Source organism: Notamacropus eugenii, chromosome 3 (genome assembly GCF_028372415.1).
Source record: "Notamacropus eugenii isolate mMacEug1 chromosome 3, mMacEug1.pri_v2, whole genome shotgun sequence".
Taxonomy (NCBI): Eukaryota; Metazoa; Chordata; class Mammalia; order Diprotodontia; family Macropodidae; genus Notamacropus; species Notamacropus eugenii.
In genome coordinates, this window is record NC_092874.1 from 374,790,388 (window position 1) to 374,862,476 (window position 72,089).

Genomic DNA, 72,089 nt, shown 5'->3' on the forward strand with positions numbered 1-72,089 from the left:
ATCAGATTGGCTAAAATGACAGAAAAGTAAAATGATACATATTAGAGAAAGTATGGTTAATACATTGGTGGAGTTGTGAACCGATCCAACCCTTGGAACTGCCTGAAATCAATCAGACCACCACTAGGTCTGTATCCCAAAGAGATCATAAAAAAGGGGAAAATATTTATCACTGCTCTTTTTGTGGTGACAAAGAATTGGAAATTGAAGGGATGCCCCTCAAGGTGAATGTATGAACAAGCTGTACACGAATGTAATGGCATACTATTGTGCTATAAGAAGTGATGAGCAGATGGATTTCAGAAAAAAACAAGACTTACATGAACCGATGCTAAGTGAAGTGAGCAGAGCCAAGAAAGCCCTGTACGCAGTAACAGCAATTGTGTGATGATCCACTATGATAGACTTAGGTCTTGTCAGCACCATAATGATCCAAGACAATCCCAAAAGACATAGGATGGAAAATGTTATGCACTGCCAGAGACAGAATTATGGAGTCTGAATGCAGATCAAAGAATATTATTTTCACTTTTTTTCATGGTTATTTCATTTTACTGTTTCTCCTTTCATGATATGACGAATGTGGAAGTAGGTTTAACACAATCGCACAAGTGTAACCTATATCACATTGCATGCTGTCTTGGCAAAGGGGGAAAAGGAGGAAGGAGAGAAAAATTTGGAACTCAAAATCGTATAAAAAAATGAAGACTGAAAACTATGTTTACCTGTAATTGGAAAAAACAAAATACTATCTACAAAAGAAAATTTGAGTGGAAAAAGAACCAAACAGTACGCCAGATATGCTCCAACCAGGGCAAAATAAAGTAGAACTATAACCTCCCACATTCTGGACTCTAACCCCATGACAGATTAGGATAGATTGACTTTTTTTTTAAATCTCTCAAATGATTATTTTGGAACAAGCAATAATTCTTTTGTGATTTCATTTTGCAATAATAATGGGTATGAATTGGTATTTCTAATACCAGACTGACTTAGACTATCTGACCTTGACCAGATAAAAGTGTATTGGGCTGACTTCCCTGCATTGGTTTTCTATCAGTTGAGTGCTGGATTTTATTCCATTCACATTTGTTTCATTCTGGTTTTTTTCAATTGTTATATTTTTAATTTTATGGTTTTAAGAACGGATATGACTCTAAAAGTGCAGAAGTGTTCAAATCTTGTGAACTCAATGCCAAATCCTATAAGAATAAATGGCAATAGCAAAAAAATGTTGTATGATGGAATCCTGATAAAGTTGCCCCTAGCCCCAATATTCTAACTTCCTTGTAGGCCGCAATGAACAGTAGGCCCACTGCCCCTACCTAGCCATTCACTCCCCCCACCACACACACATCAATATCCTAATTTCTTCATATATGCCTCACTGCTCACCAGAACAACAGGTGTTTCCATGAACTCATTTTTCTCACAGAAACAGCAGGCCTATCCATGTGATGGGATCCCAGCTATTGCCTCTAGCTAGCCACTGCCCCCAGACCCATTCCTCATATTTCCCATAGAAACAGCAGGTGTGTCCATACACTCAACCACAGCCATATTCATCTGATCTCAGACAGGACCATAATACTCAACCAATCAGAAAGCAGCACCACCAGGATGCCCAAGCAGGATGTTGACCCCAAAACAATAGGAGGGACTTTCCCTAAGTAGGTATCTGCACAATAACAGTAAAGAATTGACCTAGAGTGAACTTATAGAAAGGTTTCTTATAATATTATCATATATATACACACCCCCGAATGGGTTTTTCTGTATGTATTGTGGGTACTCAGGTATATGCATGCAGTATATGCATGCTCAGGATGCCTCCCCTATTACCTAATCCCTTAAACCCCTCCTTTCTTTTTAATATTCATAATTTCTGTTATGCAATTGCTTTACATATAAAAGTCCATCTTGCTTTCTCTGAAGTTGCTGGTTCCTCTTGGAACTTAGTCCACTTTATGAGAGGCGTCGATCTCAATAAATGTTTATACTTGTGGAGTAAAGGTGGCTGACTGAATTCTTTGAGATGGTTCCACCACATCACATCATGAAACCACAACAGTATTTGGCATCTCTGAGTGAACAGAGCCTAAATCTGAACCCTGTGTGGGCAGAGTCTAAATCTCAACATTGTATGTTAAAAATTTTTTTTAAGTTGTGAAATATTATAAAGTTTTATATGTCAATAGTTATTTTATTTTGTCTCAAGTATTCATAAACTACTGTCACACTGTTGATACTTATTCATCTTCTAGTCCACTAAAACCCCTAGATATTATTCACAGAATTGTAGACTAGTGACATCTCTACCCTATATTTGTAAAATTTGGTTTTTGAACCTAAGTGCATATATTCATGCAAGTGTATGTATAGTGTTATCAATACACCTTTTAAAGATTACTGATAGCAGCAGCTTAGCAATCATACCTGCTAATTCCTTCACTGCCCTATAATGCAGTTTGTTGTAGCCTATTTATGAACTTATTGAAGGCAGTTGAACATTGTCTTACTATCTCCTCATTTACCTTAATCTTGTACCTTGCTAATATATAACCTATAGGACAGCTACATGGTCCAGTGGATAGCATGTCAGACCTGGAGTCAGGAAGACTCCTCTTCCTGAGTTCAAATCTGGCCTCAGACATTTACCAGTTATAGCTGTTTAACCATGGGCAAGTAACTTAACTCAGCTCACCTCAGTTTCCTCATCTGTAAAGTGATCTGGAGAAGGAAATGGCCAACCACCCTACTACTTTGCCAAGAAAACCCCAAACAGGGTCACAAAAAGTTAGACACAATTGAAAAATGACTGAATGTCAACAAAAAAATATAACCTTTAAAACATATCCTGCCCAGTTCAGAAATAATTTTCTTAGAAAGGAAAATAGACACAAAGTTGGAATCAAATAATTCAGTCTTCTTGTCCATTTTCACCATTCCATCAATCCTAAACAGTAATTCTCTTTTTGGATCCTCCTGTTCCCCTACGTAGCATACATATCTTTTTTTTTTTTTTTTTGTATTTATTACCAGTCTTACCTCTTTCTGGCCTTTAGCTCTTTTGACATAGCACTTGGAAGACTAACTTCATTTTTTATACTCCATTTCAGTTACTGGTCCTTGTTTCTACTTTTGAAATCTGAATTTGAGTTTCCTGTGCAGCCTCAAATGTCTCTTTAGCAATGTCTTCTTTTCCTCTTCTCATCAGAGTAATTTTTACTTCTGTGTCTAGAATCTCATTTTTTGAGATATTCCCGTCTTTCTTGGGTTGATTTTCTTTTTGTGAATGTGTTTTAATCAATGTGGTTGTTTTCTCCACTGTTACTTTTTTCCTTAAGGTTTCCCTTTAACCTTCTCTACCCAACTGAATCCTTTCTTATAACAAAGAAAACTTTTGAAGAAAAGCTGAGGCAGTGACCATGTCTGACAGTGTATGCCAAATACTGTATCTGTAGTTCCCACTTCTCTGAGAGGAAGAAACTTTTTTCTTATTGGTCTCCAGCACCAAGATTACCATTACAATTCATCAGAATTTTACTATATTTTGGCATTATTATCACTAAGTATTGCCCTCTGTTCTGTTTTGTTATCTTAACTATCACTTCATACAAACTCTTCTCAAATTTCTCTGAATTCTTCACATTTATCATTTCTTACTGAACAATAACATTGTTTTACATTCACAAACAACAATTTGTTAAGCCATTCCCTAATCAATAGACACTTTTTGTTTCCAGTGCCTTGCTACCACAGTATGATGCTCTATTTTGTTACATAGAAGATTTTTTTTGTGGCATCAACTTTTGGGGGCATATACTTAGGAATGGGACCTGTGGGTAAAATAGTATGAATAGTTTTAGTAACTTGCACAATTATGGGCTCTTACCCTGCAAAATAAGTAGGCCATTGGACCCTACTGGTCCTTTCTCTGGATCCTTTGAAATCTTCCTTTCCCAAATGTAGGGTGCATGTCAGATTATATCTGATTTTTCTGTTCTTATCATCAGTTCCATGATGGAGTGGTCACTTGTTCCTAAGTTCTTACCCTGTCCTTCATGTTAAAACCATGTCAAGAATGTCTTTGTTGCTTCCTCCACTTTTAAAAGACAAAGTTATCATAAAAATGTCATCACTAAGGTCTATCAGCTGTTTTCAGTGGGAGAGATGTATGGATTGTCCAGCAGAGGACCTCAGGGACTTTTCTTAGAACTTATCCTTGATCTCACAATTTTGACATTATCAACGGCTCTTCAGGAGTTAATTGCCCTCTCCTACCTGACCCTCTTTAGTTTCCTTTGCTGGAATTACCACTGTAATTGACCTCATATTCTCTAAACAAGAATATACCTCAAGACTGTCCTGAGCTCTCCTCATGTAAGAAATGTTGCAAAGTTGAGATCAACAGGCAAGGCAACAGATTGAGTATTCGGGATTAGTGAAAAGTCAAGATGATATGTAGGTTGTTGTGAACTTGAGGCACTGAGAGGAAGGGGATACCCTTGATATTAACAAGGAAGTCTGAAAGGGGACAAGGTTTAAGGGTTCATTTTTAATCAGGTTGAATTTGGAATATCTACTGGATATCCAGTTTGAGATGTCTGAAAGGCAGGTGGAGATGTGAGCTTAGAGGTCAGCAGAAAAGGTTAGGGTAGGATAGGAAGATTTGAAAATCTCCATGGAGATAATAATTAAATCTGTGGGAGCTGATGAGATCACTAAATGAAATGGTATAGAGGGAGAAGGGAAGGCAGTTCAGGACAACCTTGTGGGACATCTACAGTTATTGGGCATGACCTAAAGGAAGTCCCAACAAAAGGGGACTGAAAAGCAGTCTGATAGACAGGAGGAGCTCTCTTGTTAAGCACTGATCTACTTTTGCATCAAGGAATTTAACTGACCTTGGGACATGCATGTGAACAAAGAGAAATCAGGTCTGATATCTTTATGCCATTAAGCTATCCTTCAAGGAAGTCTGGTTTGCTCTCCAAAAGTCTGGGCCACTATCACACCTGCATTCAAATAATAAGCACTTCTTAGTGGATCATACAGTCTACGATAGATAGATGGATGGATGGATGGATGGATGGATGGATGGACAGATGGGTAGATAACCTAATGCTTTCAGTGAGGATGAACATGGTATCAAGGTCAACTACCATACTGATGATAAGTTCTTCAATTTGAAAAGGCTACAAGCCAAGACCAAAGTGGAGGGAGTGTTGGTGCATGATTTTCTGTTTGCACATGATTGTGCACTCAATGAAGCCTCTGAAGCTGAGAAGTAACAAAGTGTGGATCAGTTCTCTGCTTCCTGTGCTAATTTTGGCCTAATAATTAACACCAAGAAAACACAGGTGCCCCATCAGCCATCACCACACCATCCATATATGGAACCATCGGTTACAACAAATGGAGAAGTTTTGAATGCTGTGGATAAGATCACTTACCTTGGTAGTGTACTTTCTAGGGATGTACACATTGACAATGAGGTTGATGCACACATTGGCAGAGCTAGTTCAGTGTCTGGGAGGCTCCAAAGAAAAGTTTGGGAGAGAAGAGGTATTAGACTGATTACCAAACTGAAGGTCTACAGAGCCGTTGTGCTGACCTCATTGTTGTATGCCTGTGAAACATGGACAGTCTACCAGCATGGCGCCATGCCAGAAAACTGAATCGATTCCATTTGAACTGTCTTAGGAAGATTCTGAGGATCACCTGACAGGATAAGGTACCAGACACCGAAGTCCTTGCTCAAGTGAACTGCCAAGCGTTCAAACTATGCTTCAGAGAGCCCAATTCCAATGGGCTGCCACATTGTTCGAATGTAAAGTGTATGCTTGCCAAAAAGACTACGTTATGGAGAACTCACATGGGGCAGGTGATCACATGGTGGTCAGAAGTGATACAAGGACACTCTCAACATCTCTTTCAGGAACGTTGGATTTGACTGTGCAACATGAGAGACACTGGCACAGGACTGCTCAGTATGGAGTGCCCACATCAGAAAGGGTGCTGTGTTCTGTGAGCAAAGCAGAATTGAGACAGCACAAAGGAAATGTAGGATGCACAAATCTGGAATATCCACCCCCAAAATTCATATGGACTCTCTGTGCCCAACCTCTGGTAGAGCGTTCTGAGCTTGTATTGGTCTATCAGCCACAGTTGGACACACTTTATCATGGTGACATCATTTTGGTCTTCTTTGCGAACAAAGGACAACAACCAACTTCCGGCCAATTATTTTGTTGCTTATACATCAGCTTTGTAACTAATCATGTTGTCCCCAATGCCATGATGTCATCTACCCTGGTATATTCTTTGTTCTATACTCCTCAAAACTTATGAAAGGGGAGCTGTACATCTGCCCAGGACCTTTGGCATACATGGAGGAAAGCCATTGACCTATATTTTGGCAGGCAGCATGACCCTGTTAATGTTATCTTGCTAAAAGAATGGCTTCAGTTTACCCGTTAGTTAAATTTCATATGGAACAGATGGGGGAAGTGGTGAGATAGGGACTGAACTCCTATGCAAACTTTCATCAGAATCTCTCCCCTCCTTTCGGTTTGAGAAAATTTTCCACAAAGGGGAGAGTTGTCTATTGGGGGAATCTGTGGTGGGAGATTGGCTCTCTTCCTATTCACAACAGTTTCGATCTTCTCCAGGAGAAAAAGGTGAGTGTTGTATGATTTATGTCTGTTTTGAGTGCTTCTATTTGTATTGGAAATAAATTGGCTATATATAGAGGGAGTGATAAAAGCCTGGTCCGTCTTTCATGGGTGGCCTTAATGGAGATGTGTCTCCATTGAAGAAGACCTGACATAGGCTAGAGAGGGGAAAGGTTATGATCTGAGCGTGCACTAAACAACTGGTTTCTGACCTATAGATATCAAGAAAATGCCTGTTTCCAACCACAAAAAGGTAGACATTGAATTCCAAGCAGAATCCTTCAAAGATTAAGGAATTAAAATTTGTAGCTGGGAACTTTTTTTTTTTTTTGGTGTATCTCTTTTGAAGGAAAGTGAGTCAGGGACTCACAAAAGGGCAAGAGAAATTGATTCCAAATTTCTGTGTTTGAGATGGCACAGTATCCAAACTGAATAAACTGTTAATGGCATTTAGTTAAATTGAGCCAGTAAAAGACTTTGAGCAGAGGAGATAAATTATCATAAGTAAATATTCAGAAGGCTGGTAACTACAGTCTCACCAGTAAAGAAATATCAGGGCCACTACCTCTTATTGTTATTTGTCAGTGTCTGTTTGATCTTTCTGTGCTATTAGTATTGCTTTCATTTTTAAACTTTATTTTATTTTTAATTTATGGGAAAAAACAAGTATTTCTATAACAGTACAATAAAAAAAAGATGATTGCACATGAAACTGCAAATCTGTTATGCACAACCTGCTATTCCTTTCAAATATACAACAAAATTATCATGTAAATTTCATTTTTCCCTTTTTTCTTCCCTCCTCCCCCATTGCTTTTAGAATAATGTGTACATGAAACTTAGAAGGAAAATAACATCCTCACAGTGTCTTGTAATCTAATTTTTTCAGTTCTGTAAACCTTCAAAACAAATCTCTCCTTCTCTTCACATTCCTAAACTCCAGTTAAGTTTTAGACGTGCAAGGAAAAAGACAAATAAGAAGGGAATCTTCTTTCAAACCATAGAAATTTCTGACTTTGTGACAAAAACTGTAAGTTCTCCACTGTGACTCTCTGAATTATGGTATGGAATGGTTTTATACATGCTGAAACATTCTAGCAACTTTTGGGTTAACATTCTTTAGAACTTGTTTTAAAAGAAATAAAAGACACCCTATCCCTCAGTAAGAGAGATTACTTATTTTACAGCCAAGAAAGGTCATTTTTCTGATTAACAAGAAGCCTGTAAACAGTAATAGTTAAGTTTCAAAAATTAAAAACAAACCCAAAACAATGCAGCTCACATTAATAATGTTAACTTTTTCCTGATTCACAGAAAAGAGAAAAGTCTGCTTAAATTAGGTAAATAAGTTTTATTAGATATTCTAATTAGATAGTTGGGAGTTTAACAAATTAAAGTGAATTAAAAATCAATTTAGAACTCACTTTTGAATTAGTGTATTTTGAACTTACAAATTTTACTATAAATCATGAGATTCCTACTCATTTTTATAATAAGTTATGTATTTGAATTTTTGAGAACTTTCTTGCTTCTTTCCCACAAAAAAGAGAAATTTAGAAAGCAACCTGAAATGTAAGTGAAATTTACTGAGATAAATGTTTTATGTACGTTACTTTTGTGAATAATATATCAGAACTTAGTTGTTATTTGAATAGACCAAATTTTTGTAAACTAAGATTTTTATAATTGCTAAAAGCATCTTAAGATTTTTTAGTGCTTCCACCTCTTAGGGAATAACCAAGAGGCAATGATTCAACAAAGTTTAATTGCTATAAGAATTGGCAAAGTCTTAACTATAGTGAAAGTCTTTGGCATTGGTTTTAACAACAATATATGCTAAGATTACAGAGGAGAAAATCAATGAAATAAAGATTAGAGAATAATAGTCATCGAAATAAGGAGAATTTAGGGAGTGAACAAAATAAAGTTAAGGGAAGAATGTGAAGGTAATAAGAAAAGTGTGGGTTTTCATACCATAAGAGAAGTATAAAAAGGAAAAGGAAGTTCAGATGTGTTGACAACAAGGTTCGAGGGAAATTTTGGCTATGTTACAATAAAAAACATGTGAGAAACATTATCTATTTTATGTGGAAACTGCAGTAATGACAATTACAACTTGGCCTGAAAGTAAATAGAGAAAAGTTACAGTTAGGAGTACACTGATAAGTAGTGGGTTCTTTCTGAGACTTTAGATGTCACCATTAGTAATTGTAGAACCTAGATTTGAACTAAATTAGGATGTGTTCTTAAGTGTGCTTCCCTATTGGGATAATTGGGGTAGATCAGAAATTAATATCAGACTGACACTTTAAAAATCTTTGGCAAGCTGAAAATAGTAGGAATCAAAATGTGAAATGCTTGGAATAAATGGCCCTTGTGAAAAATGTAATGTTAAGTAATTGAAATTATAAATTAAAATTCAGTGTGATACCATTTAGAAAATAAATCCAGGTGTAACTGAATTTATTCTGGTCTCATTTTGAGAGAAATGTATCTCTTCTACTAAGATGCTTATGATGTCAGAATTTATTTGGCATTAAGATAGTGTTAAAAATGCATGGATCAGGTAATTTGTTAATTGTGTGATCTTAAAACAAGTTATCTGAGTTTATCAGTCTGTAATGTGGATAAAGATAATACCTAATATTAATTTGATAATTCATTATATTAGAAATATTGGTAAAGTGGTACATTTTTAAACTCTGGATTCCTTTGGGTTATAGATTCAATTCCTGTAGATTTAATTGTTGAAAGAATGATGTAAATTGTTTGAAACTTCACTTGGAAATGCAGTAGATAATAATGTTTTTACTGTGGATCTGATATAGCAGAAAACATTTTAAGATGTCCTCATCTGTGTATTGAAGCATTCTAAGATCTTCCTAGCCCTATGAGTAGAATGAGGTATTTTAACAACAATGATTTTACAATTCCATATAACCACTTTCCTCGTAGTAGTTTGATATATTGCAGGTCAGCATAAGAAACTGGAATTTTATGGGAGTTTTGTGGAAGCAGCAGATGACAAAGGATAGCAGGTGACACAGAAGATGTTTAGAAACTCAGAAATGCATAAAATATATGTACAGTATTGTATAATATCAACACATTTTATATTTTATTACCATAATAATTCAAATCTCTTCTCTGGTATAAAGAGAGGGCCAAAATTTTTTTATGTGGATTTTCCAGATTGTGAGGGTGCCACACCCTTAAGCCCCCAAATGTGAAAGAGATAAATGCATATTTAGCCCAGAATATTTTGAGTTAACCTAACACTGAATTTAAACCAATAAAGTCTTGTTTATCCTAAGTGCTTTCATTTTTGTATACATTACTTTTTTTGCTATAGATCTTTTAATGAAATGTGTTTTGTATTAATGCTTTTCCAGACTGTGAGAATGGTGATTTTAAAGACCACTTGTGGCAGGATTATTGTTTTTCTATATGAGGATAACTTGGTAATGCATTTGACTAATTATTAACATCTGATTAGTGTGAAATTTTGTTTCACATTTTAAACTCAAGAGACTGAAATATTTTTATTATGTTTTTAAATTTTTTTGTATTGTGAATTCTGGGAAACTTGTATAAGAAATGCTATTAAGTCAGTGGTAAAATTACATCATTGGAGATTTTAATTTTTAAAAAATTTGGATAGCATGAAATAATTCATTAAGTTATTGTCATGATATTGAAACCTATGAAGCACTTAATTGGGCATATTTTAAAAGGAAAAAATAAGTGCTAACTTTTTGGAAAAGAAAAGGGGGTACTTGTAATTTAAAAAAATTTTTTTCCTTACTTGTATACCTACCAGCTTCAGCAAGGTCCTGAATTTCATGAATCATTAGCTCTATGAAAGAGTTAGTGATTTGGTTTATTTAGGGAACAGCATCCCCCTCCCCCATTTAAATCCTCCTTGAATGAAGAAAACAAATTAAAGTATGTTTATGGAATAGAAGTGATATGTGCGCTACTTTGTGATTATGAAAATTAGAAATACATTTTTGTCTTAAAGGGGGTAGTAAATTATCATGTATTTCCTATCTATGTGACTTTACATGTTATAATTGCTGTTATTTTTTTTACATCAGGATGAAGTTTAAACTGTATTTGAGAAAGGGAAATAATCGAAGAAAAGAATATTAAGTACAGCCTTTTGTGTGTGTTTTTTTTTACAAGGCCTGATTTTTCACTTGCTGGCTTATTTATTACAACTTGAGAGTGTCTTAAACAATTGTGTCCAGCCCTGCTGTGATTAGTGAGACTTTGCTGTTTCAGGTGAAACCTTTTGGGACTCTAAATTTTCTTTCTGAGCTTCTTTTTCATTCTGAGCCAATGTTTCATTGCCTCAAGAAAAAAACCAGCAGCTCAATGGGAGTGGATGTCTGTCCCTGGGAAAAATATTGGGAGGGTGACTTTGTGAAGGCTAAGTAGGGCCCTCTTGACTTCGTTTTCCTTACAAGAAAGCTTCCCCCGTTAATTCTAAGCCTGGCTGTGTTATCCTGTCATACATTTGGCTGCTTATGCTATTCTCACATGAAAGCAAAAGGTGTTGAGTCATTCTGTGCCTTCAGGCTCAAGCCTGGAGGACCTGCTTCTTCCTCTCATACCAAACCTCTTCAATCAGGACAAGTCTGATGCAGTATTTCAGCACCTCCGCATTGGTATAGGATTCAAGTATGGTGAGACCTTGCTGCTTTCAATCGACAAACAACTAAGTAAATGAGTATTTGGGCTTGTTATCTGCCTGTTTATCGTTATATATTTGTGTATAAGATGAGGTCCTTAGATTTTTCAGAATGATACGAGTGTAATTAGACAATGCCACAGGAAATTATGGGACCAAAAGTACAAATTTATTACTCAGTGAGGTTATATCAGAAACATCGCTAGTTTTCTTTTAAGGAAAAGAATTTCAGTGTAGTCAGTTATCCTTGAGGTAACTTACAGGATAGCTCATGTTACCTCAAAGGAAAAGTCAATTTACTTCAATTTATTACTTAATATGGGAGCATGTCCCAAGTGCAAACATGCTTTCCTAGCACACGACTCACTGAATACACACTACTTGGAGCTCATTACTTAGTCTGCTCCTCCCAAGGTTTGTTACCACGGGAGCAGAGTGTGTAACTTCCAAGTGAACCCGTTTGTGTAACAGAGCTCATCTCCTTACTATGAGCACTGCTGTCCACATTTCATGAAGGCCAACTCCTCATCTGTCTCTATTCCTCCCAAGGGGGGAACTGAATCAGAATTAACTGTAATTGGAAATAACTGATTTTAAAAATTGAGTTTTTTTAAAAGAAAGTAACAAGATCAAACAATTATTTGTTATTCTAAATTTTCAGAAATTTGAAAGGTTTTAAGAGTTTTGCGTTCTGTAGTATTTTAAAATATTTAGCTTAAAATTTTTTAGTTGGCATTTAAATTTCTTAAATATATTAATGTAACAATTTGCTAACTTGGATCACAGAGAGTTAATGACTATGGTCAGTCAATGCTAATTTGAGAAGCACTCTTAACCCTAGCTTATATGTCTACTTCGGTAAATATTGAATCTTTAACCAGGAAGATTCATTTTCAAGTCACATTTGCATAGATTTTTTAAAAGTTTCTTTAGCTTGTTGTTAGCTAGAAAAAGAGAGGGTATATAGGTTCCTAGTTTGATATTCTCATAGCCCTATTGTCAGCAAGATGAGAACTGCAAGGTTTGAGCTGATTTTAACTAATTATTAGAGAGGTAAAATTTAAGAATATGTCCTATATGGTATTGCAATATATTTTATAAAAGACTAGCAGGAAAATCAAAAATCTGCAAGTGATATGGAACCAGAGAAATAACTCTTTTGAAGAGAAGCCCCCTTCAGAACTACTCTGAGTATAAGCCTTTTTCCAGAATAGAGGACCATCAGCCTACGGAGGGACATCTGAATTTTAAGATGAAATACAATGACTAAATAAACATTGGGAGTGGATTACTGGGATACTAGGATACTTGATATTAATGTTACCACCTATCATTATTGTAGTACTTTGGCTTTTCATTTCATAAATATCTTTGATGAGTAGTTGCCTTGTGGTGAATGTCTCTTCTCAATTTAGTCCATGGTTTTATATATTTTTTATTATGGCTTGTGCTATGAGTAATCAATCTTGTTATTCTTTTTCAACTTTTGCATTAGTTAGTTAAGGCCCATTTGGAACTTCCACTGGAAAAACTTGTCTTAATACACCCTATTGTTGATAATGATTATGTGTAAAAGACCTGTAAGGATTTTTTTTTATAGATGAGTGATCTATAAGAGATATTTATCTTTCCTTAATCAAAGAGAGGAATTGAAAAGATTAGGATCAATTCTGTTTAAAGTAATTGCTTTTGTCCTACAACTGCTTCAATCACAGCTCTCTGAACCCAGTTGAGCGATTCAGCGGGCCTATAATAGGTTAAGTTTAGAAATCCAATTCTCCTGTTAAGCACTGATTTATTCTTGCCTCAAGGAATTGAGCTAACATTGGAGGAAGTCAGACCTGATATCTTTATACAACCAAGCTATGCTTCAAGAATGTCTGGGCCACTGTCTCACACCTGCATTCAAATAATGAGCACTTCTTATTCTCATGAGAAAAGAAGGGGGGGAGGTGATACCATTGCTAGCCCCATACTCCCAACCAATCATTTTGTTTCCTGTGCCTCAGCTTTGTAACCAATCATGTCGTCCCCAATCCCATAATGTAGTCTCCTCTGTTCTATTCTTTGTTCAGTACTCTCCAAAACCTATAAAAGGGGAGCATATTTCTGTTAATAAATGTTATGTTGCTCAGAGAATGACAGTTTACCCTTTTGTTAAATTTCATATGCAACAATTTCAAGGTTCTGGAATGCTGTGCACAAAAGCAAGAATGAACTCTAGGAGGCTCTCTTAAGAGCCATTAGGTATTTATCAAAGAATCACAAAATTTGGAGCTAAAAAGGGAACAATGATCATTTGGCCTAATTTCTTCATATGAAAGAACTGAGGTCCAGAGAGATTGAGTGATTTACTACCAAGTTACATAGTGAATTTGTGGCAGAATCAAAGCTAGAAGCCAAGTCTCTCTATACCAAGACCAATTCACTTTCTTCTTTATCATGTTGCCTCTAGTTCCTGCACTGAAAAATCATCTGTTGTGTAGTGACTTTGAAACTTACTGGTTCAGATAATTAGAGCTGTAAGAAACCTTAGGAGTAATTTAATATCCTCATTTTATATATGAGGGAACTGAGGCCAAGAGAGGTTAAATGACTTGCCCAAGGTCCTACCAAGCAAAGGTAGGATCTGAACCCAGGTTCTCAGACTCCAAAGCCCATATTCTTTACACTGACCCCACTGTCTGGAAGCAAATGATCAAGCTCATATAATTTCATAGCAATTGCAGATTTTAATGTTCAAGAAAAATTAAGTCCATCATACACGATTAAAAATATAGGAAAGTTCATGCAGACATGAAGCTTCCAATTCAGCAATTTTAGCTGCTTTAGAAATGAAGATTACATATCAATACAGTACATTTTATAGTTGCCAAACAACTTCATTTGAAGTTTTATACTGTGATTTATACATCTTTTTTTTTTTTTCTATTTTACACTTTCCATCTTGCACCCTTGATCAACCTGTGTTGTTTTAGATTATGGCAAGAAAAATTAAGCAAAGTTACATGCTTATTTCCCTTTTATTAAAACATGAATGATAATGCTTATGCATATAGAACACTTCAGAAAGTAACAATGAAGAACATGCAATTTAGTGATAAGGGGTAATTAAATATAAGAAATACTAAATCATAACCTCCACTGGAGCCTTTTATTGATCTACGCCACCTCTTCAAGTTTAGAATATTTCAAATGCAAGACAAACGAAAAAGCATTATAGAATGGAAAAAAAAGAGATTGAAGAGAAAAGAAAAAGAAACTTGTTCTAAATTCAACCAACTGAAACACTACATATAATTTGGAAATATGTTACATTATTATATGATAGATGCAGAAAATAGAAAAAAAGTAGTTCAGTAATAAAGCTAACTCACACATACTGATATATTCCTGCTTTAATTCTAGTCAAAAGATCATAGACTGTTTTGACTCAAGTGTATGAAAATGAAGTAAATACTGGTAAATTGCTTATATAAGTGAAGTATTTCAAAATTATCTCCATTTGACATGCTCCAACTTTTTCGAAGGGTTTTACTGTCATGTTCCTTTCAAACATCCTTCTTTTCTAAAGTTTTTTGAAAAAAGTTCAAATTAATTTGGGGAGGTAATGATTTATGGTATTCTGCATCAATATTGCAAGTACTCAGGGATCAAAAAAGAGAAAAAATGATTCAATAAGGTAAAGTCCTCACAAGTCTCATACTCCAATGAATAAGGCAATTCAGGGGATTTTTCTTACTTCCTTTGTAGTCAAGGTTACAGAAGCCCTATTAAAAATATGCAAGTAGAAGAAAGTAGTGACACCTTAATGGAGTTATGACTTCCTAACTTCATTGAAAACAAGTACCTAACTAAAGATTTCCCAGAATTTTTCTTACCAATAAAAGTGTCATTTTATCAGCACATTATTATAATCAATAGATTTATCTAATACATTTCACCACAAATTTTTTGATACTATATATTGTAATCTGTGAAATTCTTCAGCAAGAGCAATTCTTCCCCTCTATAAATTTTAAAGTGTGGAAGCGATAGTCCTGCAAATGACAATTTCCACAAAGCAAATGTCCTCCAAAAAAGGAACTACTAGAGGTAGAAATTTAAAGCCGCCAACAATCATTAGAATTGACCTGCTTAATCCAAAATTACATTAGTAGCTGTTGCTAACAATATTTAAGGTGTATCTTATAGGCAGAAATGCAACCCTGATTTTCACATTCACAATTTTCCCACATCACACCACATCTATGTTATTACCATGGTACAGATTTTACCGTGTAATTATTTTTATTTTAGTGTGTAGTTATTCTAAACAGAATGCCTGGTTATTAGTCATTCAGATAGCCTAGCTAAAGGAAAAAACAACACGTAAACATTTACACTGATGAATTCCATGTGACTATAGCTTAAAGTCTTAAGTAATAAGTGGGCAAAGTCTTATTCCCATTTTTCAAATTTATTACATTTTAAAGACAGGGCTTTATGCCTCATTTCAGTCTCTGAGGTCTTGTCAAATGTTTCAAAACAACCCAATGACTAGTATTTTTTAAAAATTTGTTTAGTATGACCAAAAGATTCAATAAAATTCACTGATACTTAAATGCATTATCTGTTGATGACCCAATTCAATATCACATGAAAAAATTTTTAAATACTCCTCTAAATCAAGTTGAACTGTAGAAATGAAATGCTCAACTAATTTTAGTGATAAAAGAAGCTTATGAGATAGTCTACCTCATATCTAAATTGAGAAAAATTTTCATTTTGAGATGAAGATGGTTTAGACATTTCTTGAGCTGAGTGTGTACGTGTTTATAACAAGGCCAAGAGTGTATTACGATTTCAATACTACTGAGTCATCAGTGCAGCAGCCTTACAATAGGGCAGCCTCATAAAGACACATAAGGATAGATTTTCTACTTGAGACAAACAGTTCTGCACTTCAAGGAAAACGTACATTTGAAGATCTTCCCTTCACTTTCACTCATTCGCAGAGCACAAATATGCATGGCATAGTACATGTCTGGATAGCAACAGACATATATTAAGAAAATAGACACTCTATCTAAATCCTGTTAGGAATAAAGAAGGCACCGCTGATTTGAGGTTGTGTCCTGTCACCACCGAGAGTTGATTTTGCGCTGTTTGTTTCAACATTTGCTCCATTAATCATTTTTTTCCTGAAGAGCTCATAAGAGAAAATTACTGTGGTTTACGAACCACAAACAGCACACATTCATAGTAGTATTTCATCATAGAGAGGTCGTTCACAGTGTATGTGGACAATACAGATTCTTGTTCTACCTGCAATAGAAAATGACACATTTATAAAATTTGTGAAGTTGAATATCTCATTTATCTCAAACAGGTTCCACATGCTTTTAAATTCTGTATGGCTCCAAATTTAACAGAGAATTTTAAAGTCTTATAATTTAAGGCTAACTGGGGAAAAGATAAATTTAAATTAGCTTAAATCTCAAAGTTATAATTTTGAAAAGGAAAGGAAAAATGCAGTTTCAAATACACAAAATAATGAACAAAATGGCATTCAGGTTCAAAGTGGAAGTCTTGCTTTTAATAAAAAGGCAATATCCACTTGGAATTAGCAACACAATTTTTAATTTTAATTTTGGCATAATTTCCTAACATCCTTGAAAAATGACCTACAATTCCATTTAATGCTATCCCGGAGAAAGAACTGATGGAGTTTGAATAAAGATCAAAGCATACTATTTTTCGCTTTCTTTTTTTTTTTTTGTTCAACTTTTCTTCACAGACTAATATGGAAAAATGTACTGCACACGTATAATTCATCAGATTGCTTACCATCTCAGGGAGGGACAGAATTTGGAACTCAAAATAAAACAAATGTGAAAAATTGTTTTTACACATTGGGGAAAAATATTATTTAGAAAAAAGATCTTCCTCTTACTCCCTAATTTATACTATTTGTCTTTAATTATTTTACAAACTAAATTTTATAAGCACTAACAGTTATTAATCTGTATTATATCCTTACCTCTATATGGAATCCGTACTGGAGAACAACATTTTTAATATCCTCATAGCTCAATTCAATGGAAAGTTCATTTGCCAGATTTTCAAAGTGATATAGTAAAGGACCTATGTTTTTAAAATAAAATGAATCAGTTACCTGATTGGTAAACATGCACATACCAGCACATAAAAACAGAAGGTGAAATAGCAGCTCTTACAGGATTATGATAGTTTAGCTAATAAGAACAAGAAATTAAAGTTTTATCATAAGTTAAAAATCTGAAGATGAATAAAGGCTAAAAATAATAAATAGTTTCAGGATAGGAATGGAATGTACTGTCTACTTTTTTGCACACAGGCATAGTGAAATTCATTGAAAACAAAAAGGACTGGAAAACAGTAGGCTTGATTAATGAAGACCATCTAGTTGGTTCTTAAAAGCTTAAAAGTACACTATTTTGAGTATTAGATCAACATAATTTCAAAACATTTCTAAATGTGCAAACCATGTTTTCAAACTACCACTCTCATTCTCTTTCTCCCTTCTGTCCTAAAAATTTTGAAGGGTTTTTATTCCCTTGCTTTTTAAATCACTGTTCAATTTATCAGAAGAGAAAGTAATCAGTTTATGCTTTAAACAAAATATCTTGATTCCTCATATTCTCACCTACTCCATTAACTCCTCTTCTAACTGTAACAGACTTCACAATTGATTACTCCAAGGGTGCTCTCACCATCACTACTAACTTTCATACCCTCCTGAGCCTCTTCAGTGGTAATTCTCAAGCCCGAGTCTCTCAACAAGACTTCTACATGGTTGCTTCCATGGATACTTCCAGGGGAAGATAGAACCTCTCAGTCCTGACCTGCTAATCCAAACCATCCAACTTCAACCTGATATTTGTGTGAGTCCACAATACTTTAATTTCTTGTCACACTTCATAACAGACAGTTCTAAGATTATCTTACTTCTCCTCAATCCCCATTTCTTTATTCAACTAAGGATGTTACTTCCTATTTCACTGACATCTGAGTCCCCTGAACTCTCATATACCTTTTCGCTCATTTAAATGCTTAACAGTACCCATTCTTTCACTCTTCTCACAAGTCTTTGATAAATCCAATGACAACTCAAAGTTTATTAAGCACCTACTGTGGTAAGCTACTGAAGATAAAAAAGAAGTTTACGTTCTTCTGGGAAGAATGGTGTGTACATAACATGGTTCACAAAATATACAGAGAAATTTCCAGAGGGAGGGACACAATGATCTGATATGAGCTGTAGGTTTGTTATCAGTAGAAAGGGCATCCCATTAGAAGGATAATGCTGACAAGGACAGCTACAAGGGAGGAGGAAGGGCTGGCCAAGTATTTCCTTGTTCTCTTTAAAAATCTCTACTTACTCTTTAGATTCCATCTATTTCCATATATGAAAAGATAAATGCTCCTATATTACCCCTTTTTTAAAGCATTTTTTATTTTCTCTCCCTCAACTCACTAGACTTCTTTTTCTTTTCTATATATACGCAATGTTCTCCTAATATAAAGCAAAACAAAATAAAACTTTAACCTTTTAGCTCCACCATTATCTACAATTCTATTTTTCTCTTTTTTATTGTGGAATTCCTACTCTTCTGCCTCATTATGGTACAGACACACCATTTGCTTTTTCAAAGGCCATGCCAAGAGAAGCACAGGCACTATACCAAAAGAGGAAAGGTGTAGAATATGGTTCTGGTGATGAACCATAAATGTCACTAGAGGAACAGTCTATAATGGCTTATGACCGGGGCAGCTGCAAGGGGATGAATTTTTTTTGGCTACTAAAACTTTCAAAGATCGTATACAAAAAACCCCAGTGAGTTACAATTTAAGTCAGTAGAGGGAGTAACTATGTGGTGAAATCATGGATCTTAACAAACATCCTGAATGACCAATCTATATCTTCGGTGTGAATTTTTTTAATTATCTATCTCCCTTGACTGGCAATTTGGCTTCCATTCCTATCACTCAAGTGAAAACTCTTTCTTGAAGGTCACCAGACTCCCTTTTCTCCTACATGTCAATCCTTCCTACTGTCAGACTACTTTTTAAATAAATAATCAGATCACCTTATTAACACATATTTCAGAATTTAGACATTCAAATGAACAATGCCACCTTAAGAACCAGACCAAACCTTAATTAAGACAGAGGCTTGAGTAGACAATATATCTTATTTATACCCTTTAATGAAAATAAATGCCTTAGATACCTTAGACATTAAAAACAGTATCATTCCATGTCTGAAGCCTAAATATAAACTGAACATCTTTACATCTTGCAATTTTGTATTCCCCTTTAAATTAATAAAACTCAATTTCCCTCTGAGATTAATCACTTTTAAATAATAACTCCTGCCAAGGGAAGAAAAGCTACTTCAAGGTGAGTATTTTAAAAGAGTATTCATGACAAAATTAAACGTCTAGCTCTATTAATAAAAACTGTATACCAACTGATTAGAGATGCAAGAAACTCATTATTCATTATGATTTCTTTTAGTGTTGAAAAAAATTAGTGCCCCTCCTTGCCATACATTTGCCACCAATGTCTTCCTCTCTCAGATCTACTCTTCACACAGCTACTGATCTTCCCAAGGCATAGGGCTTGTCATGTCACCCTTGCTCAAAAACTTTTAGCAGCTCCCAAATACCTTTAGGATAAAATATAAATGCCTCCTCCAACTAGTTCAAACCAACCCCTTCATCTAATCTTATTTCACATTATTCCCCCTTAACACACTCTAGGTTCCAGCCAAACCAGACTACCAACTTATTCCTAAAACTGACATGACATCTCCAATCCCTGTGCATTCGCAAGTCACTTCCACATTCAGAATACATTCATCTTCATCTCTGCCTTTCAGAACCTTTATTATCTTTGAAGGCTCAGTTCAAGTGCCAACTTCTCTGTGAACTTTTCCCTGTATTCCACAGCTACTGGTGCTCTCTCACACCTCAAATATTCCAGAAGAGCTTTGTCTCTGTTCTTTTCACTCCATACTCCTGTATTATACTTATCTGTGTTTAAAAAAAAAGTAGCATGATGTGGTAAACATAGTAATGGATCTGGAATTAGAGACCTGGGGTTCAAATCCCACCTCTGTTACCTGTATAACTGGGTAAATCATTTAACTTCTCTAGGTCTCAGTTTACTCATCTGTAGAATAAGGGGGTTGGATCGCCCCTTTCAGCTCTAAATCTAAGATGCCATGTTGTCTCCCTTCAGTATAACAAACCACTTGGAGGTAAGGACTATCTTTTTTTTTTTTTAAATATATCTTTGTCACCTAGAATAGTGCTTTTCATATAATATGCATATGTTAAAGGACTAAGCTACAAAACTAGACCTCAACATATGTCCTTAACATTCCTGGAGGTGGGGAAGAACCATGGAAAGACATATATAATCATTAAGAGAAAAGACAACCAATTTTTTTTTCTGATCCACTTACATATAGCTTTTTTGTTCTTCAATTGTTTTATTCCAGTCATGTCCAATTCTTCATGACCCCATTTAGGGTTTTCTTGGCAAAGGGGTTTGCCATTTCCTTCTCTAGTTATTTTACCGATGAGGAAACTGAGGTAAACAGGGTTAAATGGCTTGCCCAGTGTCACAATGCAGAAAGTGGATGAGGCCAGATTTGAACTCAAGTCTTCCTGACTCTAGGACCAGTGCTCTGCCATGCACTGCATCACCTAACTGCCCTACATACAGCTTAACAGTTAATAACCTTAATTAGAGCTGAAGAGACAAAGGTTTTTTCTCAAAGCATCAAAACTGAAAGGGACATAGCCCCTACAAGCAGGCAGTGTATTAGCTGCCTGTGGGAAAACAGCTAGAAATCTTCAAAACATCATAAATTACCACAGACTCATACTGCAAAATGTGGCAAAAAAACCACAAAAACTGTAAAGAAGCATTAAATGAACACTTGTGATCTCAAAGAGAATATAAATATGATTATTAATAATGCCAGGGCTGCACATGAGAAGCAGTATGGCAGAATACATAAAGAGCTGGCCTTGAAGACAGGACAACTTGCATTCCAGGCCTGCCTCTGACATATTAGCTACATGGTTCTTTTTAGGGCTCTCAATAACTCTTTAAAACTGTAAATTTCAGAGAAGAAGGTGACCTATACTGGTAAATGGAGCTTCCTTACCTGAAAGCTCCCTACACTATGAAATCGTGAGTCCAGTCCCTATGCCTGTCTCACAGTGGTAGAGAGCTTTACAAACTCCAAAGAGTTTTTATACACAGTCAAAGAATTATAGTTTATCAAAGTCAGAAGAGATCTCGGAGGTCATCTCCTCTACCCCTATCAGAATAGCAATACCCTCTATAACAAGCCTAATAAATGATAATCTAGCCTCTAGTAATGGAAAACCTATAATTTCCTGTGATGATCTAATCCACTTTTGGGCAGTTCTAACTTGTTAGGAACTTTTTTAGGCTTTTATTAAGCCAAATGGGCCTTCCAGTAGATTCTTAAAGAATTAGAGACAGACATATTTGAAATGCCAGTTGCATGATCAGCACAGAAATGTTATCCTTAGACAGAGTAGTATGCAATATTCATTTATTCAACAAGCAATTACTAAGAACGTATTATAATACAAATATGTGCTACAGACCCCCAACTTCATATATCTTTATAGTTCAGTTAGAAGGATAAGATACCAACATGGCTAACTATAAAACACAATATTACATGAGTGTGCACTTTACCAAGCAGCATGCTAAAGATGAGGGGGGAGGAGAGAATTAAGGAATGCTTGGAAAGAGAGTAAATGGCTAAGAACTGGTCCTTAAAGGATGGGTAAGAATTCAACAGGTAAAGATGGGAATTCTAAGCTGAGAAAAAATAGAGGAAAGGCACAGAAAACACTAAAGTAGAGTGTGTGTTTAGGGAACAACAGTTTCATTTGGCTAAAGCACAAGGAAGTAATAAGAGATAAGGTTGGAAAGGAAGTGTACCCTAGGCTAAGGACGGCCTTTGACAAGCATGAACTTCACTCAAGAGGCCATTGGGTAACATCAAAGATTTCTGAGGAGATAATAGCATCATCAAATCTGGACAAAAGAATACTCTGAGAGTCTTGCAATAGCCCAGGTAGATGGTAAGTGACTGATAAAGCAATTAAGTGAAAGGAAGAGTCAAAGACACACAGGAAACTGGGTGAATGGTGATTCCACAGAAACAGTTAATGGAAAATGCTAATAAGCTTGATTTGAGACGGGCAGAGTTCAGTGTGGGAAGAAGACCTTAATATCCACATGTAAATATGTGGGTGGGGCTCTCTGAAAAGCAGTTAGGAGATACAAATCTGTGAGTCATCTGCATATAGGTGGTAGTTAATTAAACCCAGAAGAAAAGAGAGCCACAGACAGTCCCATAGGGAAGACTTACATTAGGTGGCTGCAGTATTAATACCAAAAGCTACTATAATACCACCCTAACAACTGAGAAAATCAAGATCAGATGCAGAAGTTCCCTTCCCATAGACCAAGAAATAGCTGAAAATTGATTATTCTACAAATTGCATTATGAACCCCCACCCCATTCTCAATCATTCTTTCATTTGGTGTTTAACATGTCTGACTAATCATGAAAAGAAAGAGAAGGCACAAAAATTACATTTTACGTAGCAAACTCATTGGATCCTGATGATATCCCTGTGAATCAGGAAGATTAGGTTACCTTATTCCCATTTTAAGGATGAGGAAACTGAGGTTGAGAGAGGATTAAGTGACATGCCTGACATCACAAAGCTGCTAAGTGGGTGAATTGTAAATGTATTTTTGCTTCTTAATGGGAAGATCTTTCTCATCCATTAATAGGCTCATGTGACCTGCTTAAGTCACAGGGAAGCCTGAGTCACATGGAACAGGAAGAGGAGGAGCTAGAGCAGAGGTGAGAGGAAATTAGTCAGAGAGCAAGCAGAGCTGGTGTGAGTGCTGAAGCTGTTTGTGACTTGTTTAAGGGAGTGGTTTGTGGGAAGTCTGGGGGGGAAGGCTGGGGGTGGTCGTAGCCCCTCCTTGTTACTGGGACGGATCTGGCTTTCTGCTATCTGAAGAAATGTTCTGGTTCTGTCCTCCATGTGGAGAGCCTGTGGTACTCTGCAATTCAGAACTGCGCTGGCATGTTCATGGCTGCCTTGGTGCTACGGTGGTGGAGCTGGGACCAGAATTCAGTTCTCTTCCTAGTCCCATGCTCTTTTCACTAACAGAACCAGGTATTATGAGGAGTCAGTTCCACATATAATTTCACAAAGTTAAAATGGTTTCAAACCAAGCAAAAGATATTTTAATAATGGATTATCTTGAGTATGAATTAATATTACCATATGTTTCAAGATACTAATGTTTTTGATACAGCTTTTGTAGAAATGTTTAGAAAAGGCTCGTAAAAATTGGAGGTTTATTAGATAAACAAAATTACAATATTCTTAAATAAAAATACAGTAATATGATTAGACAAAGTTTAAGGTATTAAGTTTCATAAATAAATTTAGGGAAAAAGTACATGAAGAGATTAACAGCAGCTCAAATACCATCCTTTATGGCTTACAAGGTGTTCCCCTAAAAACAACCCTGTAGGAGGATTATTTTCCTCCTTTTAAAGTTGAAGACACTTGAGCTTAGAAGGTTTAAATAACCTTTGTCCCAGTTATACAGCTAGTTAAGTAGCAGAGCTGGAACTCAAACCCCAGATCCTCTAAAATCCAAACCTAGCACTTTATCCAATGTAACGCATAAGAAACAATTTATAAAAGGTTATGGACACAGTACAACTCACCTAGGTTTATCCAAATTCCTCCTGGTTTCAGTATTTTCCATATTGTATCAATGTAATCAATGACATTATGGGCTGTGTCTATGAAGAAACAAGTAGCAATGCAATCCCAGGTATCTATTTCAAAACAAACAAACAAAAAAATCAAACTCTTGGGGTACAATGTAACCTGGCAAGAGAAAGAAAGGTCATGACTACAAACCTATCAATAAGATGCATATATAATCATCTGGAAGTAGATTATAAAATATGAAAATGGCAAGTTCCACAATGAGTAGGATAATAATGATCAGGAAAAAGGCCAGACAAATAGAATATCCATAGTAAACACTGAATTGACCTGACAGTGATGAAGTTTCATAAGGATATGCATTTATCTTTATCAAATTATTTGTAGGTTTTATCTAATCAGATTAATACATAATGAAATGACTGCCACTTATTCTATTAATCACAAATCACTTGACATATATATGTATGTATGTATATATACACCCTAATATCAGTTTTAAGATTTAAGAAGGGATTACCAACTGAACTGCAGACTCCTTACTCTGTGGGAGGCTCAGTCGAGGGCAGCACTGTAGAGCATCTTATCTGCATACTATGCACTTCCAGATCTCTGGACTGCTCTAGCAGTCAGTCTTTAGTGACTCCAGTAAGAAAGCAGCTTTTTAATTAGCTACAGAGGAATAGGGATAATGACTGGAGGCAGGGCTACAACTATGTACCAAAGCATTTAGCATACCCTCTGTGTCCCTCAATTTCTAAGTTCATTTAGAGAAAAGCAAAAACAACCACCACCCGGACCACGGCTTACCAAAGTTTGCAGCAGCTTTTGGGGACATAGAGCCCTTTAAACAAGATGGAGCCCCAATGGGAGTCTCCTTCTACTAGAAAGGGAAAAGGGGGAAAGAGATAAACACTGCCAGTAGGGATATGATTTATCTACTACAGGGTTCAGCCCTGTAGTAGACAAGAGCCAAAGTACTTCCAATTTTGAGGAAAGGCAGTATGAGACTATGTTTCCAAAATTCAACACAAATGACTGAGTTATAGAACTTGCCTTTCTTTTATGAAACTACAGATTTTAAAAAATCAATTAAATTATCTCTTCTAGAATTATTGATTCATATAACAGAACGGGAGTTAAAGTAAACAACTGTTTATTAAATGTTTACTATATGCTAGGCACTGTGCTAAGAGAGGGGAATACAAAGAAAAACAAAAAACAAAACAGCCTCTGCTCTCGAGCTCAAAGTTTTAGACAGCATGTGAACAACTATGTACAAACAAGATATATGCAAGATAAATAGGAGATAATAAAAAGATGGCAGAAATTAGCATTAAGGGGGATCAGGAAATAATTCTTATGGAAAGTAAAACTTTAGCTGAGACTTGAAGAAAGCCAGAGAATCCAGGAGGCAGAGCTGAGGAGGGAGAGAGTTCTAGGTATGGGAGACAGCCAGTGAGAATGTTCGAGTCAGGAAGGAGATAAGAGTGTCTTGTGTAAAGAACAGCAAACAAGCCAGTATCATGGAACAGAGTACATGCAAGTTGAGAGAGTAAATTTAAAAAGACTGGGAAAGCAGAAAGGGGCCAGGTCATAAAAATGGCTTTCAAGTTAGAGGATTTTATATTTGATTTTGGAGGTAATAGAGAGGTGACATGGTCAGACCTGAACTTTGTATTCCTAAAATTCTTTTGTATTTCTAAAATACAAGAAGACCAATTTGACAGCTAAATGGAAGATATAATGGAGTGGGGAAGAGAGCTGAGCCAGGGAGACTAACCAGAAGGCTACTGCAATAGTCCATGTGTGAGGTGATGAAGGTCTACACCAGGATGGTAGCATTGTCAAAGGAAATAAGGGGACATATGTGAGACACCATAAAGGTAGAACTGACAGCATTTGGCAACTGAAGCTAAAATCTTACCATTGTTATAATTAAGATGTCAAAATGATTAATATAAATCATATTAGAGACATTAAAACTGTGATAAGATAATCAATGTGCAAATTATTTTTAGAAAGTACTGTGAGTGAAGCCTTAAAATACCATTTAAAAAAAAATTGTTTTCCAACTCATTCATTCTTCCCTCTTATTTAAAATCAGTTAAGATGAAAGTGACATTTTACATTTAAAATTCTGATTTATATTAAGATTAACAACTGATTCAGAGCAGATTTCAGAAAGACTGCAAAGTAATAATGTATTTATTGAAAATTAACAGAAATAATTCTGAAAACATACTCATTTACCTTTGCTTCTGATAACTGGGAGTAAAAGTGGGCAACAAATTACTAAGAGGAAAATAGATTTCTACTTTTAGGAGGCTGTAGCATAGTATATAAGAAATCTATCAATTCAGATCAATGAGAAAGGTAGAACTGAATGGTATGGGCATAATATTAAAAAATGGTATACAGTTTAGCTGTGTTACACAGGCCAAATTTTAGGGCTAGCTGAGTGGACAATGTTTCTCCCCTGTATGTATTTCTATTTGGACAGTCTCAAATATTAACTCAAATATTGGGTGTAATGTAACTAACACTGGAGCAGGAATCAGAAAGCCTAGGTTCTAGCCCTGGCTATACCCCTTACTAGCTGTGTGATGTTGGGCTGACAAATCACTTTAACCACTGTAAAATTTCTGATCCTGAATCATCTGATAGTGCCAGGGACTAGTTAAAAGACTAGTTTTCTGGGTCTTCAATAGATACTGGCTGTAGCACCTCAGAAGCAGTAGCTAGGCTGCATCTCTTCAGTTCTATAAATTTATATAAACTCTGTGTGGACATGGACTTTATTTTATTCTTCTTTGTATCCCCTACATCAGAAATGTGAAACATGCTAACCTCTTTCCCCCCAACAGTGCCCCACTGGTTAAAATGTAATTAGCAAATATTTAACAAAATAGACACAAATACAATAGGACATAGATAATGCTGATATGTAGTTTTCAAATCTCAATGTACAGTTTAGTAATACTAACCCCTTTTCTATTTGAGTTTGACATTGGTGCCCTACATCACTGATATTGACCTCTACCATGAAATATGGTCCAGAATGGTCTGTAAACAGTAAGCTCCCTGCCTTCGGCAGCTTGTCAAATATTCTGTTCTAAATTGTTATGGTACCTAATCTCTTTCTTATTCCCCTTCTTTTCTCCTTTTTGCCACACCACTACATCTTCCCTGGCAGTTTAAAATATACAATTATCTTGCTACCAGGTGAAAGCACAAAGTACAAATTCAATTAAATTACACAGTCTCACATTTTTTTATTTGGCTTAGCACAAATTTAAACACAATTTTAGTATATTTTTTTCATTTCCTCTTCTAAGCTCCCCCATATTTTCATCCCAATTTAGAGCTAGAGCTAAATTTCCTTGGATACTGAAGAAGTAAGGACTTGAGTCTACCACTTGTTCCAAATCTAAAATGGTTTTTGGTCATAACTACCCAAACCTGACAAGCAGCTTTCATGGATTCTGACTTCAAATTTCCCTGATTTGTCATTCTCCTTTTTCAGAAACAAAGCACAGATCAACTCCACCGACCTGCTGCTGCACTGAAGCTTCATTTACCAACAGTTTCTTTATTACTGTTCTTCTAGCTTTGTACTACATAGCCATCTCCATTCCTGGGTCCCTCCTACCCCTTACAAAGTTACCTCTACCAGAAACTATCTTATCATCTTTCCCTTTTCCATTTCTTAGTTTCAACATCAGTATAAATACCAGCATCTCCAAACCGTGAAAAATCAATCCTTTCTTAGATGTAACTTTCTACCTGTATCCTCAATCTAATTTGATGATTTCTTGTACTCCTTGCAATGTATCTCCTGCATTATGCCATGAGTAATCTACTACACTGACTCCTTTTTTGCTTTAAAATATGCATATATTCTATTTTAAAAATTATTTACATGATCCTGCTAGTCTCTTTGGCTACCATCTAGTTCACTGTGAAACTCTGCATAGAATCACAGAACTTTAGAGCTAAAAGAGACCTTAAGAGATATTAAATCAAATCCTTAACACTTGCCCCTCTTCCTTTACACCTAATTAATTCTTAACTCAGCTACCTCCTCCAACTACTGTCACAGCCTTCCACTTGCTTTCCTTGAACTCTCTTAACTCTCTGCAGTTGGGCTTCTGATCTCATCATTCAAGCAAAACTGCTCTCTCTAAAGTTACTACTGAACTCCTACTTGCCAAATCTACTGTTGCCTCGCTCCTCATTATTCTTGACTTCTCTGAAGCTTTCATACTGTTTGTTGATCATCCTCTTCCTGATATGTTCTTCTTTTTACATCTCTGTGACACTACCCTGATTCGCCTTCTATCTAACTGCCCTTCTCTACTGCTCTACCTCCTTCGCTAGATATTCATCTCTGTCATCGCTGCCTAACATGGGTATCCCTCAGGAGGTCTCTCATCCTACAGCTTCTTCTATTCTATTTCCCTTCATGATCTCACTGGCTCCCACAGATTCAGTTATTTCTATGTACTTATATAACCCTAATCTCCAGTCTCACATTTCTAACTGGATGTCTCATAGGTGGCACCTTAAGCTCCATATCCAAAACTGAACTCATTATTTTCCATTCACCTATTACTGCTGAGGGCACCACCATCTTACTGGTCACCCAGGCTCCCAACCTAAGTGTCATACTTGACTCTTCACTCTTTTATCCTCCATGTACAATTTGCTATAAAGTCCTGTTAATTTGCCTTTGCAACATCTCTTTTATGCCCCATTCTTTTCTCTGACCTTGCCAATACCTTGTAAAGGCCTTCATCACCTCACACCTAGACTACTGAATAATTAGAATAGCCTGTGAATTTATCTCCCAGCCTCAAGTCTTTCCCCACTTCAGCCTATCCTCCACTCGGCTGTCAAATGGATCTTCCTAAAGCTTAAATCTGATCATGTCATTCTTGTATTCATTCCCCAGTGGCATATCATCCCCAGAATCAAATATAAATATCCCCTATTTGTTATTTAAAGCCCTTCATAACCTGGTCCCTTCATAGTTTTCCAGTCTTCTTATACCTGACCCACCTCTACATGCTCTGAGATCCAATAACATCTTTGCTGATTCTCACACAAGGCATTTCATCACCAAGCATCTTCACAGGCTTTTTGCCTAGCCTAGAATTCTCTCCCTTCTCATCTCTACATTCTGGTTTCCTTCAAGTTCCAATTAAAATCCCACCTTCTACAGGAAGACTTTCTTAATCTGCTAGTTTCTTCCCTGTGCTGATTGTCCCCATTCTATCCTGTACGTATCTCATTTTTGCAAAGTTGTTTGCATATTTCTTCCTCATTAGACTATGAGCTCCTGGGGAGCAGGTACTGTCTTCTGCATTTTTTTGGATCCCCAGAACTTAGTACAGAGCTTAACACACAGCAGGCAGTATAAATGCTTGTTGATGGACAACAACTCTGTCATGGCCCTATCTTCTTTGACAGTCAAACTAGAAAAAACTCTTTACGGTCATTGCTCCCACTTTAGCTCCAACCTAAGTCTCAATTCCTTGCAATCTGCATGCCAGTGCCTCCACATGACTGAAATGATTTCCTCCAAGATTATAAAAAAATTCTAACTGCTGAAGGTCTTTTCTCATTTCTTATGCTTCTTGACCTCTCAAGCAGTTCCTGACATTGCGTACTTTTTCCTGGGTACTGTCCCCTCCCTGGGTTTTCATGACGTTGCTCTCCTCTGGCTCTCTTCTTATCTGGCTACTCCTTTATTCACTGCGCTTTGCTGCAAATATTTACGTTCCATTCTCTAGGCATGCATGTACTTCAGAGCTCTGTCCTGGGCCCTGTTAGTTTCTCTCTCTATGTTCTTCTTTGGTGATTTCACCAACTATGTATTCTATTACCTCTATGCAGATGACTCCCAAATCTACATATCAAGTCCTCAGTCTGGAGTTCCAGTCCTGTATTACCAATTATTTGACAGATATTTCCATCTGGATTTCCTACAGGTACCTCAAACTCAGCAAGCCCAAAACAGAACCAATCAGCCCTCCCCACCTCTACTTCAAATCCACCTTTCTTTCCCAACTCTTATCCCTGCTGAAGTATACCTCCAGTCTCCAAAGCTAGTGAACTCCAAGTCAGTCTGGCAGTAAACATATATTAAGGGATTACCATGTGTCAGTCTGTGCTCTCAAGAATCTCACAGTCTAATGGGGGAGACAACATGCAAAGACATATGGACAAACAAAATATACACAAGATAAACAGAAAATAATCAACAGCGAGAAGATGATTAAGAGAGAATGGGAAAGATTTCCTATATAAGGAGGGGACATTTTATCTCTTTGACTCTCCGTGTCTAATGAGTAGCTAAGTCTTACTGATTCTACAATCACAGCCTCTTTCCCCCCTACCCCTTTTCACCTTTCATTAATTACAAGGCAGCAACTTAGTACCTTTTGTCTGGACTATGGCAGCCTCCTAACTGACCTTCCCGCCTATAGCCTGCCCTCTCCGATCCATCTTCCACACAGCTGACAAAGTGATATTCCTAAAATACAAGTCACTTTTCTACTAAAGCATTGCTGGCACTCTACTGCCTCTCAAATAAAATACAAGTCCCTCTATATGGCATTTCAAACCATTCAAAATTTGCCTCTTTCCTAATTCCATATTCCTCTCCTGATGCACTCTACTTTTCAGCCAAACTGGTCTATTTGCTGTTTCCTATCTACACATGACATTCCCTCTCCTGCTTCCATGACTTTACATAAGATGCCTCCCTTTCCAGAACACTTTCCTACATGGCTTCTTTTTGGAACTCTAGATCCTTTCAAGACGCAGCTCAGTTGTCACTTTCTACACAAGATCATTCCTACTGTCCTCTAAGACCAGTGGTTGAAGCTCTCCTCCTCTCCATAAATTACTCTGTATCACTTATCTGTGCACACTGTATATCCTCTCAGGAGAACGTAGGCTCCACCAGGGCAGAAACTGTTCTATTTTTGTCTTGGTCTATTTAGCACCTAGTATTTGGCCTTGCACATGGTAGGTATTTCATAAATATTTCAATTAAATTTACTCTTTGCCCCAAAACTATTAATCCTTCTTTACTATAAATAGTTTAAAGTAAAATTCCTTTAGTAGGAAAGTTAATAGGACCTCAACCTGCCTTTTCCCAAACTTATTTAACACTGTACTAGAAAACGACTCCTCTAGACAGTCTGGTCTATCATCCCTTAAATGCCTTGTTCATTCTTACCTCCACACCTTGGATGCAGGGCTCCTTGAAAGCAGAGAATGTTTTTTATTTTATTTTTTCATATCCAACAATGTCGAGCAAAAGTATTTGCAAACAGTGATGTAAAAACACTTAGTGAGCTAAATTTTGACAGCAAATGGAAGGCTCTAAACCTGATACTGATTCACCTTACTTAGATTAGGGAAATAATTTATTATGATTATTTCATCTGAACTTACTGCATTCTGAGTATATCTCCTGAAAATCTCCTGCTGTCATAGAAAAGTTAGAACCAGGAGGAAGACTATGGGGATCAACATCAGGAAAATAGACTGGTCGAATCTGATCAGCCGATCTTCTGTTATTGCTAAACTGATGAATCCAAGGATAAAGTTTATGCGTGTTAATTTCAGAGCATCTGCAAAAACATGAAAACCAAACTGAGTTTTAACTAAACATTTTACTCGAGGAAATTATTTCTTTAATGTTAAAATATTGTTTATTTTATTAGATATATTTTAATTATAACAAATTAGAACTGGAAAGGACTTAAGTCATTTAGTTGTGCCTGATTTTTCATGACCCTGTATGGGGGTTTTCTTGGCAAAAACACTGCAGTGGCTTGCCATTTCCTTTTTAGTATATTAGAGCAAACAAATAATTTGCCCAGGGTCACCTGAGGCTGGATTGGTCTTCCTGACTCCATGCCCTTGAGCCACCTAGTTGCCTCCAGCAATTGTAATGTAACTAATTGTCCAAGTTTACACAGGTGCCAAGCAGCAACACCAAGATTTAAACTCAAGTCCTTTGACTCCAAATCCAGTGCTCTTTCCACTAAACTGTTCATTATTCTAAAATCTAATACAAAATAAAACATAAAAAACTACTGAAAACTGTACTGCTACTTAAATACTCAAATTTGGAAATATGACCATTCAACACAATGGAAAGATCATAGGATTGTCGATTAAGAGTTGGAAAAGTCATCAAGTCCAATCCTCTTATTTCAAACATGTGAATCTAAGGCCCAGAGATAATGAGTGACTTGTCCATGATCACACTGCTAGTAAATATTTGAGGATATCTTCCTGAATCCAAGTCATCCCCATATCTACTATACCACACACTCTCATGGTTCTACTATACCTTTTGTTTTCTGACCGTAATATTTTGTTCTTTAGACTGAATTTGCTTAGCTTGTTCCTCTAAAAGGTAGCAATGATCACACAAATGTCTGGGATGCAGTGATAAGACTAGCAACTGCCTTCAAAACTCAAAAATTCTTGATTAATATCCTCCCTTAACTGAGTCTTGAAGGAAATACTTTAAAACTAAAAGTAATACTACTAAATCAATTTGTCTGGGGGGTTAAGTGGGAGAGGTGTAGGGTATTCCTTCTCACATAAGGTCTTAAAGCAATGGCTAAATGACAATCACTGATCAGGTATGCTGTAGAGAGAAACCCCTTTTTAAGTACTGCCTTCCAAGGTCCCTTTTGTCTGAAATCCTGTGACTGGGAAACCACCCTAATGATCTTGACTTTTTCTCACAGGCTTTTCAATGCTGCAGAGGAACAATTACGGGACCACTGGAATCTCACAGAAGTGATGAGAACACACTAATTTCTGAAGTAAAAAAGAGAGGTAGTCTCAATTACTCCAACTAAAGGCTGCTTATAGGACTTGAAGTCAGGTGACTAGGGTTTAAATCCCAGCTCTGCTAAATTATTACCCATGTGAACTTGAACAGTCATTTAAAGTCTCCAAATCTCAGGCTTCATCAGTTGCAAAATGAGGGGTATTAGACACAATGATCTATGGTCTCTTACAGATCTATGATCCTATTAATTTATTTACAGTTTTTTATTCTACTATTTAGGTACTTAAGTGTGTGGGTAAAAAATTATTTTTATATGCAAAGTGATTTTAAAATAAAGAACACCTAAAATATACACGAACGTTCATATAAACAAGCAAAATATAATTCTTCTATGGGAATTTTACATCTCAAATGGAAAGTAGATATAAATACCTGTTGAGTACAAAATTGGAAGAAAAGAGCATAAAAAAACTCCATTCATTTCCTTGGCAAGCATAACCTAGCATAGCTATTTCCCAGGCCAATCTTCCTAGTCCAGCACCAGGTACCAGAATATTTACTTTGGAAGGATCCCTGAAATTAAATAAAAACATGGCAATTATGTCCAAATCTTTAATGTTAAAAAACAGGAGGTTAAAAAAACCAAACAGACAACATTCCCATTAAAAACTGTTAACTAAAAGAACAAGCAGACTTGTCCAAAGTTATGCTCCCCTAAGAAAGTGATTTTCTATAAAATATTTCTCCTAAATATTTAACTAGGTAATCAAGATCAATAGACCATCTCTGAAGGTTAGGTATGGCCAAAAAATTAATATGTGGCCAACCTGGTATAAGCCTTTCCAAACTTAGTTATATTAGTCCCCAGATCAGGGATACATACAGTACCATCACTGGATATGTACTCAAAGTGTTTGCAATTTAGGTAGGATCTGTCAGAGTTTACTATCATCAGCTTCAAGAAGCCAACCCTTATAACTGCACTAGGGCTTTAAACGAAGATTTTGCCAGGAAGCAAATAAGAAAAAGGAACGAAGAAGACTGCAACTGTAAAACGGTAGATAACTAACTACAGCACTGATGCCAAAGATGATACAAATGTTTAATTCACAGTAGTCTGCCCCAAGCTACAACTTCTATAATACAAGTTCTTCCTTCTCCTCCAAAAATCCCAAGGGGCATCAGAACACTGGTTTACAACTTCTAAGTCTGCACTACATAGCTGTTTAATAGCCAATATAGTAAACCATAAAAGTTAAATAACATGAAATATTTATTTTAGACATAACAAGTAAAAGATCACACAAGACATTAAAATAAAAATCACCTTAGTGTTCTAGAAATTAAAAATTTTTAAATAATGGAATCATTAGCAAATAATCTGAGTTCTAATAAACTTTTACTTAAAAAAAAATAAAGTAAAATTTAGGTTTCCCTTCCAGCTTAGGGTTTTTTTTGGAGGGTGGGGTGGGAGATCAGGTTTTTAAAAAGAGACAACTTGAAATTGAACAAAGCTTACAGTTTCTCACCAACCTGTGTCACCCCAAACTATTACTTTAAGCTTTTAGTGTTAAAGCCTACTTACGTACCACATTACTGAACAAGATTTTTAAAAAAAAAAAGTATTCAAAAAAGGTCTTACATTTAGAACATTCACCCTGAATAACATAGCATCTTGGAACTGCAAAAAGTCTTAGAAATGATTTAGTTTAACATGTCCACATTTATAAATTAGAAAATCCAAGATAGAGAAGTTAAGGGTCGTGTTTAAGGAAGTCACAGAACTTCCACTGTCCCTTCTCTTGGCACTTTGTTCTCATTTCTCCCACTGAAGGCCAGCAACTGAAAATAGAGGAGAAAGTGAGAAGAAAAAAACCTTCAATTTGCCTTGATTTCTCTACCTCTACCCATCTCACTGTCCTTCTCAGAGGCCCTAACACAGACCCAGAGATGAAATATCCAGGAGACTTTAAGGATGAAAGACAGAGATGGAGGAGAATTTAAAAGAAATCTAGTCCAAGCCTGTCCTTTTGTAACTGAAGTCCAAAAGGTTTAGTAACTTATCAAGATCACAAGTAGCATGTGTTAGAACCGGGATTCAAATACAAATTCCACCCCTGCTGATTTCAAATTCAGCGCTCTTTCCATTGCACTGGTAGGATCAGAGTCCATATTTCCTCTACAGGAACTGAATGTTATGTTAATACTTAGCACACCCAAGGGGACTTAATAAGTACTTCTGTGTAACTTCCCTCCAGAAGTTAAGCTGAACAAGAAAATGGTACAGGGAGGGCTGAGAAAGAAGACACTAGAACGAATCCTTCAAATGGCAAAGAACAAGAGAGAAACTATTGGATTATGTTCTAGAAGAGAAGAACCCTGATCCAAAATAAAATAGGATGGCAGTAGAGAGTGAAAATGGGGGAATGTAGCAATCCTGAAAACAAAAGGGGATTATTTAACTATGTGAAGGGTATTTTTTCATTAAGGGATAGGATACAGAAGCAGTCACCCTATCTTACTATCTACTACTTGACAGAAGAGCCCTGAGGTATTAACTTCTCATCTCTGCCACACTCATGCGCTGCTAGCTTCACTGGGCTTGTTTCCTAATCCTAGGGGGATAGTGGGTGGAAGGGTTAGGAACATTCAATTCCCTCTTAATCTCAGCAGGTCAACTCACTCTGAACCATGGACATTCAGTTCTTTTGGTGTGGTCAGGAGCCCCAAAGTGGAAGGGTTTAAGTGTCACCAGTGGGAATGAGTTTCTTAGTCATTAAATTTTATTTGGGATAGAAAATGAAGAGATTTATTTAGTAGCAGCTCATGTGAAATGGATTTTGTTCTGCATGAACTAAAAATACTGATCTGATCAAGAAAGTTAATGGCTTCTTGGGCCTTGGGAGAAATCAAAGACACTTAGGTTCCATTGTGGGTCTGCCACTAAGTTTGCATAACCACAGATAAGTCACTTATAAGCTAGCTTCTTCATCTATAAAATGTGGGGCTTGGGCTAGATGACTGATACTGAGGTCCTGTTCCTTTCCAATGCTAAAATAATACATTTCTATAACTTGTAATCATGCCTTAAATTACAGTTTAGCTTGAAGACACAAAGATGGCTATCTTTAAATATTTGAAAAATGTCACAGAGAAAGTGGATTAAAATTCTACTAATGTCTCCAAATGACAGAAGTAGGACCAAAGGGACCTAAGTTATAAAAAGGTAGATTTCAGCTTGATATAGCTCTCACGACAGCCTTGAAGATAATTATCATAAACATCTTCCTTTCCCTCCCCAGTCTTTTATTCCTTAGACTAAATATCCCCAGTTTCTTCAACCAATGACAGTTAAAGGACATGAGCACTAAACAGAAATAGTCAATAAGCATTTATTAACATCTACTAGGTGCTAGATACTGTGCAAAAAAAGTGGAAAAGGTCATAAACTGTCACCTTGATTCCTTTTTTCAGAATGAAGTGGAAGTCGACCAAAGCAATTTTTTACTTTTCTTTTTTTTGAGGGGTTGGAGAGAGGCAAGGCAGAGTTAAATGACTTACCCAGGGTCACACAGCCGAAACATTTTTTTTTTAGAACATAAGTTAGAGGGGTATACCTCATTTTGTGTCAATTTTTTTTTTAAATAATGCAATGTAGTTACAATTTTTTTTTCTTTTGAACAGTTCAATACAGTCTAATTGTTCTTTGTTGGATGCCAAATTGTTTTGCCTATACTTCAAACAAAATTCTAAAATATTTACAATTTGGTATGTATTGGACACTTAGCTATCAGCTTTAAAATGTATAAAACTTTTTGATAACTGTGAAAAAAATAACTGAAATATGTCTGCATTTTAAAAAAGACTTTCAAGATGTAATTTTTAAGATATTAAAATGAGGTGATTATATTACAAAAAATTTTGCAAGGATACTTTAACAAGAGCATGCCCTTTGATACTAAAAATGTTCTGATTTGTATGCAACCTTTCAGTAATATATCTTATATCGTGATTTACACTTCTAATAGACTTATTAGTAACACCCTTCCTTTGCCCAATTATTTCTACTCAGAAGAGAAGTTATTATTACTCCACTTCCCAACCTTATTGGTAAATTCATTTTTTAATAATAATGATAATGCTTGATTTCAAGTAATTATAGCACCGGACAGATCTGGAGAAACAGTTATAAAATAAGGACAGGAATTAGGTGAGAACTTTTGGTTCTGTTTTTAACTTGGAAGGTGAGAACTTGGAGGAAACAGGGTGACTGCTCTAAGAATTCCATACTTCTCTTAGGGGAAACACTCAAATTATATCTGGATCCTTGCTTAAAACAAAACAAAAACCAAAAGAAAACTGAATAAACTATTTGCCCTTAATGCTGTGACTCCAAAGGCCTTCAGATGAAGAGGTAGATAACAATATCCATTGTATTATTTTGGAATGTGGTAAATTTATTTTCCTATGGCAGGTATACACACATCCTACAAAAGGAGCAATCCATTCTACGGGTACATACTATGTATTCAGGAAATCACTAACAGTATGTTTTGAATTCTGATTATTAAAATTTAGTCATATTTGTAGTTTATTAAATACAACACCTCCCTCTCATCTAAAATCAAAAGAAAAGCACCAGGAGGCTTTAGAGAATTTTTCAGTGAGAAAACTTATTCCTATAAAACCATAGGGCTAGATTTTACTTTTATTCAGCTGAGTCTCAAATATTTCAAGGGGACAAGGGCCTTCCTTTACTTGAACAATTAAATTTCATATCTAAATTCTTCAAGGGTCATAGATGATCCAGCTATTCACCGTTCATTTTTGTGAAAATAAGAATACTGCTTCTGCATTAAAAAAAGATTAACTCTATACAAGATTTACACTCGGTCAGCTGAGTAGTATTTAAATATCTAGTATATATCTAAGCAATCATAGGGAAAATGAACACTACGCTACTAAAGGGAGAGAAAGCCACTACCTTTTCCTCATACCAGTTAAAGCTTTGAGTCTATCCTTATGTTGATTACATTAAAAAAAAAATGCTTTCATTATCCAAATGTTCAAGAGAGAATGAACCTATATAGTATTTCAAATTATTAAAAAATACAAAGATGTCAAAGAAGAACAAGTTAGAAGAGTTCTTCTTCAGATCTTTTATTCAAAAATGCACACTTGCATAATTATATGTAGAACAGACAAATGGATGCAAATACTAAGAATCACAGACTCAGAGAAGAAGCAGAAAAATAAGCTTCAGTCATACACTATCAGATGGGTCACTTTGCAGGGTGGTTTTATTTAACTGTTCGTTATAAGGAAGAGGTAGGATATATTCAGAAGACATTATGATCTAAAAGCAAAAGGCATCAATAAAACTTATTTGAATAAATATGAAAAACAGAATAGTGAAGCAGAAACGACAATGGTCAACTATGTGGGGATCCAAAGGCAAAATTTTTGTTCATCTGTTCTTTTTATAAGTATTATTGTTGTTCATTCAATTAGTTGTGTCTGACTCTTCATGACCCCATTTGGGGTTTTCTTGGCATAGACACTGGAGTGGTTTGCAATTTCCTTCTCCAGCTCAGGCAAATGGAGTTAAGTGATTTGCCCAGGGTCACACAGCTACTAAGTGTTTGAGAACAAATTTTAACCCAAGTACTTCAGGACTCTGAGCCTGGCACTCTATCTACTCTACCACCTAACTGTCCTTAAGTATTATTACACCATAACAATGGACAAATATGATAGATTCAGAGAAATCTAAGAAGACTCAAATAAACTGACAACTGACAAACAAAAAAGTGTGATTGGGAAAACAATTTATGTGATGACCACAATAGTGTAGGGGAAAATAATTTTTAACCATTAAAGACTTCATCAAAATGCAGCGAATAATCATGTGTTTAGAGCATGCCACACACTTACTGTTAAGAGGTGAATTTTTACACAACGTCCATGTATTTACTTGTTAAAAGGCAGACAAATTAGCGGATGATGTTGTTCAGTCTTGTCCAACTTATCATGACCCCAATGGGGATTTTGTTGGCAAAGATATTGTGATTTACCATTTCCTTCTCCAGTTCATTTTGCAGATGAGGAAACTGAGGCAAACAGGGTTAAGTGACTTACTCAGGGTCACATAGCTAGTGACCGAGACTGAATATGAACTCAGTAAAACGAATCTTCCAGAATTCCAGGACTGGCAATCTATCTATTGCACCACCTAGTTTCCCCAGTAAGTAAAGACAGAATTGCCATAAATAAATAAATGACTAAAATGGGGCACCAATGAACCATTAATAATATACAGGTGAAAATGAGAAGCTTTGAAGGAGATACAAAACAAAGAAATTTGTTACTGTGTTAAATTTTATCATACTTAAAAAACCTAAATTATACAAGAAGTTTCATATACAATCTTCTTTTTATGATCCTCTTTGTATACTGAAATACTCATGTTTGTTGATGATGGTTACATTCATAATAAAAAGGAAAACTGTAATTTCAATTCCTTAAATAACAGAAAATAGAAAGGAGAATAATATACAAACAGAAACTTGAAATTCAGGTGATACAAACAGAGCAATTTTGTAACTGTCAAATTTTAGCATAGAAAAAAGCCAAACTAATATTGTAAGTGTATAATATAAAACACACAGGATTGCAAAAGAAATCAATTACACACACACACACACACACACACACACACTCTAAAAAAATAAACAAATCCATGGATCCCCGGAAACCTATTTCTAAACCATTTGGGCATCTATGGATTCCAGGTTAAGAACCCTTGCTCTAGATCTATGTATCTACAAACTTTCAAGTACTATAAAAATGCTAGCTACGATTATTATCATAGGTTTGGCTAGGGTACTGACAGAATAAGTGATTTGGCTATGCATGAGCACAGACAGAGCTCTGCTAGACAGAGCTAGCATGCAGGACCAGAACCCAGGCCTTCCTGGCTCTCTCTCTGCTACAACACCTTCTCATCTCAAAGAATATTCTATATATTCTATCATAGTTATGAAATATTTTACAGCATACTAGATCTAGAAAGGGCCTGAATAACTTTCAGCTAGTGCCCACCTTCCCAAATTATTGTTCACATGCTTATTTGTTGTCTCTTCTCCTCTTCTCTCAGGGCAATGTAAACTTCTTTCAAGTAGGAATTGTTTATCTAGTCCAGTCCCTTTACTTTACAAGCAAAACAAGCCTAAACAGGTAAAGGTTATTAGTCCATGGTCAATCATTAAATGGAAGCTCCTGTAGCTTCTAGACAGCGTCCACAGCACTTATCACAGAGTCCTAAAATCAGAAAGCATTCGTGGTTATTGATGATACTGAAATCTGATAACATACTTAGGGCAGATCCAAGATGTTTACCAACGAGAGGATACATGCTCTACTCTGGGTGACTTGGTTTTAAGGCAGAGTGAAAAGAATGATCTTAGACTCAGAAAACTTGAATCTGAATCCTGCTGCAATCATGTGTTAGTGATGTAGCTTGAAGTAACCCATTTAATCTCTTAGTGTTTTAATTTCCTCATCTGTAGAAAGAAGGGCCTGGGGAAGATGGGAGGTGTCAAACTCACCACCTCCAAAATTTAGTAGGGCTTGAACCAGAATAAATGTGTAAGTGGGAACTGTTTAGTAAAGTAAATTAAAATACAATACAACATAATGTTAATTTGTGGTTTTCTGAGTCAATGAGTGATTCACAAGAATCTAGTTCTACTTGGGTTTGACATCCTTGGCCTAGATAATGTCTGAGGGCCATTTCTGCTCTGATGTTATTTCACTAGCTCAAAGGCTTCTAGTTTTCTAATTCCTGAACTTGTCATCCCACTTTGCAACTTTGTGCCTTTATGAAAGTGGTTTCTGCCCTCCTTCTTCCCTCAGCTTGGAATACATTCCCTTTTGAACCTCTTTCACTAGGCATTAAGTCATTCAGCCTGATTTTGGGAAATATTTAACAACAAAAAAATACAACAGAACACACATAATGTTAATGTTAGCCCTCAGGGATCCTTATGTGGAATTTAGTGGCCCCAGTTTCTATAAGAACCTGACATCACTGACACCCTGGAGTGCTCCAGGTAATTCTCTAAATCTAAGCTACATAGGAGTTACCTGGACCATGGGTCCAGAGCCTCTCCCCTTTAAAATCTTCAGCTTCAGTTTCAACTTAAGTGCTACCCCCTATAGAAAGGCATTCCCTAGTTATTGGTAATCACTCCTTCATCAGTAAGCAATTAACAAGTTTTATTAAGTGATTTCTATGAGCCAGTGCTAAGCGCTAAGAATACAAAGAAAAAGTAAGTACAATTCTTTCTTTTCCTCAAGAAGCTTACATTCTACTGTTAACAACATGTATTAAAGATAATCTAGGCAGAAAAAACACCAGCAACAAAAGGCACAGGCCAGGAAAAACTTCTTGAATTAAATGATTTTTGAAAAGGGCCTTGAGGCAGAGCCAAGATGGCAGAGTAGAAAGACACACATACTCTAGCTCTTCTCCCACAGCCCACAAAATACCTGTAAAAAATGACTCTCAACAAATTTGACAGCAGAATCCACAGAACGACAGAGTGAAACCAAAGGTAACCTGGAAGGCCGACAGGACTCTATCCCATAGGATGCTGAGCAGAGCAGAGCCCAGTCCTGGCTGCACTGCACGGGGAGGAAAAGGACTGGAACAGACCTCCGGGGCAGAATCCCCAGCAGGGAGGGTCTCAGATCCCTCAACCCCCACAAGCGCCAAAGAAAGCTTCAAAGGTCAGTGTGGGAGGGCTTTTCCAGCTGGGGGAGACGGGAGTGGGGTCCCCCAAACACTGGCCCCAGGTGTCAGCAGAGGCAGCAACAGTGGGTGGTGAGTGGCTATGGCAGCCTGGGTCCACTGCCCAGTGGCTCAACTTAAAAGCCTCTGGGGGAACTGAGCAGCTGATCTGAATCTCTGCTCTGAGCACAGTCCTGGGGGGAGGAGGAGCACTAGGACCCTCCTCTTGACAAAGGATTCAGAAGTCAAATAACTGGCTAGGAAAATTCCCAAAAAAGGAAAAAAAAACCCTACAACCATAGAAGGTTACTTTCTTGGTGAACAGGTATCTCCTTCCATCCTTGTGGATGAGGAAGAACAATGCATAGTGTCAAAGGAAGTCAAGGCTTCTGCCTCCAGTACCTCCAAAATGAATATGAAATGGGCTCAGACCATAGAAGAGCTTGAAAATCGAGTCAGCAGCTTGCTAAAGGAGACCCCAAAAAATGCTAAGGAAAATAACACCTTTAAAAATAGGCTAACTCAATTGGAAAAAGAGGTCCAAAAAGCCAATGAGGAGAAGAAGGCTTTAAAAAGCAGAATTAGTCAAAATGAAAAAGGAGGTTCAAAAGCTCACTGAACAAAATAATTCTTTAAAAATGACAGTGAAGTCAGGGAAGCTAATGACTATGTGATAAGACAAGAAGTTACAAAACAAAACCAAAAAACTGAAAAAATAGAAGACAATGTGAAATATCTCATTGGAAAAACAAACTGACCTGGAAAATAAATCCAGAAGTGACAATTTAAAAATTATTGGACTACCTGAAAGCCATGATCAAAAAAGGAGCCTAGACATTATCTTTCATGAAATTATCAAGGAAAACTGCCCTGATACTCTAGAACCAGAAAGCAAAATAAATATTGAAAGAATCCACCAGTCACCTTCTAAAAGAGACCCGAAGAGAGAAACTCCTAGGAATACTGCAGCCAAATTTCAGAGTTCCCAGGTCAAGTAGAAAATACTGCAAGCAGCTAGGAAGAAACAAATTCGAGTATTGTGGAAATACAATCAGGATAACACAAGAACTAGTAGCTTCTATATTAAGGAATCAAAGGGCTTGGAATAGGATATTCCAAAAATCAAAGGAACTGGGATTAAAACCAAGAATCACCTACCCAGCAAAACTGAGTACAATACTTCAAGGGAAAAAATGGTCATTCAATGATATAGAGGACTTTCAAGCATTCATGATGAAAAGACGAGAACTGAATAGAAAATCTGACTTTCAAACACAAGAATCAAGAGAAGCATGAAAAGGTAAACAGGAAAGAGAAAACATAAAAGGACTTTCTAAAGTTGAATTGTTTACATTCTTATATGGAAATATAATATTTGTAACTCTTGAGACTTTTCTTAGTATTTGGGTAGGTGGACGGATTACACACACATATAGACAGAGAGTACAGGTTGAGTTGAATCAGAAGAGATGATATCTATAAAAAAACAAAATAAAGGGGTAAGAGAGGAAAATATTGGGAGGAGAAAGGGAGAAATGAAAAGGGGCAGAGTATCACTCATAAAAGAGATAAGAAAAATGTTTTTCAATGGAGGAGAAAAGGCAGGAGGGGAGAGGGGAAAAGTGAAGCTTACTCTCTTCACATATGGCTTAAGAAAGGAATAACATGCTCACTAATGATATGAAAATCCATCTTACACTACAGGAAAGTAGGGGAGGAGGTGACAAGTGGGTTGAGGGGGATGATAGAAAGGAGTGCAAATGGGAGAAGGGAACTAGAAGTGAACACTTTTGGGAAGGGACAAGGTCAAATCAAAGAATAGTAAAAAGCGGGGGACAGGGTAGGATGGAGGGCAATATAGTTAAGTCTTATACAACATGACTGTTAATGTAAGTCTTTTGTAAAACAACACATATATAGACGATATTGAATTGCTTGCCTTATCAGTGGGGATGGGTGGGGAGGGAGAGAAGTTGGAATTCAAAGTATTGGAAATGAATGTTGAGAATTGTTATTGAATATAACTGGGAAATAAATACGGGTAATGGGGTATAGAAATTTATAATGACCTACAAGAAAAGAGAGAAGATGGGAATAAGGGAAAGGTGGGGTGTGATAGAAGGGAGGGCACACTGAGGAAAGGGGTAATCAGAATGCAAGGTGTTATGGAGTAGGGGCAGGGGAGAGATGGGGAGAAAAATTGGAACTCAAAATTTTATGGAAAGTCGAAATCTAAAAATAAATAAATAAAACTATTTAAAAAAGAAAAAAAAAAGAAAAAGGCCTTGAAGGAGGCCAGAAGTTCTATGAGTCTAAGATGAGAAGGGAGAGGCATTGTAGGAATGGAAGAGAGAGTAAAGACATGGAGCAGGAAACTGAGCACTATGTGTGAGCAAACAGCAAGTAGGCCTATATAGAAATGTGTAGAAGGGAGTAATGTGTAAGAAGACTAAAAAGGCAGGAAATGGCCAGGTTGGGAAGACTTTTAAGTGACAAACAAAGGAGTTTACATTTGATTTTAAAGGTAAGAAAGAGCCACTGGAGTTTGCTGAGGATAGAAGATATGTACTCTAGGGAAATCCCTGGCTGCAGTGCTGTGGATGGACTGAGTGTACGGATACTTGAAGCAGGGAACAGCTACTGTAATCATCCAGGTAAAAGGTGATGGGACCCTGAACTAGTGTGATGGCTGTGCTAAAGGGTAGAATATGTGGGAAATGCTGTGGAAGTAAAAATGAAAAGCTCTGCCAAATGACTGGAGATAAGGGCTGAATGAGAGTGGGTGGAAGAGGATGATAATGAAGTTGAGAACCTGAGTGATGACTTCCCTTGATATTAACAGGGAAGTTGGGAACAGAGGAGGGTTTGGGGCAGAAAACAAGGAGTTCACTTTTGGACATACTGCATTTAAGAGGTCTAGGGGACATCAAGTTTGAAATGTTTAATAGGCAACTGTTCATATGGGATTAGAGTTCAGGAGAGTCTAGGGCTACACACACACACACACACACACACACACACACACACACACACACACACACACACACACACACACACACACAGTTCTTGGAATCATGGAAAACTAAATTCATGGGAGCTGAAGAGAACACCAAGTGAAACTGTGTAGAGAGAACAGGAGAAGGTTCGAGGCAAAGCCCTGGGGGATATTCACACTTAGTGGGAGTAGTATAGATAAAGAGTTGGCATAAGAACTTGAGAAGTCTCAGACATGGTCTATGAGAGAGAAGAGTTACTAAAACTCAGAGAGCATAGAGTATGCACAAGAGGAGATCAACAGTGTCAAATGCTGCAAAGAGATCACGAAGGGAGATGGACTCACAAGAACAAAGTAGCAGGAAGAAGCTCAGCCTATCTCCCTCACCAAAACTCTGACAAATTGGTTAGATAGAATTTTGTTCAGAAAATCCAAGAACAAGTCATGATGAGTCATTTTTCCAGCCCAGAGTGGCTCAGGGAGACAGGTCTGTGAACACTTTAGGCAGTATTTTAGAGCCCAGGCACTGAAAGGCAACACTGTGCATCAAAGTAACAAGAGATCACGGGAGATCCTTGAACTAGCACAGAATGCAGGAATGGATGCCAACTGGCAGTTCTATCAAACATTACCCAGTTCTGAGTCCACACCCAGCAGTAGCAGATGAGAGCAGTCACTAGGGTCCCAAGCTGAGCAAGAAACCAGTTTAGAAATGAACAGCAAATGTGTGGCTCTGATTTCAGGAGCAGAGTAGGGTCTCACTTCCAGTCAACAACTTAAGGTGCAAGTCTATACTGGAATAACCGGGAGTCCCAGAACAAAGGGGAACGAGTAATTGATTTGTTCTGAATCTACAGAGTCTCTAAGTGGGCTAATAACAGTGGCTGAGTTCGCCATTAATTACTGAAATTCCTAACCAGGGACAGACCCAAACCTGGGTGAGGAATGTACAGAGTTCAGACTAGGAGAAGCAGTGAGCAGACTTTGCTCCTGATCGCATCACTGCAGGCTCCCAGACTAAGCTGTGAAAATAGCAGGAGGATGTAAAAGCACAGATGATCACGACAGACATTGCCCACAGAAGTATACAGTAATATTAAGTCCAAAGTCAAGATGCAAACCAGAAGAATGAGATTGAAAAAAAAAAAAGAACTCAACCATAAAGAGCTATATTGGTGACAAGAGTTCAAGACACAAATCTAGAAGACAATGACTCCAAAATACCTACATGCAGAGCCTCAAAGAAAAAAAACAGCTTGGACACATCCAACTACAATTGCTGAAAAAGTTAAAAACTTATTTTAAAAACAAAATGAAAGTGATAAAGAAAAATGGAAGGGAGGACAGAACGAAAGCTTTGGAAGGAAGATTTAGAAAGGGAATTAATAGCTTGGAACCAGATGTAAAAAATCTTACTCAGGAAAATAACTATAAAAATTAAACTGACCAAAAAAGAAACCAATGAATCAAAACATCAAGAAAGAAGAAGATCAGAAAGTAGAGACAGGAGAAAGCAAGATCACACAACACAAGAGAGAAGAGCTGATGTAACCTCTCCAATAAAAGCGAGTAATCAACAATACAAAAAGCTATAGAACTCAAGAAAGGTAAGAAGAGTTCATCAGATTGGACAGTTAGGACACTACTGGTAAGCTTTAAAGAGAGCATTATAGCTCAAGTAGTGGGTTCAGAGGTCAGACTGCCAGGACTGGAGGAAATGAGGTTGAATTCTTTCTAGGATTCCAGCAATAAAAGACATAGCTACAGCCTGAGGGAATGCCAGGACCAAGTGATGTGTTTTTTGTGTTTTGTTTTTTTTTTTTAAAGAATGGGGTAGGACTGGGAGGTATGGGTATTGATTTTAAGCCAGTGGTGATCATTTTAAACCAGAGGTCTGGGTTCCCAAGAATGGTCTGAGCTTACACACATGGTATAAGCTCAGTAGTTACATCCTAAGAGTATAGGGAGATAGGCACCCCCAAAAGAAATCCTACAAGTGTAACATGCACTCCACTGTCAAGTCAGGTGTCTCTTGATATCCCTTAAAAAAGTACAAGCTAGAATTATTTTATCCCAATTAAGGTCAGTCAGAGAAGGAATAGTGGATAGAGATCTACCATCAATGTCACAAAAACCTGAGAATTAGTATCTAAGGCCTGCCTCCAATGCATTTGGGAAGTCCCGTTCCTGGGCAAGTCACTTAATCTCTCAGTGCTTAAGGTACTTCTCTAAATTTATAAATTGCAGAGAAGGTGTTAATCATCATTACTAGATGGGAATTTCTTCATTCTACAGATCCAGATCCTATTTCAATGGTAAGAAAATGCTGGTGAAATAGATATATAGTTCGATACAAAGAATAAAATGAAATTCTACTTAAATGAATGTTAGGAATGTCATCTGTACAAACTGATGGTTCATGCAGTTCTGAAGAACTGGTTCCTCAGAGGGAGCTACATTGCTCAATTCCCATATATCCATTCTTGTTGTGAGCCAGATACAGATGAAAAAAGAGAGCATTCACATTCCTTACTCCTAAATTTAATTGGAAAGGGCCTTAGAGGTCGGATAGGTCAACCCTTTCAGTAAGGGTTTCAGAAAGTAAGACAAAAAATGATTTGCTCAAGTTCATATAGTAGTGAGTAGCAGAGACCCAGGACCAGAATAGCCTCACTCCAGTTTTGTGGTTTCCATTGCATCATGCTGCTTTCCCCCAAGTTCTGAATGTATTTTCCCATACATTAGGTTCTAAGGCCAACCACAAAGGATTAATGTAATGGAAAGGATCTTATAATAACAATACCTTTTGCTTCTGAGTAAAATAAGCTTTCACAGACTGATATAAAAACCTATCATTTACTTATAACATGTAATTTCTGTTCAGACCTGTGACTGGTACACTTCTGGCAAGGGTTATTTCCTCCATCAGTTCATACTGCAGCACTTGCTCTTCATGTCTAGGGGAAAGACTTGCTCCAAAGGCTGGCCTGTTATCCTCTAGGCCACACTACTTCTATTAACATTGTTAAGATGAGAAAATACATTCTGGGTTCTAAATAACCAACTTAAACAACAACTTCAGGAACACAAGCCATTAGTGCAATGGGTATCAACTGTGTATACCACAAATTTTGTTTTCATTAAGGCTGCAAATACTCCCCTTTCCAACTTGAATTTAAATACTCAAAGCTTTTGATAGCAATGTCACCACTAAAAATATTAAATTCTACGACCCAAGGCAGGCCACCTGAAATACTACTCACTAAATAGCAATCTTAGATCAATACTATATTAGTAATCATCATTCCAATATAAATTCTAACCAAACAGTAATAAAGTTTTTGTCATACTTTCCCTTTGCCTGTTTACTTAAAACATTTAAAAAGTATTCTTTTAAATTTTCCACCATAAAGCTGTGTTTGTCCTTCGTCCTCGAAGAGGACCACGACATCAAGATGATGACATGACTTGCAGTTGACTCTGATTTGAGTGTGAGAGGGCTGTGCAAAGGTCACCAACCTCACTTTCTTCTCCTGAGCCATCTGGGTCATCAGGAGGACTGGAGATGGTCCAGGATGCAATGTAAGACCCTGGCCCTTTCACCCTAAGGTCTTATCACATTCTCACTTTAAGTGAGATACACCCATTCAATGAATAGGCTTCTTTAAGTAGTTCCTCAAGGGATGGCCCCTTTAATAAAAAAAAAAAAAATTAAACTGAGAGGAGGAGACCCTCAGGGTTACTGGGTAAAACAGAACCAGTCACAAAGATCTAGAAAAAGTCAGAAGGAATCATTTTTCCACCCCAGGGCAGCTTAAGGAATTAGAAAGAAGCCTTCAAATACTGGGAATGAGATATGCTACAGGAAGCATTCCACTATGCAGGGATGTAAGAAGGACCAAGACTGGGTCAGGAAATAACAGAACAGGAAGTAATCCCAGGGTGTCTCTAAAATAGCACTGGGTATAGGAACCAGTGACTCAGGGCAGCTCTGTTGTGCACCTCTTAGTTTCAGGTAACAGACACGGAGTGGAAAGAAGGGGTCACATGCACGTTCTAAGGAGGAAATATGTTTCAGAAGCAAACCACAGCTATGTAGCTTTGATCCCAGAAGTAGAGCAGGGACTCATTTCTAGCCTCCAGGAAAGGGCAGAAGCATGAAGTGGGATAACTAGGGTAGGAGTCCCAGACCAAAAAAAAACTGGCAGTTCATTCTCTCTGAACCTGCAGAACCTCCCAGCAGAATAACTGTCTGAGCCCTGCAACAGTCTATTGAAACGTCCAAGCAGGGACAAACCCACAGACCCAAACCTAGGTCAGCAACTTAAAAACCTCAGACCAGGAGGGCAGTGAGCAGACCTTGCCCTGGATCATGTCACATCACTTTTGTTGCACTGAAAGCTTGCAGGCTATCAGCCTGAGCTGTGAAAGCTGGAGGAGGGCATAAAAGGCTGAAGCTCATGCCAGGAATCCCCTTCTATCCTGAGGGTCCACAGAACCCAACACTAACATCAAGTTTGAAGTCAAGACGCAATAAGAGAGGGATTGACTAATCAATCAAGAAGCAAAACAAACTCTTAAAGAGGGAGGAGGAAAAAATGATAAAGAAAATATAAGAGAATAGGATGACTAAAGGAACTATTTGTACAAAGGTATTTACAGCAGCTCTTATTGTAGTGGCAAAGAAACTGAGGAGATACCCATCAATTAGGGAATGCCTGGACAAGCTGTGGTGTATGATTGTAATAGAATATTGCTGTGCTATGAGAAATCATGAGCAGGTGGATTTCAGAAAAAACCTTCAAAGACTTCTATGAACTGATGCAAAGTGAAGTGAGCAGAACCAGGAGACCACCGTGTACAGTAACAGCAATACCATAAGATGATCAGTTGTAAATGAATGACTTAGCTATTCTCAGCAATACAGTGATCCAAGACAATTCCCAAGGATTCATGATGAAAAATGCTACCTGCCTCCAGAGAAAACACTGATGCAATCTGAAGACTGAAGCATACTATATTTAACTTTTTGCATTTTTTGTGTTTTTTCCCCTTTGGGTCTGTGTCTTCTTTTACAACATGACTAATAATGGTAATATATTTTGCATTATTGAAGACACATAATCTATAGCAAATTGTTCACTGTCCCAGGGAGGGGGGGGAAGGGAGAGAGAAAGAGAAAATCTGGAACTCAAAAAAATTTTTAAATGAAAGTTAAAAATTGTTTTTACATGTAACTGGGGAAATTTTTTTTTTTTTAAAAAGAGAACAGGATAGAGGGAAATATACAGTTTGCAATTACAACTGTGAGTGTGAATGAACTAACCCATGAAATGGAACAGGATAGTAGAATGGATTAAAAACCAGAATCCAATATCTTGTTTACAAGAAATACAACTGAAATAGAAAGACACATACAGAGTTAAAATAAATGGTTAGAGCAGAATCTATTATGCTTCAGTGGAAGTAAAAAAGGGATGGGTAGACAAAACAAAAGCAAAAACACAGGAAACCGAATTTTGCTAAAGGTACTATAAACAATAAATTAATATAAATATTAAACATATGTGGGGAGGTAAGTGTTGTGGCTTTTTGTGGGGGTAGGTGGATGGTAAGTATGGTGTAAAAAGACTGGAAAAGTGGTTATGCAGGCCAAGTCATAAAGGGCTTTGACAAACAGAAGATTTTATATTTGAATAGTGTGGATGTGAGGAAGCCACTGAAATTTATTGAGTAGCAGAGTGACATGGCTGGTGTTTTGAAAAACCACTGCCTCGACAGTACAAACATCCAATTAAATCATTTCAAGATGAAGCGGAATAATATTTGGTAAAAAAAAAAAAAAATAACAAAACTACAGAAGGTGCTAAGAATGTGCCTCTCAGTGCTTAAGTATTACTGACACTCCACAACTACAAACATGTCACCACATTAATCTCAACAAAATTGGCTAAAAACAAAAGCATTATTTACCATCTATCCTTTGGAAAATTTTTTAAAATTTCTTTAATGATTGGCTGGTAGCAAGCATCTCTCTCAGCTTTCCCAGTTTCACTCCAATCTCTCACAAATTGTTTCAATGTAGATTTTAATTTATCCATGTCAAATGTGGATGCTGGCATAATCTTTCCTGTCCCCTGTTTAAAATACAAACATCAGTGAGTAAAAACAGTTTAAGAAAAGTCATCTTGAATAAATTTCAATAGACAAGCTGAAAACTACTGGAGTTATTACAGGCAGCTTAATAGATAAAGCTCTTGCCTCACTTCTATGACCTCTAAGTGCAGCTTGAGATCCTAAGTGAAATGAGTTTGGTAGTCTTAACTCAGGCCTCAACACATTAAAGTCCTTTATCAAAAAGCTACCAAAGAATTGGGCAGTCATCTTTGCTTAGTACAGGACCAAACCTAAGCTCCCTAATAAGAGGAAAGATCATCCAGGTGATAATAGTGGTCATTTGATGGAAAAGCTCACACTGGAGTGGCCCACCTGTACCTACTGTGTGAATACAAAAAATTTGACTTCAGTTTCTAACACTGTCAGTCCCTTAAACTTCATAAGAGTAAATAATATTTTAGAAGGACAGTATGTCAATGGATAGATTATATTGGTAAAAATACTTAGGGATTTTAATATTAATTTCATAGTGTTAATAACAAAATATTCTAAAATGAGAAGTGATTAATTCTGTTATGGCAATCAAGTGAAGAGGCCACCTAAAATGTGAATGATTAAATTAGTAATTAAATCAGGGTTTAAAGCTAGTTACCCCTCTATTAGCATTAGTGTCAACTACATAACTGAGTATATTAGAAAAAGCTGGTTGCTTTTCAGCAAAGTGAATAACATATATTACTAACTCTGATTTCATTATCTGAAGGTAAGTTTATGTTACCAATTAGCACAGTAAGATGTATGAAAAAAAGTATGAAACCAAGAAACAGAGTAGGGAGCATTCACAGGTCATCAAACATTCAGAATTTAAGAAGCAGAGAAATTTTTGCATTTAAAATAATATAGCCTGGCTTTACATACATCTTCTCCATACTCTTTATTTTCAAACATATGTATGCAGTCATTCACAATGGTTTGTAGTATATCTTGATTATGATCAATGCATTTCCGAATTTTGTCCAAGTGAAGAAGAAACTGAGGAAGCAGGCTCTGCTGGTTAGCTGGAAGTGATCTGAATTGCCTTTCTGTTCGATTCACTCGTTCATGCATGCTCGTTCTGGAAAGGACAGAAACAGTTAGTGGCACAAGGATGCACACCAAAGGACAGTCTCATCTTCTTTCATGTAGCTTTTTAATTGTGTTCTCAAGTCACTGTTCAGTGACACATGCCACAATACTTTTCAACTAAAGCCATTTCAATTTTCAAATATTTTAAAGACCATGTTGCAAATGATTACTTTCAGTTGTAACTTTTAGCTCATTAAATATTTTCCAAGCTTTGAATGTTCCTGTTCACAGAAGTCAAACAAAAAGTAGTCTGGAATCTTTGGAAAACTAATCATTTTCAAAACACTGAGAGGGTAGAAAGAAGGGAAGATTAAAAAATAAAGATCATGGAGACCTGAAACTATATAGATGAAACATATAATTATCTGAATCTAAATACAATATTTAGCCAAAGTAGTTATATATCTTAAACTTTTTTCTACCAGCTAATTCTGCAGAGGGCTACTCCCCAATATTTTATTAATGATAAGCTCTTATATTTGCATCATACTTTATAGTTTACAAAATATTTGTATTTATTATCTCATTTGCTCAAAAGCTTTGAGTTATATAATACAAGGATTATTATTCACTATTTTGGAAATGGGGAAATTACTACTCTTCGTTGGGTCTGTTTCTACAAGGTCACATGAGTTTTGACCTCAAGCCTCCAAATCTCCAAATTCAAGGCTCTTTCCACATCATATCTAAGTATGGTATTCTATGTTAAGTACAATTTTTAATGTTATATCATAAAGTCATATGAAATACCACAGTTGAACTTGTCTTATAAGAAATTTTTATTTTTGATTGAACAAACGTGTATTCCAAGCTTCCTGATAACTCTTTCCTATAATTGACTTTTGTAATTGACCCATAAAACTAGAAAAAAAAGGAAATAAAAGTGAAGGTTGGGCAGATATTCTCATTTTACAGATGAAACAAATGAGGCTCACAGAAGCCAAGTGGTTGACCTAAAAGTCACATAGCTGAATAAGTGATAGTTGGAACCCCCAGGTCTTCTTATCACAAATGAGTTCTTTTTACTATCTCAGTCATAAAGAACTGCAGCTGAAGCTCTTACAAAAATCTGACCAGGAAGCAGGTAAAAACCTGGAGTCCAAGCAATTGCAAAAAATTGCAATTCCCTCCCTATTCTGTCAGACCATTTATCCTAACTCCTTAAGACCCTCCCTTCCCTCAACTTAATCAAGTAATAATGACCTTTTCTACATATATTTGTAATATTTTTGGTTATTTATATTGTCTTCAGCATTTATTTTCCTATGACTAATAATCTAAATCTTAGAGCTTTGAACAATTAGAAAATTTACCAAGAAAAAAGTTAATGATGCATGATCTTTATTAACAAGGACTGAGATAAAGTTTCCTTCCCATTGCTTAACAATGAAGTAGTGTCATGTAATGGGAAAAGTGCTTCATTTAAGTTCAGAGGATCAGAGTTTGAATCCTCATTCTGCAACTTACTACATGTGCTTGCTACCTGGGGAAGTCACAACCTTTTAAGGATTCACTTCCTCATCTGTAAAATTGTGAGGTTTGGAATTAGATGACCTCAGAGGTCTTTTCTAGCTCTAAGTCAGAGGATCCTATAACAAGTGGCTCTATTGACAGGCACCACTGTGGAGTAGAAAAATTGAAAGCCAAAGACTTGGGAGCCAGGACACATGGGTTCAATATTCCTGGGTCTATTTCCTTCTAGCCAAGTGATCTTAGATGAATCAATTTCTCTGCTCCTGAGTTTCCTTATATAAAAATGGCAGTCTGTGGAATTTCCAACTCTAACTCTAGTCCTCAAATCCTATCTTGAAGTAACTGGAAGCAGGACAATTTCCTTACGGGCTCTCAAGACACAGAATTCTATATGCCTAGACAATAGTCTTTAAAATGAGTTTCCTTTCACCGTAGGTATCTAAGAATGCACTGAACAGATAGCTGTATGTGAAAGACTGTTGTTTGTCCTTTGTTCTTGAAGAGAACCATGACATCTGGAAGGTGATGTTATGACTTGCAAGTGAATAAGACTTAAGGGAGGGAGGCCTGTGCAGAGTCACCAGCCTCTCTCCTCCTGAGCCATCTGGATCCAGCGGCAAGATAGAAATCAGGATGACTGGAGAAGGTCCTGTAGGTAAGTGGACAGATCTCAGTCTTTTTAAGCTACCGTCTTTCCCAGGTCACAGTTTGACTGAAAAAAAAAAAATGCCCACTCAGTGACTATGGCTAGGTAAGAAATAAGACAAAGAAAAGCCTCTTTTATTTAGTCCAAAAAAAAAAAATCAATCTGGGAGGAGAAGATCTCAGGGTTTCTGGCCAAAGCAGAAACAATTGCTATTTACGCTCACTCTGAGTCAGCAGAGTCCAAACAATGACCAAGTCAGCTTAGGCTAGGGTATTGCAGGCTAATCAATGAAAACTAGAGGTATCTGGGTTTAAGATATGGTCCTTAAAAAAGAAAACCTAGCCCGCAAACCCCAAGATATCTTGCGAGGTTTCAGTGATCAAAATTTATGTTCCTCTGGGCAGAGAACCTGTATGATTTCCTATGTAGACAGAGGAAGAGGAAAGAAAGAGAAAGGGGAGAGAGAGAAGGATGGAGGGAAGGAAGGAGAGGGAGGAAAGGAAGGAGAGAAGGAAGAAACTGCATTGCCCAACTGGAACTGGCCAGTTGGGTCTCCAGTGAGGCAACTACCACTACTCATAGAGGTGTAAGATTACTAAGGAGGAGACAGAATGATTTTTCAGGTATGGGCTGGACTTGACATTTGAGGTCCCTTCCCCTATGTGATACTTCTTGGCAGGTAATTTTTTTTAAAAATGGTAATGCTTATGAACTGCATAGGTGATCTCAAGGGAAGGGTGGGAGAGTGGGCTGTTCAGCATGGGCTGAGGTGGGATTCTCCTGACTCAATTTCCCCACTGACACCTGGCAGACTTTAAGCCTGACTGAATGCAAGTGGATAATCTAATCCTGCCTGGAACTGACATGAAGTTGGGGAGATATTGTATCCTTGCAATGTCCTTAGTGGCAATTTCCTATGGTCAAAAGGTTTGTAAGCTTATTACCAGATCTATTCAATTATAGATGGATAGGGGAACATTCAAGGTTGTCTAAAATTAAACTATTAGGCATAGGACTTTAGACCAATAACATTAAGTTAGGGTCCTTTAATTCTTAGTAATACTGTGGAGACAATTAGGTCAAGAGCTTGTGAAGTTAGCATACATAAATGTTATTTGTGTCTCAGTTGGTTAATGTTTTAAAAAAAAAAAGTTTCTTTTGTGGTCCATATTGTAAATGCTTTAAAAAGATGTATCACCTGACCAAAAGTCTGAATTGCTTTATCTGTTATAAACTGTGTTAAAAATAAAAAAATAAAACAAAAAAATGGTGATGCTTAATATTAAACATGTGAGTCTATTATTTTAAAAACAATTGCTATAGCTATACTAAAAACTTTTCAACTTCAATAATAAAATGTTTTTTGTTATTGATTTGTTTGTGTTCAGTATTTGAGGGAAAAAATAATCAAGGGACATTTCTTGCCCTATTAAATTAAAATCGAAAATTACTACACACTGTAAGAAAACCAAGAAAAAGTGCTATACTTGTTAAAGACAAACAAACCACAAAGAGGAAAAAAACAAGTATAAAAAAGAAGCATTTGGGGGAGGGAGATCTATTTGCTACTTGGAGTTTAAAGATAGGGTGATGTTTCTTCCCTAGGTTAAATAAGTGTGTAGGAGTGGTAAGGATGCAAATGAAACCTTAAAAAATATCAAGTGAAATTTCATGCCTCCCATCCTTGAACTTCTTTGGGGGAGAAGGTAGGAAGGCTAGAGAGAGACATTTTCAACAGGGACACAGAGCAATTTAGGTGAAATATATGGCACAGAAATTATGTTAGAGGACTGATCTGAAGGAATACTAGAAAGCAATACTTTTTATCTCCAAGTCACAGGGTTATTAGGTTTAGTCAGTCATTTGATAGGCTTAATTGTAATTCATTATAAAGTCTCTAAGAATGTAAGAACTTCAATTCTTAAGTGAAGTTCAATTTTCTGCCACAACGCTACCATTTTCATTTGCACAAGAGGACAGAAGAGACATAGGAAAGTGGGACATGGATATCTAAGATGGGTCATAAAATCTGAAGAAACTGAAGCTCCACACTAACTCCTTTCTGGCACAGGCAGAGGAAGGGAGCAAATCTCAAGATAGCTTCCTAATTAAACCAATAACTATTTTGCCAAGGCATTTTTTGCACAGGTGGTAGTGACATGAACTCTGAAGGAGTTTTCAGGATTTTTTTTTTTTTGGCTACAGAGCACTTCCAGCTTTTTATAGAAGTTTCTAAAAAATCACAAGATTCTAACAAATTAACTGACTTTATCAAATCAACAAATATTTATTCAATGCTTACTACTAACAGGAACATAAAGAAATGATATGATTAAAAATTCAACAAATTTATCCAAAGGCTATAATGTGCTCAGCCCTGAGGGAAAAGCAAAATAATTAAGACAATATCCCTACCAACAACCTTCAACTCTAACACTGATTAAGTGTATACACTATATGTAAGGCACTGTGTGAAGCACTTCTAAGACACTACCACAATTTTTTCCACTAGCTCATTTATGAAGAGAGTAGATGAGGACATAGGGGAGGTGAATATTGCCAAATTAGGTCAAAGGCAAGGGGGCTAGAATAAATTATGTCTAATATTTTTGATTAAGGTGATTTAAATAAATTCCCTTAGAAGAAGAGTTGTCCTGTTTGGAGAAGCTGAGGCAAATCTATTGCCTCCAATCTTTCCCCTAAAAATACTAGAAGCCTTATGTCTGAACAATGTCCTACACAGTATACCTACTGATAACTGGGCTTCATTTAGTTGTTGACATTTGTGATACCTAAAAATATTTTTCAATTCCAATATCAGTATCTAACTTGGCATTTTGCAATATGCTGCAAAGAAAGGAATGCTGCTTTATATTCAGATGCAGCACTACATGGTAGAGAGTGATAGATTTGGGTTAAAATACTGAGACACTTATTAAGTATCATTCATGGAGAAATTATCTAATCTCTTGAAGCCTCAGTTTCCTTATCTGTAAAGTGAGGATAATAATACCTGTAGTACCCAACTTTATAGAGCCACATAAATACCAGTTATGTTATTGGAAAAAAAGGCAAGAGGAGGAACAATAATAGTTAAGGGGGTCAATCCCAAGTTAAAGGACTAGATCAGTTTAAGATTTAAAAACCACTATTTGGGACTTTTTACAATGCTAGTAAAATTTTTTTTTATTTATATGCATTCATGGTAATAACAATTGATTTCATTATAACATGGAAACCTCTAACATTTGTTTTATCATTGTCCTTTTTGGTTGTTACTCAGTAGTGTCCAACTCCACCTGACCCCATTGGGGTTTTCTTGGCAAAGATACAGGAGTGGGTTGCCATTTCCCTCTCCAGCTCATTTTACAGATGAGGAAACTGAGGCAAGCAGGGTTAAGTGACTTGCCCAGGGTCTCAGTTTAAATTTGAATTGAGGAAGATGAGTCTTCCTGACTCCAAACTCAGCATCTATCCTCTTCACCTTAACATCACCATTTCTGTATTTAGAAGGAGGTATATCAATCCTCTTCCAGTCCTAAATGTTCGACCCTATGTTTGATATATATGAATATGTATATGAATCTTTTCTCTTTGGCTGAAGAAACCACTTACTTTTCTATCTAAATAGTCTTTTGCATTTTCCCTCCTTCTGATCCAATTCATTTATTTTAAATGGGGGTTTCAGGGACAAATTTGTCCTTTGTGCATATAGGGATATGCTAACAACATACAGACATCCACCCTATTATGCTTTAGAGATCATTCCCAAGTGCAGATGGCATAATGGGAGTACTGATGTGAAAGATGTAAAATCACATCTTCCTTATCTAACTTGGTTTCAGTTTTCCCTACTTAGTAACAGTAGCAGATTTTTAAAGACCTTGGCTTTTGTCAATATCAACCAACTATGGAAACCTAAAACTCAACTGATGCAAATTATTTCCCACCCATCTTCCACATACCAGCAAATGTAGCCTCGCTCAACAGTTCACCAGTCTGCATTCATAAAGGATGCAAATGTCAAAGTTCAGTCAGTATCAGTTTGTGGCAAAAGCGCTGTCTGAGACTCAGTTCCATCAGTAGGAAACCCTGCCTCTCTATATTAAACCACCACCAAAAAAATCTGTGTATGAAGAGTCTAGCACAAAAACACATAAATGTTGTTGCTAATAAAGCAGGTACCTATTGTACGTGTTGTCTTTACGACCTATCAGAAAACTGAAAAATATAATCAGTCTTTTAAAATATTTAATCTGAATTCAATAAAGGGAAGGTTTAGTGCTACGGGCAGATTTTAAAAAGTCTCTGTCCTTGATAAGGACACTTACTGAGGTAAAGTAGAATGTGGTTAGAAGTGCCATTCATTCTATCTGAAGTAGTTCGGAGCCGGGCACATCATAATAACTTAATAAACTATTGTTGACTGGCCAACTGATAGAGCAGAGTTAAGGAGAAAGTCCAAGTGTGATGGGAAAGTCTGAGGAGGCAGGACTACTTCAGGAGGGAGAGGGAGGTCAGAGCCCAGCCCCTCTCTTGTGTCCCCTGGGATTAAAGCTCCAATCTGTCCAGGACGCATCCCGTAAGTAAAAAGTGGTCAGCATTAAAGAGCCTCCCCTGCGGGGGCCTTTCAAGGTATTCCCAGCGCTCATCCCACTTCGGGGGCATTGCTAGGCGCTTAATGAATGCCGGCTGCCCCTAGACTTGACCAAAAGGCAAGTTCGCACTATTAGAGGAAAGGCGGAGACCTCGGCACCACCCGATGGGGGAGCGACCCAACTCTGCAGGGCACGGCGGGGGCTCCGCGCTACGCCCGGGAAGTTGGAAGCCAACTTCTAACCGGAGGGGAGGGTCCCCGGGGGCTGCCTGGGAGCGCAGCGGAGGGACGAGCGGAGCGGCTACCTGCGGGAGGGCGGACAGAGGGGGCATTGTGGCGTGGCTGGCCCGGGCCTGCGGGCCGGGGGCGCGCCGGGGATCGGAGCGGGGTGGGGGGCGAGGGGGGCACGAGCCCTTTACCCGTAGTAGCGGAAGGCGTTGATGATCTTCCAGAAGTGCTCCCGCTCCAGCCGCTCCTCCTCCTCCTCGGCGCTGCGCGCCACCGCCGCTGCCCCGGACGCCGGCCCCCGGCGCCCGGCCGAGAACAGCACCTCCACGTCCTCGCTCTCCGCTCTTCCCCCCACGCCGCTGCTGCCGTCGCCCCCGCCTTCGGGCGGCTGAGCGGCGGGAGGCGGAGGGCGGCGCCGCCGGTGCATCGCCGGCCTGGCCCGCTCCTCTCGCGGAGACTGAGGCGGCGGCGGCGGCGGCTGCTGCGGAGCCTTCTGCGAGACGGCGCACGCGGCTGACATCCCCTCCCTGCTCCCGCCCCCTCTCCGGCTCCTCCCTCGGCCTCCGCCCCTCCCCCGCGGGCCCCGGAGGCGCGGGCGACCCCTCAGGCCGTCGCGGAGGCGCTGGTAGGGCGGCGGGACGGGCGGTGGGGCTCGAGCTCGACCCGCGAGCCGCCCGTTTCTTCGGTGCCCGTGCCCCGGCCACCGCCCCCACTCCCACCCCCTTCCCCTTCTATGGAACTCGGCGTCCGCCACGCCGCGCCGACGTCACGGCGACAGCTGCACGCGGGCTGGGAGGGAGGGGGAGGGGCGCGCGGTGGGCGGGGCCTGCGGTGGGCGGGGCCTTCGGGGGGCGAGGGAGCGAGCCGAGGCTCGGGCTTGGGAAGGTTCCCCACTCGGTATCCGGTCGGGTGGTAGAGGTGGCTGCGGGATGTAAAACTGCGAAGGGATTCCGAGGTCCGTCAGCCCGCCCAGCCCACCTTTTATAGGGCAAGCTGAGGTCGGGGTGGGGGCCTGCCGGAGTGGAAACCCGCGCCCCCCATGTGCCAGGCACTGTGCTAAGCCATGGAGATACAAAGAAAAGCCGAGAAAAAAGGGGGAAGGGAAAAGGAAAGGAGCCAGTCCGTGCCCTCACGAAGCTCCCGGGGCCACGTGGTGCCCCCAGCCCTGGCCCGGGACGTGGGCAAGACGAACAACCAGGAAGGAAGGGCTGGGGGGACTGGGAGGCCCGGAGGTGGGGGATGAGGCGGGAGCAGCGAGAGGCCCAGGCCTGGGCCCCAAGGGGGGGTGGCCCGGGCGGGGGTGCCCCGGGCGGACCAGTGTGGCCGGATGGTCGGGAGGGACAGTGAAGAGGAGGACTGGGGGCGGAGGAGGGGCCCCAGAGGAAAGGGGGAGCCCCAGGGGGCTGGATTTGGAGTCGAGAAGACCCGAGGCCCCAGTCCTGACCCTGGTGACCCTGGGTGACCCAGTGTGACCCTGCGTGACCCCTTAACCACTGTCTCTGAGATTCCGCCTCTGCGAAATAGGGGTAATACTTCACAGGGGTTTCATGAGATGACAGATCATTTTGTTACATAAATGTCATTTTTAAAAACTCTTGCACAGCTTGTAAGAAATTCTTAGACTTAGTGTTCTCATCTATAAAATAGGGATAATATTTCCGTGGGGTTTTATGAGGATCAAAAGAAAAGATGCGTGTAAAACACTTTGCAAACCTTCCGTTGATATTTAAATGTCAGCTCTTTGTTTTTCTCAGGCCCACAGAGCCTCAAAGAAACTGTCTTAGACGAAGCTGAAGTTGATGCTCCAGTAGGGTTAGTGATAATGAGGACAAAGAGCTTCTGTCTCTCTGGAACAAACACCAAGTACCTTGGAACATAATGTGCCAGTATGGAAAGGTCCCCAGAAGATCTAAAGTTGATACTAATTTGAGATTTTAAAACATCAAATTAAAATGTTTTTTAAATTAGCTTCATATTCCACAACAAGATTTTCTGGAAGACTTATTTTGAAATTTCATTTCACAGAATCTCAGAATTGCAAAGAACTCAAAAGTCTTCAGGGATGGGGAATTTGCTGCCTCCAGGATGAACTTGAGGACTTAGAAGGCCTCAGACCTCGGGGGCAGAAGGCACACCACCTCTGGCACTTTTAGCTTGCCAAGATTTCCTATGCAGGAATTAGGCCCTATGTTTTCCTGGATAATCAAGGTCATGTTATTTAGTGTCTGTGTCCCTTGGGAATAAGCACTAAGTACCCCGGAACATGATTTGCTATCATGGAAAGATCTCTAGATTTAATGTCAGAAGATTTGGGTTCATATTCTTTTATCTGTTCCTTAGTAGATATGTGACCTTAGGCAAATCACTGCCCTCAGTTTACTCACCTGTGAAAGCAGAAGAAAGGACTTGATGATTTTTAAGACCCCTTGTAATTTACAGCCTGTGATCATTTGATAACACACTTAGTCATTGGATAGGCAGGCTAGCTAAGAGGTTATCTATTGACTCTCTGTGGAGCTCTTGACTTTCACTCATATCTTACAGTGTGATACAGAGAAAAAATCATTGGTATTAGAGCTCTAGGGGTCCCTACCAGTTTTTATTTTCTTTGTTTCTTTCTTCCTAATTGGGTCTAGGTCTCACAAGTTTGTTGATGGATGGATTTTTTTGTTACCCTAGTTACCTTGAGCCTTACTGACTTGCTTTTTTAAGCACAGAGTACCTTTCTAGGGATTCTACCAAAAGCTAATGCAAATCAAAAATAATAACATACCAAAATAATAACACACATGTAGCACTTTGCATTGTAGAAAGTGTTTTACATACATCTCTTTAAGGTAATGTGTAATACAAATATTATCCCCTTTTACAAATAAAAAAATGTAGATAGGTTGAATGAGTGAGGTTGTAAGGAAGGAAGGAAGAAGTACTGTTTTTGGAAGAGTTTGGAAATAGGGAAAGGGGTATTATTTTCTAAAAGAATCCCCAGTCCCAGATAGGAAATAGGGGAAGGGGTATTGTTTTCTAAGAAGGTCACAAACCCCAGATTAACAGAAACCAGCTAGAACTAGTTCTGGGGTTAGGACATCTCCAGGTGGGTCTAGAGTCACAGCTAAAAGGCACAGTGCGTGCTTAATGATCTTATGAATATTTTCTTCCCACCCTTGGTGAAGCCAAAACTTAATTTGAATGCACATATGATGTATGTAAGGGAGGGGGAGAATGCATTTAATGGGTTCCTATGAACAAGACAGATCAGAAAGCTGTGCGCCTCTCAGTACCAACCAATGGGAAAAGAGGGAGAGGGACCTCACTGGCCAGGATAGGGATAAAGGTACCTTCATTTGCCACCAGTGGATGTGTCTCTGTAGAACACCCAGCCTTGCAACCTCAGATTAAAAATTAAAAGCTTTCCTGGCTTTTATGTTGAGTGTTATGTTTTTTTTTTTTTTGGTCTTCTAAATGAACATGTTTCTTATATGCATCTGCTGTTGGAAAATTCCAAAAGCAGAATCTTACACAGGAGTGAACGAAGGAAAGCTTTGTTCATTTTTAGGTTCATTCCCCCAATGAACAGGTAGTTCCTAATGGGCTGCTAACCTTGTTTCAGACAAATGCAAGGTTTATATGCCCTGCTTTCAATTCGAATTTCCCACTTGCCTCCCATTGGCTAGGCATAAATCTCACCACCCATGGGACACATTCCTCATTTTCTTTATAGAATGACAATATAAATTCTTTTAAAGGAATTCCTTTAGTTGATGTACAATCTTTCTGGTGTTGACCTGAAAATTTGGTTAAAGAGGCCAAAATAGGCAAATTGATATCTTAATTGAATAGGTGGTAAATAAAATAAGAGAGTTGACAAAGTGTCGGTTGAAATTACCACCTAGGATATCTGTGTTTTCTTTACCATTAACATGCCATAACATAGTACATGTCCACAAAATATTAAGAAAAAATCCCATTATTCAAGATAGTGTCTTGGGCTAAGGTTCTCATCTTTAGTGATCATAAACAGAAAGAATGCTCCTAAGTCAGCCCCATCTGGCTTTGTTGACATAGGAAGAGGTATTTTCTGAGTTTGCTTAGAGAACAAAAAAGCTGTTAGGTCCACACTCTTCTGGTTGATTAGTTCACGTTCTGGCCTTTATTGAGGGTTCAAAGATGATATTAAATGATTATCATGTTACAGATATTACATGTTTTCTGTGGAAACATAAGTTCAATTCATCTCTTACATCTGTCATATATTTATTCTTTTTATAGTTCTACGTGTATTTACATGAGTACTTGTCTTTCCCATTAGAATATAAGTTCCTTGAGAGTAAGGATTGTTTCATTTCTGCATTTGTATCCCTTGCTCTGGCCCCTCCTTCAGGTAACAACCAGCTGCTTCGACTCTTGGCACCTACTAATTTATTTTTCATCTTTGCATCTGGTAATTATGTAAAGCTTAAATATATAACTACTCTTCTCAGAGTATACATTTTGTGCCATCAGAAGCTTTTAGTTGCTTGATGCAAAGCACTTTAAAATGTTCCCAATTTCAGCTAACTACCAGGAATAGGAGGTACTGCCTAGCTTGTAACTTAGAAAGTAAGTGGTTTTTAACAACTATACTTATGACATATATCCAAATGTATAATTTGATTTTTTGGAAACAGTTAAAAGTTGTGTGTAGCTAAGTCTAGTAAATGAAGAGGATTACTAAATTGGGTATTGCTAAGAGGTGGGGGAGAAGATAAATGTAATATGAAATTAATTTTCTTATGTGGCTTCTAAGTCTGAATGATCTCATCACACAACTACTACTTAGTTCAGGCCCTGATCATTTTTTGGCTAGATTGCAACAGCCTCTTAATTGGTCACCCTGCCTGAGCCCAGTCTTCATACTGTGCCAGAAATTATTTTCCTTAAGTGCAGATCTGAACATGTCACTTCTACAAAAGTCAACTCCAGTGAATTCTTATTGCCTCTATATTTAACTACTAATGTCTCTCTTTAGTTTGTAAAGCCTTTCAAAACCTTACCCCCAACTTATCTTTCTGCTTGCTTTCATCCAACTAAACCATCCTTCTCTTTGCTCTTCACACGTGTCATTCCAGTATATCTTTGCACTGCTTGACATCCTTCCCCCCCATGTACTTTTTCTTAATTTCTGCTTTACAGAATCCTTCTCCTTTTAAGACCTGGCTCGAGCTAGACCTTCTAAATGAAACCTTTCTTAATCTTCCCAACTGCTGCTGTTCTCTCTCCCAAATTCAGTATATTTAACTATTTACTTGCATTTATTCTCTATATATTTATTCTCTTTATGCTTAATATGTACTTATTGTCTTCTCCATTACAACCTAAACTCCTTTAAAAGAGGGATTGTTTTATTTCTTTGTATTTATATCCATAGGGGTTAGCACAGTGCTTGGCCTATAGTAGACATTTAACAAATGCTTGTGGATTGATTGGTAATTCTAAAAGACGAGTTCTAAAAACAATTTGAGTAACATCAGTCATTATCGAGTAAGGAATAAAGAGATCTGACGGAACCAGTTGAATGATCTTGAGTAATCAGATCACATCTCTAAGCTACAGTTTTCTCAAATGTAAAATGAAAGTGTTAGATTAAATGATTTCTAAAGTCTTTTCTCTTTCTAAAAGTCTATAATTTTACTTTGAAGAATTTCTACCATAAGTTAAATTAGTGCAAAGACACTAGAGTTGGAAAGTGCATTCCGTTTGAAGAATGAATTCCTTTTACAAGTGGTCACTCAGTTTTTTGCTTAAGTGGTTAGCAACTCATTAGCTTTCCATGTAGCCTAGTTCACTTTTGAACAATTCTAATTGTTAGAAGTTCTTTCTCATACTAAGCCAAAATTTTCCTTCTTGTAAATTGTCTCTTCATTTTACATTTCACGGCTAAGTAGAATAAGCTTAATCTCTCTCTACCTAGCATCCTTTCAAATGAACATGAACATGCTCTCTGCTTTACAGTAAGCATCCCCAAGTCCTTTAACTTCACTTTGAATTATCTTCATTATGCTGGTTACGTTCCTTTGATCTCACATCAGTTTGTTAATGTCCCTCGTAAAATTTGGTATGTTGAGTGGAACACAATACTCCATATGTAGTCTGACCAAGTCAGATTACCTGTGGGACCATCCCCTCTCTCATTCTGTACATGATACTTCTATTAGTCAACAAACATTGCCAATCAATAGACTTTCAGGCTTGGGTTGTAAAGAAAGACAAAAACAATTTCTGCCTTTAAGAAACCCACATTATAATAGGGGAAAGGCAGACACATATAAAATATATATAAGAAGATGGAAGAGAATCTGAAATGAGAAAGCACGAGCAGCTACGGTGTGGGGACATGGGAGCAAAGGTGGTATTGTAAAAGACTTCCTGAGAAAGGTGGAATTTGAGCTGAGTCTTGAAGGAAGACAGAGAAACTAAGAAGCAGAAGGATTGTAAATATATATTTCTCTCCTGGCATCTTGAGTTTGTATTCCACCCAAAACTCCAGATTCTTTCTATTTGAAAAGTTGTCAAGTCATATTTTATTCAAGCTGTCCTTGTGTGAGTTTTTATTTTTTAATCTAAGTACAGGTTATATCCCTATTAAATTCAATTTTATTGCTGAGTATGGTGGTGAACACCTGTAATATAGCTACCTAGAAGGCCAAGGCTGGTGGATCTCCTGAGCTCTGGACTTCTAGGCAGTAATGGGCTGTGCCAACTGTGTGTCCTCACTTGAGTTCAGTATTTCTACAATAAATCCCCAATTGTGGTGAGGATGCTGTCTTAAGGAGGAATAAACTGATCCAGGTCAGAAATGGAGCAGGACAAAGCTCTAGTTACAGTCAGTAGGGGGATTAAACCTGGGTGTAACCCCTCCACTTCCAACCTGGGTGAGAGGGGAAGACTCAGCTGTAAACAAATAAACAAATATATTTCATTTTATTTGTTAAGTCATTTCAACCTGTTGATTTTTGGGGTATCCCTATTATCTAACATATGTCTCAAACTTTGTGTCATTTAGAAATATGGTAAGCTAAGTCACTGATAAAAATCTTGAATAAATACAGGCTTATGGTACATGACTGAATTAGCTGTTTATCAACATACATCAATGTGGGGTTTTTTTGGGTTTTTTTTGGTTCCAGTCATTCAACCAGTTCTGAATGTACCTCACTAAACTATTATGCAGCACCTATCTTTTTACCATCTCCGGGAACATATTATGAGAGATTTTGACTAGTCTTGCTAAATCCAGGTATATGGACATTTTCTAAATCTACTAACTTCCACAAAGGTGGAAATTCTGAAACGTATAGCACATAGGAGACCCTATATTCTTGAAGGTTATGCTAGCAGAGCACATATTCTGAAAAATTTTTACAAAGCTGGGAAGGTTTTTGAGTATGATACAGGATAAAGACTGCATCTGCTGTTTGAGGATGAGCTTGACTGAGTACTGTTGGAGGTAACAAGGTATGATGGAAAAAAGCCCACTAGGTTTGGATTTGGAGCAACAAGGTTCAAATCTTAGCTCTGCTATTTACTAGCTCTTTGGCCTTGAACAAGTCACCTTAATTTGAGCCAGGTAGATGGCATAAGTAGATAGACTGCTGGACTTGGAATCAGAAAGACCTGAGTTTGAATCCTGCCTTAGGCTCTAGCTATGTGATTCTCAGCAAGTCATTTAACTTCTCTGAGTCTCAATTTCCTTCATCTATAAACTGAGGGGGCTGGAATAAATGACCTTTAAGGTTTTTTTCAGCTGTAAATCTATATGCCATAGGGCTCATTTTCAATAAGCTGATCACAAAGTGATGAGTTCTTTAGCTATGAGGGACCCATGAAACAATAAAATAGGAAATGGCTCTTAGTCTTTTGGATTCTATTGTGACATGGTAAAGTGGTGGAAAGGGGGTATAAGATTTTAAAATCACACATTGTTGAAACTGTCTATAAGAATTCATTTAACTGTGGAATACTGAAAATGGAAGCTCTTTGTCCAACAGTGAATGACTATCACCAGAGGAACTAAGCGTCCTCAGTATGGGTACTCTTGATATGAACGAATCCAGAAGATAAAAAAGGTCATAACTCAATGCAGAGTTAGCTCACACATTCTCTCCAAAGAAACAAAGGAGTAAGGAGTTAGGTGAGTTGGTTTTACCATAATACTAGAGTTTTTAGGGTTTGCAGAGCACTTAACAGTATCTCATTTTATATCTTCACAGTAACCTGGAAGGTAGGTGGTATTGTTATCCTCATTTTACAAATGAGAAAAGTGAGACACAGAGAGGTTAACTGACTTGTCCAAGGTCAGAAAATTAGTAATTGTTGGAGATGAGATTTGAACTCAGGTCTTTCTAACACCTACCCGCCCAAAGATATTTTTCTGGGATTCTGAATGATGCTTATGATAAGTATAAGTAAAAATACCATCATAGGATAATTTTCTTCTTTCATTCAATAAGCATTTATCAAGCAACTACTATATACTTGGGCACTACCCTAGGTGCTGAAGATTCAGAGATTAAAAATTACCTCAAGGGGCTTACCAAATATGGGAGAAAAATAACCTACAAAGTAAACATAAAGTATATGTAGAGTGGAAAAAAAGTAATTTCTGATGGGGGAGGTAGGGACCCAATCAGCTGAGAGAATCTAAATATGCTTCTTATAGGAGGCAAAATTTGAACTGAGCGTTGAGGCAAGCAAGTAGGGAATGCACTCAAAGAGGGTGATAGCTTGAATCAAGGCACAAAGATGGGAAATGGAAGGTCATTTAGAGGGAACAAGAACTTCAGGTCATGTATGAAGGAGGGTAATATACAATCATTCTTGAAATCTGTGAGGAGCCAAATTGTGAAGGTCTTTAACAGTTAAACAGAGGAGTCTGTATTTTATCCTGGAAGCAAGAAGGAGCCCCAACTTCTTGAGCAGGGGAGCGACATAGATCTAGGCTCTAAGAATATCAATTGTGTGGAAGATGAGTTGAGAGGGCTGGGCAGATCTATTGATTTTCATTGTTTTATATTTGCCCCAGAATCTTTCTGGCCTACTTAGAACTTATTTGCTTTAATCCAGGATTTGCTTTCTGGTGTTCTTGTTTCATATTTAAGACTGGAAGCAGGGAGATACATTATGAGATATTTCAGCAATCCAGGTGAGGGGAGATAAAAGCCTGAATTAGAGTGGTGGCTGTGAGAATGAAGAAAAGGGGACAGACAGGATAGGTGTGGGTGGGAGGTGCAGAATCGACAAGACTTGGCCACTGACTAGATATGAGGAGTGAGAATGAACAGTTGAGCATGACTCCAAGGTTGCAAACCTGGGTGACTGGAAGGATGGTTGTGTGCTCAACAGAAATAGGGAAATTAGGAAAAGGATACAAGTGTAGGGAAAGATAAGTTCTGTTATGTTGGGTTAAATTTGAGTTGCCTTATCATACATTTAGTTATTGATGTCTGCTAGGCAGTTAGGGATATGAAACTGAAGTTCCAAAGAGTAGCTATGAAATACATCAATTGAAATCCAAACCATTCATAGTCATATCAAAATGTGCCCTAAATCACTAACAATTATAGAAATGCAAATAAAATGCTAAAAGAGATAATGACAAATCCTGGAAGGGCTGTGGGAAAACAGGTATATTAGTTCATTGTTGGTGGAGCTGTGAACTGGTCTATTCTGGAAAGTAAGAAAAACAATTATTTATTAAGCACATACGATGTACCAGGCACTGTGCTAAGTGCTTTTATGAATATTATTTCATTTGATCCTTACAACCCTGTGAGGTAGGTGCTATTATTTATTATTCTCAGTCCATAATTGAGGAAACTAAGGCAGGCAAAAGTTGAATGACTTGCCCAAAGGCATGTAGCTGAAAAATGTCTGAAACTAGATTTAAACTTAGGTCGAGGGGGGTATAAAAGCAAGCATCCTGACATCCACAGGAGGGCCTGTTCTTTGATCTGCTTCTTTGAAAGGAAAGACAACTTTAGCATTAACAATCACTTTAATCAAGCACATATATCACTCACTTAATTCAGGGGAAAAAGTCAGTACCCTGAACTTCAGAGAAAATACAGAGAAATAAAGATCAACACACAGGGTTTCCAGCTGCTAGGCCATAAACAATACATACATAACAGATCAACAGATAGATAATTGTCTGACCATACACCTAGGTAACCAGCAAGAGAAACACTCACATCTGGGTTTTCAAAGCTAGGGGGCTCCTTAGCAGCTGCCAAGAGTCTCATCTGGCCAAACATATACTTCCAATGAGTAAGCCTGAAAGTAAAATCTCACCTCAGAGTGTTTATACATTTTTCAGAGACAGAGGGCATCACAACCCTAGAGAACCAGTGCATCAGAAATTAACAAAAGGTATGGGCCTCCTCTAATCAAGCTTTTCTTAATGTGCAGGCTCATTAATGGGTGGGGAAGATCTTTAACTCTCTGATTAGCATTACAGGGGGAGAAGCCAAAATGGAAATGTAAAGATACTCCCCTGGGCTCTCTCAAATTTCCCTCCAAACAACTTTAAAATAATACTTCAAAGTTCTGGAGGCTGAACCAACAAAAGATTGATTGAGGTGGAATAATTTTTCAACACAAGACAACTTAGAAGGAGGGAAGGAAAGGTCTGTCTCACTGGAGTGAGAGTGGAGCACAGGACAGCACAGACTGTGCATCAGCAGCAGAAGGTCTTGGGGGTAGAATTGGAGGCAGCAGCTTCTTCTGGAGCTCTCAACCCACAGATGTAAAAGGGTCAGACAACTGGACAGAACAAGATTACAGGGGACCCTTTGCTGGCACTAGGTGGAGGACTGTCTTGCATTGCCAATATGTAGTTTTGAGTCACAGGGGAGTGAGGAGACTTGTCATAGTTCCAGGACAGAAAAGAGTAGAAAAGAGTACTTCTGGTCACTCACAGACCAAAGGACAATCAAGGAGAGCAGTGACCACACTTCTTCTTACCACTTTGGAAAAACAGAAAATTAATACACCCCCAGAACTAACTCTGAAAACAGTAGAAGGAAACCTGAAATTTGAGACAGTACCTCCTCTACCAAGGAAGCAGAGCTCAACTTTAACAGTCTGTGCTGTCCTGTGCTCCACTGTCACCCCAGTGAGACAAACCTTTCCTTCTCTCCTTCTAAGTTGTCTTGTGTTGAAAAGTTATTCCACCCCAATCAATCTTTTGTTGGTTCAGCCTCCAGAACCTTGAAGTATTATTTTAAAGTTGTTTAGAGGGAAATTTGAGAGTCAAAGTCAAGAAACAGGCTGGAAAAAGGAGCAAACAATGAAAAAAGAACTTGATCATAGAAAATTATTGTTGTAACAGGGAAGATCAAGACACAAACTCAGAAGACAATAAAGTCAAAACAGCTACATGCAAAACCTCAAAGAAAATTTTGAATTGATGAGAGGTGCAAAAAAAATTCCTCAAAGAATTCAAAAATAATTTTTAAAATCCAAGAAGAGAGGCAGAAGAAAAATTGGGAAAAGAAATGAGAGTGCTGCAAGAAAATCGTGAAAAAGCTCAACAGCTTGATAAAGGAGGCACCAGAAATATTGAAGAAAATAACATCCTAAAAAACAGAATTGGCCAAATGGTAAAACACACACACACACACACACACACACACACACACACACACACACACACACACATCCGCTGATGAAAAGAACTCCTTAAAAAGCAGAAATAGTCAAATGAAAAAAAAAAAGATGCAAAAGCTCACTGAAGAAAATAATTCCTTAAAAGCTAGATTTGAGCTAGTGGAAGTTAATGACTCCATGAGACATCAAGAAACAACAAAACAAATTTTTAAAAATAAACAAAAATAGAAGAAAATGTGAAATTACAAATTGGAAAAGACAACTGATGTAGAAAATGTATCAAGGAGAGATAATTTAAGAATTATTGGACTACTTGAAAGCCATGATTTAAAAAAAAGAGCCTAGACATTATTTTTCAAGAAATTATTGAGGAAAATTGCCTTGGTATGCTAGAAACTGAGGGTAAAATAGAAATTGAAAGACTCCATCAATAACCTCCTAAAAGAGATCTCCAAATGAAAATTACAGAGCTCCCAGATCAAGGAGAAAATATTGCAAGCAACCAGAAAGAAAAAATTCAAATATCATGGAGTCACAGTCAAAATGATGCAAAATTTAACAGCTTCTATCTTAAAGAATCAGAAGATATGAAATGTGATATTCTGGAGGTCAAAGGAGCTTGGTTTATAACCAAGAATAACCTACTCAGAAAAAAATTAGTATGATCCTTCAAGAGAAAGAATGGATATTTATTAAAATAAAGGAATGTTGAGCATTCCTGATGTAAAGACAAGAACTGAATAGAAAAATTTGACTTTCAAGTATAAAACTCAAGAAAATCACAAAAAGGTAAAGAGGAAGGAGAAATCATAAGCATTACAATAAGATTAAGCTGTTTACATTCCCACATGGGAAGATGATACTTGCAGCTCCTAAGGACTTTATCATTATTAGTGCAATTAGAAGGATTATACATAGACAGAAGGCATGAGTGTGAGTTGAATATAATGGAATGATATCTAAGAAAATGATATTATGGAGTGACAAAGAGGGATGAATTGGTGTTAAGAAAAGGTAGAATGGGATAAATTAATTCTTTATTTACCTCCTTAACCTCTTTCTTGTTTATTTTGAGGTTGGATTTATCGAGTTCAGAGAGGGGGAGGTTGAGGTCCCCCACTAGTATAGTTTTGCTATCAATTTCTTCCTTCAACTCCCCCAACCTCTTCTCTAAGAATCTGGATGCTATACCACTTGGAGCATACATGTTTAGTAAAGATATTTCTTCATTGTCTATGGTGCCTTTTAGCAGGATATAGTTTCCATCCTTATCCCTTTTGATTAGATCTATTTCTGCTTTCGCTTTGTCTGAGATTAGGATTGCTACTCCTGCCTTTCTTACATGAGCTGAAGCACAATATATTCTGCTCCATCCTTTGACCTTTATCCTATGTGTATCCCCCCGTTTCAAATGTGTTTCTTG

The 72,089-nt window shown here is 37.6% G+C and overlaps 1 protein-coding gene across 1 annotated transcript; it reads right to left on the bottom strand.

The window, feature by feature from the left end:
* Nucleotides 1-14,082: 14,082 nt before the first annotated feature.
* On the bottom strand, nt 14,083-59,717 carry CARNMT1 (carnosine N-methyltransferase 1). The gene is made up of 8 exons (XM_072597469.1): nt 59,212-59,717; nt 51,870-52,065; nt 50,808-50,971; nt 33,481-33,621; nt 31,689-31,867; nt 24,215-24,328; nt 17,396-17,499; nt 14,083-16,680 (listed from the first exon to the last, which is right to left on the bottom strand). Exons 1-8 carry the CDS (start codon nt 59,538-59,540, stop codon nt 16,579-16,581), a joined length of 1,329 nt encoding a protein of 442 aa, XP_072453570.1. The 5' UTR covers nt 59,541-59,717; the 3' UTR covers nt 14,083-16,578.
* Between the last annotated feature and the right edge of the window lie 12,372 nt (nt 59,718-72,089).

Coding starts and splice junctions, on each gene's coding strand:
- CARNMT1 (XM_072597469.1), bottom strand. CDS start 59,540: ATGTCAGCCGCGTGCGCCGTCTCGCAGAAGGCTCCGCAGCAGCCGCCG. Junction 52,066..59,211: donor AACGCCTTCCGCTACTACGG/GTAAAGGGCTCG, acceptor TGTCCTTTCCAG/AACGAGCATGCATGAACGAG. Junction 33,622..50,807: donor AATTTTCCAAAGGATAGATG/GTAAATAATGCT, acceptor ATTTAATTTCAG/GGATCCTTCCAAAGTAAATA.